This window comes from Silene latifolia, chromosome 2, assembly GCF_048544455.1.
Source record: "Silene latifolia isolate original U9 population chromosome 2, ASM4854445v1, whole genome shotgun sequence".
Lineage (NCBI taxonomy): Eukaryota > Viridiplantae > Streptophyta > Magnoliopsida > Caryophyllales > Caryophyllaceae > Silene > Silene latifolia.
Window position 1 is genome coordinate 191,952,402 of NC_133527.1, and position 60,948 is coordinate 192,013,349.

General features: G+C 36.2%; 5 protein-coding genes across 11 annotated transcripts; all 5 read left to right on the forward strand.

The window, feature by feature from the left end:
- Positions 1 to 12,423: 12,423 nt before the first annotated feature.
- LOC141644052 (uncharacterized) lies at positions 12,424 to 18,184 on the forward strand. Of its 3 annotated transcripts, none has more exons than XM_074453467.1 (4): positions 12,424 to 12,659; positions 14,189 to 15,000; positions 16,882 to 16,967; positions 17,541 to 18,184. In XM_074453467.1, exons 2-4 carry the CDS (start codon positions 14,796 to 14,798, stop codon positions 17,979 to 17,981), a joined length of 732 nt encoding a protein of 243 aa, XP_074309568.1. In that variant the 5' UTR covers positions 12,424 to 12,659; positions 14,189 to 14,795; the 3' UTR covers positions 17,982 to 18,184. The 3 variants fall into 3 exon arrangements, with proteins under 3 accessions (XP_074309568.1, XP_074309569.1, XP_074309567.1); XM_074453468.1 differs by having other exon boundaries at positions 14,194 to 15,000; XM_074453466.1 differs by lacking the exon at positions 12,424 to 12,659 and having other exon boundaries at positions 13,794 to 15,000.
- Positions 18,185 to 20,004: 1,820 nt separating this feature from the next.
- LOC141644056 (uncharacterized) lies at positions 20,005 to 35,131 on the forward strand. 5 transcript variants are annotated; one of them, XR_012543880.1, is made up of 6 exons: positions 20,005 to 22,204; positions 22,563 to 22,670; positions 25,912 to 26,000; positions 26,611 to 29,431; positions 29,757 to 31,637; positions 31,852 to 35,131. XR_012543880.1 is itself a non-coding variant. In XM_074453473.1 (4 exons), exons 3-4 carry the CDS (start codon positions 32,295 to 32,297, stop codon positions 33,116 to 33,118), a joined length of 573 nt encoding a protein of 190 aa, XP_074309574.1. In that variant the 5' UTR covers positions 27,667 to 29,431; positions 29,757 to 31,637; positions 31,852 to 32,294; the 3' UTR covers positions 33,119 to 35,131. The 5 variants fall into 5 exon arrangements, 3 of the variants coding, with proteins under 3 accessions (XP_074309574.1, XP_074309575.1, XP_074309572.1); XR_012543879.1 differs by having other exon boundaries at positions 20,006 to 22,204; positions 32,338 to 35,131; XM_074453473.1 differs by lacking the exons at positions 20,005 to 22,204; positions 22,563 to 22,670; positions 25,912 to 26,000 and having other exon boundaries at positions 27,667 to 29,431; positions 31,852 to 32,429; positions 32,681 to 35,131.
- A 432-nt stretch (positions 35,132 to 35,563) lies between these two features.
- On the forward strand, positions 35,564 to 37,505 carry LOC141644055 (uncharacterized). The gene is made up of 3 exons (XM_074453470.1): positions 35,564 to 36,008; positions 36,383 to 36,474; positions 36,895 to 37,505. The coding sequence occupies exons 1-3, from the start codon at positions 35,885 to 35,887 to the stop codon at positions 37,321 to 37,323; spliced, it is 645 nt and encodes a 214-aa protein (XP_074309571.1). The 5' UTR covers positions 35,564 to 35,884; the 3' UTR covers positions 37,324 to 37,505.
- Positions 37,506 to 48,030: 10,525 nt separating this feature from the next.
- LOC141644054 (uncharacterized) lies at positions 48,031 to 51,019 on the forward strand. Its single transcript, XM_074453469.1, has 3 exons — positions 48,031 to 48,431; positions 49,412 to 49,491; positions 50,051 to 51,019. Exons 1-3 carry the CDS (start codon positions 48,347 to 48,349, stop codon positions 50,852 to 50,854), a joined length of 969 nt encoding a protein of 322 aa, XP_074309570.1. The 5' UTR covers positions 48,031 to 48,346; the 3' UTR covers positions 50,855 to 51,019.
- A 2,108-nt stretch (positions 51,020 to 53,127) lies between these two features.
- LOC141644063 (photosystem I assembly factor PSA3, chloroplastic) lies at positions 53,128 to 56,552 on the forward strand. The gene is made up of 3 exons (XM_074453485.1): positions 53,128 to 53,595; positions 54,971 to 55,135; positions 55,763 to 56,552. Exons 1-3 carry the CDS (start codon positions 53,206 to 53,208, stop codon positions 56,084 to 56,086), a joined length of 879 nt encoding a protein of 292 aa, XP_074309586.1. The 5' UTR covers positions 53,128 to 53,205; the 3' UTR covers positions 56,087 to 56,552.
- The last annotated feature ends 4,396 nt before the right edge of the window (positions 56,553 to 60,948 follow it).

A 60,948-nucleotide genomic window follows, 5' to 3' on the forward strand; every position in this document is an offset into this window, starting at 1 on the left:
TTAAACATTAATTATGTACATCGTTGATTTAGACCAATTAGATAGCTACAATAGAAATGCAAAAACAAATATACATAAAAAAACATTCATTCTGGCCCAAATACATACCCGTGCAATTTTGCACGGGTTTAAAACTAGTATTATTTTATACTTTAATTTTTTTATATCTTCTCATTTATCAAAATCTCTTTTCTTTCACAAAATATCATTTTCAAGCAAAAAAGAAGTTATATATGTATGTCGAAATGAGCGGTCAAAATATTATCTAGGAGATCAAGGGAAAATAAATGGGAAGACTAAAAATTGAGGGGAGATTTTTTTAATAACATATATTTTAGTTATGACTTATCTTACAAGGTCAGCTAAATTTTTATCACAAAAACCTAAAAACAAATCTTCTATACGACAAATCTTTGTACATAGTTAATTATATCAACAGGGCCGGTCCAAGGGGTGTTCAACCCGTGCAGCCGCACAGGGCCCCCAAAAATTTGGGGGCCCAATAAAAGTCCCTGTTATTAATGTTAGTACATAATTACTGTGTCCACCTAATGTTACAGAAGATAGTCATTGCCTCAGCGGTAGAAGTCTTTCCTTGCACTATGTACATCCTGTGTTCGACTCCCCTCTGAATCATTCAAATTAAACTTGTTGTTCACAAGAATCGATCCCGCCCTGCCTCAACTATGTCAAATTGTACTATTAACCAAGAGAGCAATGAAGCTATCAATTATATTTAAGGAAGGGAAATTTAATTTATCATATATACTTGTTGGACTTTTTAGCTTTTTTTTAATATTTGTAAAAAATTATTAATTTATATTTATATAATAACATAAGTGTATATATTTTAAGGGCCTATTTTTTCAACGGCCCTGTATATCAAAATAGAAAAGGTGTTTTTAGGCGGAAAAATGTGAAGTACTTTGCTTTATTGAGGAACATGTGATAGTTAATGAATCCCTTGATTATTAGTACGTTTTGCCTTGTTTTTTTTTCACATTTTGAGATGTTTATTTTTCTTTTTCAAATCCAGGAAAAAAACAATATAATATGTATATTCATATAAAAGTTTTTTTTCGTAACGAATCTAATCGTATGATATTCATAACTTTTAGACGATTATATTTTTGTAAAATTTAAATTGAAGCTCATCTAAAATGAAAAATGTGGAAATTAAATATCTATCCTCCAAAGTCCCATCCTTTGGGAGAAATTAGGATTTGCTTATTATAGTATTGCGAAAAAGGATTATACATCGGATGTATTACATCGAACTCCATATATATTTGAGTTTTTGTGTATTTTTTCTCGAACTTTATAAAGTTTAAAAGTTACTTCGTACATGTTTGTGTTTTGACGTCAAAATTCAAATTTTTCTGAGCCTATATTGTAATTTTTTTAGTTTTATGTTGAAAAGAATGAACTCAAAAACTTTCTAATAAAACTCATAATTTTTAAAACAAAACTCAAAAACTTTATCTTAATGCTCAAAAACTATACAATCTGATGTATTATTACATCACATGTATAATTCACTTACTGGGGGCACTTCCCATTGGTATCACAACCAATGAAATTTAAGCGCGTGGATAGCTAGAAATCAACATATTGGATACATTGTAATTTCTACATTCTTAAATTTGTGTTTTTTCTCATTTGCATTGTATTGTTGGTATTAGAGTCTTAAATATTTCCTCATTGCATTGTTGGTTGGAATAAGGAAGAATAACCAAACCAAATAGGAAGTACAATAATAAGGTTTGACAAATGGAGAACGCTGCTGAGTCATCAATTTCGTCGTCGTCAATGTCGTCATCTTCACCACCGCTTGAGACGATAGTTGTATCGTCAATGCAATTTCAACCGGGCTATCATGGGCTTCATCTACTCGTATATGCAAATTCGATGGCTAATAATCTTCATCTACTCGTATATGCAATTCCGATCATAGAAAAAGTGAATCCTACCACGGGAGTTGCGTTTCTAGCACTTAGTATCCAAAACATCTACCAAGTAGCATTTTCGCAGGCGGTCTGATACGAATTTGCGGAAGCGGATTAATAGAAAAATAAAATAAAAGGATATTTGCCTTGAATTAATGGGTAGAATTCAAGTCAATGGAATATTTACTCGGTGCTAGACCTATAACACGAGTAATGGTGAGAATACTCAAGACCTATTGAATATTTCTCGGGCTAAAGCATGATCGCGTCAAACTCTAACGATTTTTGGCATGTAAACTACATACTCAAAAACAACAAAAACACAAGTGTTTTCTTTTCTTAATCTTTCATATATTTCTGGTTTTTTTTATTATGAAAACTCATAGCCTTATATAGGCAGCCATAACCGAAACTCCTAGCCAAGTGAACAGTTGCCATCACTACTTCACTTATTACAATCATTAACAACAAGTAAAATGAAAGGACTTCACTAATTATATGCTTTATTAGTACTATAAATAAGTTAATTAAAAGACTTTAAATAAGACTACTTAAGACTAGCATTTAAACTAGACATTATTTGGAACGTGTAGAATCAGCCTCCATCGACTCGTATCCGTACTCGTATCATCCGCCCTTTCTTCAAAAAGAATCGTCCCGATTCTTGGACCTATGATATGGGTTATGAAAAGTCGATCAACCCTCGAACTACCTCGCTCGAGTTTAACCTTTGAATTCCAATCGCAATCGGAAATTCAACCAACATCTTGACTTTGACACGCCTTAAGACCGTTTGGGACCAAATTTTTTTTTTCTTCCGGATGAACAGTACCACGACCGTGAACAGTTTTTTTTTTTTTTTTTTTTTTTTTTTTTTTTTTGTTACGCATGGAATAAAAGTCACTAGAAACTCGCCTGTGAGATGCAAAACCGATTAACCCTCAAACTACCTGCTTGAGTTTAACCTTTGAACTCCAATCGCAATCAGAAATTCAACTAACAACTTGGCTTTGACACGCCGAGGACCGTCTAGATTTAGGAAAATCAAGAGCCGAAGCTCTGATACCATATGATACGAATTTGCGGAAGCGGATTAATAGAAAAATAAAATAAAAGGATATTTGCCTTGAATTCATGGGTAGAATTCAAGTCAATGGGATATTTACTCGGTGCTAGACCTATAACACGAGTAATGGTGAGAATACTCAAGACCTATTGAATATTTCTCAGGCTAAAGCATGATCGCGTCAAACTCTAACGATTTTTGGCATGTAAACTACATACTCAAAAACAACAAAAACACAAGTGTTTTCTTTTCTTAATCTTTCATATATTTCTGGTTTTTTTATTATGAAAACTCATGGCCTTATATAGGCAGCCATAACCGAAACTCCTAGCCAAGTGAACAGTTGCCATCACTACTTCACTTATTACAATCATTAACAACAAGTAAAATGAAAGGACTTCACTAATTATATGCTTTATTAGTACTATAAATAAGTTAATTAAAAGACTTTAAATAAGACTACTTAAGACTAGCATTTAAACTAGACATTATTTGGAACGTGTAGAATCAGCCTCCATCGACTCGTATCCGTACTCGTATCATCTATGATACGAATATGATACGGGTCGGTCATTAAATTGGTAGTTAACTAGCACGTTTAAGTTATTGGTTTTGATGCCATTTAAATTCATACTTATTATTTGCTCTTAGAAGACCTTTAGTATGCTAGATTTAAGGAGTCATTATGGGTCTTTAATTTGGGTCATCATTGTTTTAATTTGGCTGTTACAATTAGCATTTAGGCGTTGAATTGTCTTGCCAATTCAACTATTTAAAGGCTTTCATTTTGTATTGGTTAGATAGACAAGAATTTTATAAAAAAAATCGACTTTTGTTTGTGTTAAACAAATTTCATCGGGTTGTTGCGATAACTCAAAAATAGTGGTTATTTAGGACGCGTTTCCTATCTATCGCTCGATTGGAACCAATAGGTCTTGGTTAGCCAATCCCGTTCATCGAATTATAGGTTTAATTCGGTGTCTGCTTATCTTTGCTACTCTTTATTTGCGTATTTTACGATAATGGAACCTCAAGTTCATAAAACGAACAGTCACTCCGACTGTTTCAGCCAAACAAATCCGCTTCCGCATTTTATTTCGCATCATTTGGTATCAGAGCCATCGGCTCTTGATCCGGTAATGGACCAAAATGGGTTGAACGTGAATCTCTTCATGTTCTCAAACCAAAACAATCCATTGGAGGGAGACTTTGATCCTTCCTTGCCTCCTGTTTTTGACATCTACAATGACGACTTTTCATTCAATTTGTACAGCCCCTGTTTTCATAAACAGAGCGAACCATTGAAGATCACCAAAGATCCAAAAGAACGTGATGTTCTATGTTTGACGATCGAAGTGGACGAAACATTTCAAATGCAAATTTGTACAGCCCCATGTTGCGTGGCAGTTGGTGGTCCAAAATCAATTTGGAAATTTAAGGAAAATGGGCCGTCCAATATAGTAATAGTGCAAGGTTTGAATGTGCAATATAATTCGTATCATCAGGGCCGTGTCAATTTCGTGCTCGTAACATCAACAAAATGCTTGAATATGCAAAATGGTGGTTGGAACCAGCAACAAACGTCAATGGTATTCGACCCAGGCATTTGGCAGAAAATGGACACTTACAAGCAGCCCATCTCGATATTGAACGGTCAAAGAATCGGGACGATTCTTTTTGAAGAAAGGGAGTATGATACGAATATGATACGGGTCGGTCATTAAATTGGTAGTTAACTAGCACGTTTAAGTTATTGGTTTTGATGCCATTTAAATTCATACTTATTATTTGCTCTTAGAAGACCTTTAGTATGCTAGATTTAAGGAGTCATTATGGGTCTTTAATTTGGGTCATCATTGTTTTAATTTGGCTGTTACAATTAGCATTTAGGCGTTGAATTGTCTTGCCAATTCAACTATTTAAAGGCTTTCATTTTGTATTGGTTAGATAGACAAGAATTTTATAAAAAAAATCGACTTTTGTTTGTGTTAAACAAATTTCATCGGGTTGTTGCGATAACTCAAAAATAGTGGTTATTTAGGACGCGTTTCCTATCTATCGCTCGATTGGAACCAATAGGTCTTGGTTAGCCAATCCCGTTCATCGAATTATAGGTTTAATTCGGTGTCTGCTTATCTTTGCTACTCTTTATTTGCGTATTTTACGATAATGGAACCTCAAGTTCATAAAACGAACAGTCACTCCGACTGTTTCAGCCAAACAAATCCGCTTCCGCATTTTATTTCGCATCACGGTCGCTTCCCTTAAAGGCAAGTCTATCCAGCACGTAAATGCCATTGCAGTGCTTCTACTATTGTACGGAGTTTTAGCGCCTAGTAGACATGCCGGAGGGCGTATTGCCATGATGATCGGGGTAATTCTTGTGTCCGGAACAGCTGCGGCCCTTGCCCTTAGGTAGTTTTACGGTATGCATATATAACAAATACAAACTTTAGTACACTAGAATTAGTTAGTCTCAAACCATATAGTTTATTTATGATTACTCTGTATATTACACTTGTAAATAGAACAGATGCATGGATATATTACAGAATTTAATTGTACATATTCTTAAAAAAAAAAAAAAAAGCAAGTTAATTGTATAATTGTAAATATTACAGAATGATGATATGATATGTACTTTGTTAAAACGTGTTGCATTGTGTTTGCATAGTCTAACTATTTCCTTCAAAACTTATTTGTTTGCTTTTATTGTGAGACATTGTTGGCACCTAAAATTATGAGACTGCCACGTCAGAAGTCAAAGTCAAAATGTTGACTTGTTAAAGAAAATACGGAATAACATAATTAATTTGAACGAAGTTTAAATTAATTAATCTATTTTTATTATTTTAATCCAACCCGCTTATCTAAAGTGACAAACTCGATAAATGGATCAATTTACTAAAACGGGTCAAACTCACCTAAATAAGCCAAGCATGCGCAAATGGGCTAAATGACAAGTCTAAAGGAGTTGCTGAAATAAGGGTGGAGCTCATTTAGGTCTCTATAAATAGCAGTCCGTTTTTCTTAAGAACATTGCTTTTGGTTTGAAATAAGACGGGTAACATGTCATCATTTTACAATAAAATGTTGTTATTTTTTGATAACATGTTACCATTATTATTCACATCATTTTCAGGGTAAAAAATGACACCTCTAGTCATAACATTTTGTGAATTAATTGGTTACATTTTCTTAAAAAATGGCAACATTTTATCCGTCTGACAAATAAGACCAAAAGTGTCGGTCTGAAACAAGAATTTGGGTATAAATAGAGCTCACCGAGTCCAAATTATCGTTTATATGTAGTTAGTTAGTTAAGTTGTACATACCTCGAGTAATTCGAAATCTTGACATTTAGTGGACCTTTTTGTATGGTATAAATGTTGTAAGTAGCATAAACTTGCATATCAAGTATTTTTCAATTGTTATTCACTCTATTGTATTGGAAACTCTATATATAGACCATAGAGGGAGAATGGCACTTACTCGATTATTTCAAAGTAAATATACTCGTGCAAAAAGCAATTTAATCGCATGAAGAAATCTTCGAGTAAATACAAGAGCACGGGCATATCAGTAAATAATAATGGCAAATGATTACTATGGAGTAATTAAGATATAACCTTTAACCCTAACTTATTCTTTTGTATTGAAACTGGTTGAATTGAATTAAAGGGACTTAATAGATTAGAACTAATTTCCACTCATTTTCGAGCGAGATTTTATTTATGGTGTGTGAATTTGACGTGAGGGAATACAATTTTATATTTGCAAATCTACCTAGATGAAAAGTTGTTAAACTAGTAAAACCCACCAATTTGTTATGTTAATCCCTTGTGACGGTTTTACACGACTTTCAATATTGAGGTTATGCTTGACGAGATTGACCAATTTTTTGGCGGGTAATGGGTTTGGACTGGTTGGCAAAGATCAGCTACTAAACCGGCTTGATTCAAAGACAATACTAGATTCCCATAGACCATACCACCACGTTAAATTAGTCTATCATCTGAACTACTTCGTTTTGTTTAAGACGACAATATTCAATTACCGAATTTGACTTTAGGAGTTGGTGAAAATCCTCGGATACTCAATACACTCGTTAATCGTTAATCGTTACAACAAGTGAGCCAATGTTGAGAACCGGAGTTAACTTAAATGTAAAAAGCTCTTACCCCCAACCGTGAAATTGACGTTCATTTTCACAAGCGACTTAATCCGCTGATTTGAAAAAAAGAAAAGAAAAAAAAGACCCAAAAGGCCAAAGCAGCGACCATTTCCAGACCTTCCAGCAACTAATTAACCCTAATTCCGCATGTAATTAAACAAAAAGTAAAACAACCCCAAAATCAATTTCTGTGAGAATTGAGAAATAAATTGCTTAAGCAAAGTGATTGAATCGTCGCCTGTAATTGGGTTAATTGCTTATCAATGATTCCAGAGCTTTCTATGAATTCCAATTTCGATGTGCGAAGGTAATTCCCTTACTCTACTGATTTTTTTTCCCGAATTGTGATTAAATTAACTTTTGTGTATTTCATTGCATTCAATTTCCTGGGTTTTTCCTTAATTTAATATTCCTTGCGTTGCCTGTAAGGTTGGGGTCTTGGTGTTAAAACATGGGTGAGAATTACAAAAGTTTCAAGGTTTAAACCGTCCCAAGAGCGATCTTGTGTGAGGTTATGCGTAGAAAGGTAGCGACTGTTAGTTTCTTGGTAATATTAAAATAAAAAACATTTGTTGCCGAGAATTTAAGTTGGATAAATATAAATGAGTTGCCATTCTTTTCAAACCAAAAGTTTAAGCTGATAACGGTTAGGTCATGCCCAGTTTAATAACTGACCTGTTTTTTTTACTGTGAGTTTAAGTTGATAACGGTTGGATAAATATAAATGAGTTGCCATTATTTTTACTCTCTAAGTATCCAATGAGTGATTACTATATCCAAGGTTACTTTTATTACTCTCACTACTCGAAATAAATATATTAAATATATGCATTAAATTAATTAAGTCGAAATAATTATGGAATATTATATTTTTTGGAAATCTAGCTTGATTTATCTACTTTTTAATAGTTTCTAAAATATAATATACTTATATTATATTTGTTTATGTTAAAACATCTTTATACTAATTAATACCATAAGTAAGGCATGTTTATATGTTTATTTTAAGGAAAATCAATTAATAATTATTTTTACTAATTAAATTAAAAATCTAATGAATTATGGAATATTATATTTTTTTGGAAATCTAAATTGATTTACTTACCTATTAATAGTTTCCAAAATCTAACATATACTTATATTATATTTGTGTATGTTAAATAATTAACATCTTTATACTAATTAACACCGTAAGTGGGACCTGTTATTTTAAGGAAAGTCGCCATATTCTAGTTTTATCTAAATTAATATTTTTAACCAAAACTATATAATATTTACATTGAAGTCCCTTGTTCAGGTCCATCACACGGTGCTATCGATTTAAAACTATATAGTATAATTAATTTGTATAAATTTCTTTAATTACATTGAAGTCCCTTGGTTTCTGGAATTAATATATAGTACTAGTATTGGTGCCCGGCTTCGCCCGGGCTACCTCTACTTACCATTAAATTTTTTTTTTCATTAAATAAAATTACTTAAAGTTGCATAACCCATAAATTTATCATTAATATCTTTTTCTATGACATATCCTAAAATTACGATGAAATAAATTTTGAGACAAATTCACTACTCCTTCTATTAATATTTTACTCTTATTAATGAAACAATAGTAATAACATTTCACTACTTGCCCGTAATCATTATTACTTTCACTACTCCCGCCGTAATTATTGTTACTGTCACTACTGCCGCATTAATATTGATAATTTCACTACTCCCGCCGTAATTATTGTTACTTTCACTATTGTCGCATTAATATTGATTATTTCACTACTCCCGTTGTTGTTTCTACCACTTTCACTAATCTCGCTGATAATATTGTTACTTTTACTATTCAAATGAGTGATTATTATCATATAACTATATCCAATGTTACTACAATTCTTTTCTTTGCTGACGAAATTACTTTTACTACTTAGGCATGCAATTTTAAGAGGATTATATATTTATATAAATATATTACATATATGCATTAAATCAAATCGAAATAATTATGCAATATTATATATTATGGAATCTAACTTGAATTATTTATAACCTACTTATATTATATTTTTGTATGTTAAATAATTAACATCTCTATACATCTAATAAACTATAAAATTTAATAAAATTGCATAGATTTTAAATTTAATATATAATTTTATGATAATAATAATTAATACCATAAGTATGCATGTTTATACTAATTAATTATTTTATTTTAAGGAAATTGGTCATCTCCTAGTCTTCTATAAATATTTAGGAAAATTATCAAGCATCTTCTTTCTTTTAGTCTCCTTGAAATTGACCATCTTAATTAATTATTTTATTTTAAGGAAATTGACCATGTTTTAGTCTCTTATAAATGTTTAGGAAAATTACCAAGCTTCTATCTAATTTAACTTTAACTCAAACTATATAATATTTGCATTAAAATCCCTTAATCGGGTCCATCACACGGTGCTAGTGATTTAAAACTATATAATATAATTAATTTGTATAACTTTCTTTAATTACATTGAAGTCCTTGGTTTCTGGATTTAATATATAGTATTGATTGATTGATTGATTTGCCATATATATGCAAAAATAGAAAATATAATATGCCATCAGTGCAATTAGCTAAGTTCTACATACCTTGAATAATCCGTGATTCTAGCCATTCGTATTTGTATCAGGCTTTTTTTTAGACAAACGTGTACTATTTTATAGAAACGGTAAACGAGATTATATATTTGTATCAGGCTATTACCTCGTAACTTTTGGATCATGGAGATGAAAAACTTGATACTAGATTACCAATCTTTAACCCGATGAATAGATATGACGACTCGGTTTTTTTTTTTTTTTTTTTTTCAATTTGTTGAGAATTTAATTAAACAAAAGTTGCAAATAGCATAACTTGAATATCAAAAGTGTCCTTCAATTGTGAGTTGTGAGTAGTAGTACGTTCTTTTTGATGTAGAAACTATATATAGAGAAAATATCGTCGTGCAAAGAATAATTTAATTGCATGCCAAAATCTTCCGAGTAAATACGAGAGCACGGCTGCATGAGAATTACGTGTGTTATATTTCATAATGAAGATAGATTGTCGAATACAGAATATCGAATAATTAATAATCGTTTTCAAAAAAAAAATTAATAATTTAATATACAATTCATCATATGCAATTCGTATTTTTTAAAGAAGTCTCGAATCCTGATGAATGATGATAGTAGATAAGTAGAATAGTAGCTACAGTCCCAATATGAAAATCAAAGAGACAGAGTAAGTTTATTACGAGTAAAAACTAGAGTAGTATTTACGAAATTACGACAGTACTCCGTACTTCCGTTGTAATATATCATATGCGGAAGACCGTAATGCTCCTATCCAGGGGCGGATTTGGGGGGGGGGGGGGAAAGTGAGGGCACGTGCCCTCACGTGACAAAAAAAAAAGAAAAAAAAAAAAAAAAAAAAAAATTTAAAAAAAAAAGACGATATTTGAATTTTAATGAATAAATGTTGTCCGTAAAATTTTTTTTTCTTACTGTGCCCCCCCTTTACTCAAATCCTGGATACGCCACTGCTCCTATCATAGAAAAATGGCGATTTTTTTTTTTTTTTTTTAAATAGATCTTCTAAAGTATGACCAACTTATCTCATCTTTTCGAATGATAGAGGTAAGTTGAAGCCACCGGCTTTCAAATCACCTTTATTCATTTTTGAAGGAGGTGATTGTAAGTTAAACTGCTCGTAATATTGTTTAACCATACAAATATTAAAATTTTAACCAAATTATTAACGTTACATACTCATAAATTTATACTCCTATTAATCAATAACATTGTTGATACAAAAATCACGAAACAAGAAAAAAGAAAAATCAATTGGCCACAAAGAAAAATATTCAACTATTGCTCATGTAGTCATGTACTATAGACTATAGAGGTTACGTTGGCCTTGGAACGACACATGAGGTGGCCATCAGGCTAGGCTCACTTAAATGCGGTCTGGGTTTGGCTCATAAAGTCATAAACTCATAACTATAAAAATAAAAATGGTTTTTTTCCACTGGTCGATCATGCTGGGCTGAAAAGACGGCCCACCATTTTCAGTGGGACGGGTGGGCTGCGCTGTATCTTTGGCTGGAAAAGACGACCCATCATTTTCTGTCTCGCCTAAACTACCTGGTCTCGCTCAAGACGACAATATTCAACCTGCCTGTTAAAGATCGTCGACAATTTGTAATGACTTTCCTAATCTACCCCTTACTCTAAAGCTTCCATATATTAACATTTTTTTTCAAATACGACATTTCCGTCACCGCCGCTTCAATTCCGTCAGCAAATTCAAGAAATCGACGACAAGTAATCTAAACTAGTTTAATTTTTAAAAAATTTGTAATTAGTTAGTAGATTTAGCTAGTTTAGAATAGAATCGTTATGGTTAGAACGGACTAGCGATTATCGATTACCGCACCAAAAATTAATCTAAGTCAGAAAATGATTTTTTTTTTCAAAAAAAAATGAATTTTTTTTTTCCCGGACGAAAAACATTTTCGTCCAGACCAAGGTCCGGACAAAGAAATTTTTCGTCCAGACAAAAATATTTTTTGTCCCGACCCAGGTCTAGACGGAAAATATTTTCATCCAGACGAAAATATTTTCGTCCGGGAAATATATTTTTTTTTAAATTTTTTTTTTTTTTTTTTTTTTTAAAAAAAAAATATTTTTTCGTCTGGACTGGGTTTGGACGAAAATATTTTCCGTCTAGACCTGGGTCTGGACGAAAAATATTTTTGTCTGGACGAAAAATTTCTTTGTCCGGACGAAAAATTTCTTCATCCAGGCCCTTTTTCAACAATTTTTTTTTTTTAAAAAAAAAATTATTAATTTCCGTCTTAAATTAGTTTTGGGTGCGTGGATCGATAATCGCTAATCCGTTCGTCAAATCATAAACTTGAAACGTAAACATATCTCTTGAACATCGTTAATAGCTTGATCATTGTTACCGTCATTAGTCGATATGTTTAAAACCGTTTTATACGAAAAGTTCGTAAATTAAATTACGATTTTTTTTTCCAAAAAACCATTTTTTTTTGTTTTAGAAAGATTAGAGAGAGACAAATGGGGTTAATGGGGGCAATATTGGAAAGATGTGTTAATTGTCGACGATAATTAGTAAAAGTGTCGACGATCTTTAAAGTATTTTTTTAGCAGGTAAAAATCCTCCTACATTCCAAATTCCAAATATCCAATTTAATACACTCCTTATTACGCAACGTACCGAACATCTCCATTCTCCAGAGTCCAGACCTTCCAGCAACTAATTAACCCTAATTCCACATGTAATTAAACTACTAAAATAACCCCAAAATCAATTTCTGTGAGAATTGAGAAATAAATTGCTTAAGCAAATTGATTGAATCGTCGCCTGTAATTGTGTTAATTGCTTATCAATGATTCCAGAGCTTTCTATGAATTCCAATTTCGATGTGCGAAGGTAATTCTTTTACTCTACTAATTGTTAATTTTTCAAAGTATGATTTAATTCTCTTTTGTGTATTTAATTGAGTTCATATTTCTGGGTTTTTGCTTAATTTGATGTTCCATATTTTGCCTATGACTCTATGAGGTTGGGGTCTAGTCGTTAAAACGTGGGCGAGAATTACTAAAGTCTTTGGGTTTAAGCCTCCCTTCTCCCCAAAGAGCGATCTTGTGCGGGGTTATCCATGGTTCGCAGGCTATCACATATATACGGGATTACCCAATATGCCCCTGGTAGAAAGGTAGCGACTGCTAATTTCTTCGTAGTAATAATAATAAATAAATACTTGTTGCCGCTTCTAAAACCAAAAGTTTAAGCTGATAACGGTGAGGTCCGATTAATAAACGACTTTTTTAAATGTGAGACAGTTACATAGTTACACAAATGTATCACATGACACATTTGTTATTTAGCTCCCTTGCACCATTCTGTATTAGTGAAAACTTCTGTATTAGTGAAAACAGATACAAGTTCTGCCGAAACAATGCCTGAGTTGATTAATCAAGGGGAGTAAGTCGACTCGTAGCATGTTAATTCAAGTAACACAATCTGATGACTTATTAGTTATTACACCATCATATGTTTGGAGACCTTGCTGCACTGCCATCAATCATCGGGACCCCAAATTTGAGCGCCTTGGCCTCAGGCTATTGATACCGCACCTGCTGACAAACTGCTCATACATTGGCTATCGACTCTGATACCACTGTTGGGCTAATTTACAAACGAGTTGCAAGTTGCAACCCACCTAACCCTGAAGCTTAAGCCAAGTAGCCAATAGATGAGGCTAGTACCGCAATTATACATCATTCCCACTTTTTCATTTCATAATTGGAGTTTCGGTTAAATTCCAATTCCAATTTTTTGTGTCAGTTTGATACGGAGTAGTTTTATATAAATAAAATTCTTGCAACTTCGGTACACAACAGAACCACCACCAATGGGGGTTGCGGGATTGTGGTACCGGCCTGAATGTTGGAATGAATACTCATACTCATCATATACATCGGAAGATTCAAGAAAATTGGGGGATCCCACTGCCAACTTTCATGAACAATCTTTTCTAATTTTGTCATTACATAATAATTGAATTGAGATATTGTTTTTGTTCAAACCACAACCATATGTTTAATGAATGATAAGATTGGGATCTACATGCATAATAGTCCAAGGATTACAAATATAAATCTTATTGAAACAGAGTTTTATAGTATCCCATAGCTTTAAACTAAATCAAACACACCCTTGAATCGCATACATGCAGAACCAGATATAGAAATAGTAACGATAATTATCTAGTACTCCCTCCACACACCTATTTTCATCCCATTTCAATAAAATATTCTTTCACATATCACATATATGATATATTAGAGAAATGGGGTAAAAACTTATGTGTGGAGGGAGTAACTTGTATTTTTGCACAAAATCTTTCATTCAAGACAAAGACTTACTTTTTTTATATGCTACTATTGTGATTGAAGTTCAGCTTTCCGCTTTCCGGTTCCTGGGACTCAAGTACTAACATTCAAAGAGGCTCGAGACTATCAGCCCCGCTGATGTCAGGAGACAAACTACTGATAAGTAGGAGCACAGCCTTGTAAACCTCGAGTTATTTTGATGGTTGGTGAGTGTTGCCAGAAGAGAGCTGATGAAGGCGACTATTAAAGCCATTTTCGCAGCTTTGATCCTAGCAGTTTGCAGATCACGCAGCATGAAGATTAACCCTTTCAACGAAATGTTCGCCATTAGAGTGGTGATGAGAATGCCATTTACTGTCCTTTGCTTCTCTCCATGAATTCCTTCCTTGAGTGCCTTCGCCATATTTGCTTTGCAAGAAGTGCTCTGAAATTGTATGTATGTTTTAATATCATTTGGCTCAACTCGTACTTGTTCAAAGTTGTATGAAAGTCATGGCAGTAGCGACATATGACTTCCAAGTTATACCAAAGTCTTGATGGTAGGGACATTTCACCTAATAATGCATAAAACTTATACTAGTCAAGTCAAGTGGTCTGCCCTTGGCATTTGCAGCGAAACTTCGTCATTTCACATTGTTGAGGAAGAAGCAACTCCTCCGCCTATTGTTTTATGGACCCATCAAGGAAGGTTCAGTCAGCAGTTCAGCACTACCAAAATAATCACATTTCATTAAATTTTTTAAGACCTCAAAAACAAATGCAGAATACGACACAAAAAGCATGTAATATGTTGAATGATAAGATGTTGGATGAAATCAAGGTTGCCGCAGAGATGGGTGTGGCAGCTACCAAGCCGGACATTCGTGCTTATCCTGGTAATACTTTTGTTTATTTAATCAAGTACTATGTACTACTCCGTACTAATTAAGATATGCTAAGCTAGTTGGTAAATATTGCCGAACATTAATTTTTACTTGCCTTTAATTGAACTGTTGATAAATGTCTGAGGTTTATTTTTTGCTGGACTCCCCCAAGAAGTTTATTAAATTGTGCCTAGCTGAACTTCATGGAATTTTCTCGATCTTTTGCTAATTTTATAGTAACCTTTATTGTTTAGAATTTTGTAGAATGAAGTGATAGGTGTGAATTCGGAAACAGCCTCTTAGTAAGGTTGCGTACATCCGACCCCCCCTTACCTCGCAATTTTGCGGGAGCCATTGAGGCACTGGGGTAATGTTGTTGTTGAAGTGATAGGTGTGAAAACAGGTTCTATGGCTAATAAATCAAACCATAACCATCATGTGGCTTGGTTCGGACATGTAGTGTAAACTTGTTTTTCAGTGATTTGATTTCTAATTTACCGCTGTGAAGAAAGATACATGTAGTGGATTGTGCAAGTTATTCCGCTAGAAAGTTGACTACCAGCAAGAAACACTTGAAATTTCATCTTCTTTTAGTGAAGGACCCGTTCATTGAATACCAGTACCCATTTCTGTTAATTTAATGTTTTTACTAGAATTTCATCTTCTTTTAGTGAAGGACCTGAACATTGAAGTACCAGTACCCATTTCCGCTAGTTTAATGTTCTTACTAGAATTTCATACATCAAACCCCTTTTTAAATCTTAATATTACTCTTGTCGTTCATTTAGGGTGTGTTTGGATTGAGAGATTTGGAGGGAAAGTGAGGGGAGGGAATTGGAAGGATGGGAAATCCATTGTTTGGTTAGCAAAATGAAGGTAGAGGGATTTGGAGGGGGAGGGAAAATGGATCCCTCCATTTCCCTCCTACAAGGCAAATTATTTCCCCACCAACCTAGGCAAGATTTGGAGGGAAAATCATCTCCTCCATTCTCCCTCCCCTCCCCTTCCCTTCCTTTCTCTTCCCTCCTCCTCCTTCCCCTTCTTTTCCCTCCTTTTTTTCTATCCAAACAAGGGTGTTTTTGGATAGCAAAGGTGGAGGGAAAGGGAGGGGAGGGAGATCGATGGAAGGGAAATAGAGGGAAGAGAAGGGGAGGGGCAATGGGGAGTGGGTGTTTGGATACAATTTCCCTCCAAATCTTGCCTATTGTGAAGAGATTTTGATTTGCCTTGGAGGAGAGAAAATGGATCCCTCCAAATCCCTTCCCCTCCATTTCCCTCCACCCTCATTTGCTATCCAAACAAGGGATTTTAAATCCCCTGCTCTCCCTCCCTTCTTTTCCCTCCAAATCCCTCAATCCAAACACATTCTTAGGCATTTATTTACCATTACCCTAGAGTAGATTTCGTCATGTCTATTCAGACAAAGATGTAAAGCAACCTAGCCATTTTCTGATAAAAACCTAAGATAGTTCACTATGGTAACTCTGTTTTCCTGAACATTTGCTATAAATGGTATTAGCAAAGACAGAGAGAGAGTTTAAAAACAATATCCCGTATAAAAGAATAGCCATCCTCTCACACGAGGGATAGCTCAAGGAAAACTCTCATCTATGGCTTACACTTAAAATCACAATAAGACTGAAAGATAGTTCGCAATAAGGCATTGGCTAAGTAAGTTGAGTGTCCTGAATCAGGGTTGTTTTGTCTGATTACCTTGTGTAGGACGAAGAATGTGTTTCAAGCTTTGTAAGAGACATCTAATTATCATCAATTCTTCATCATCATGCACAATTTTTTGTTTTAGGGCTTATTTCAGTTTTAATTATTTTATTTCCCAAAAGTTTATATGATGTTTTTGACTTCTGATGTATTTCCTCCCTGTATATTGCATAGGTCTCTACATTACTGATATTGATGGTGGTGATCTCGAGCAAAGAATTCAACAGAGCCTGAACCTTCCTTATGGAATGCCTATCTTTGTAAATTTTTCTACCTTTCCTTGAGCAAACTTTCTCTATTTAGTAAACAAGATTCTTCCAAGAAGAAGGAATAATGTACTGTATTTCATAAACAAAATCCTTCATATCGCAATAGAAACGATTTTTTTAAAAAATAAAAATTTCGCACTCTCCCCTTTTTCAACTTCATTTCTGCGACACTTTCCACATTTTTCTCGTTTCTTTCCTCCTTGCTTCCTTCCTTTTTCTGTTGATGATTAAATGCCAAGTAATTTGAGCTAGTTATAAGGATGTAAAGCTATTGGTTGAACTTAAACCATCAACTTGGGCTTTTGATTAAGATGGTTTAATTATGGCTTTATATGTAATACTACTAGTCTCTTAATTCCTCGAACCCTTGATGACGATCCAAATTTTTTGAAATACTTAACATTTGGCCCGTGCTAGCACATGTTTATAATTTTAATAAGAATATATAGGTGTCAAATTTTTAGAAGTTCTGTCACGGTTTAGGCCCGTTATGTCAATCATCGAAAACTTTTGTTTACCCTAATAAGGTAATACTAATAGTTCTTGTAAATTTTGGTTTGTTAGGATGAAGATTGTGCATGGGGGAGGGTCATTCCTGTTGAAACGCTGGAAAAGTTGAAGGATGAATTGTACATCAATTTGGAAAGCGGAGGCATGCTCAACTCCCAGGTAGATGAGGTATATGAAGCAGCCAGTACTTCTTGTTGGTGGAAGAAGTTTGTTCCATGTGTTGGGTGCGCAAATGTTTATGTTGAAAACATAGCGAAACCAGAGATAGGGCTCCTGTTCGCAGGGGCAACTATGCAGAATATTTACCAACTGATCACTTCTGGAGTGGTTATCAGTGGCAGAGGAAAGACACTCATGAAAATGAACGAGGCTGCTTTTGTGATGCTACTCTATGGCTTGGTCATGCCTCGACGTGCTGCTGGGCACTTCGCTTTGGCAAGCGGTGTTGCTCTTGCATCTGCTGCCTATCTCCTTACCATGAGCTTCGGCTTTTGAACCACACCTTGAGTACATGAATATAATTGTTCTTGTTTTTATTCACGGAGTTTCATATGTGTCGATAACTTGAAACGTCGTAGTGCGTCTTGTGAGATATGCTGGGGATTTATTGTGATGCATGTTTGTTGTCAGGTAGGGTTTTTCACACATGATATGGTTTCATCTTAGACGACTTGAATTCGAAAGGAAGACCTTTCTTTCCTCCTCGAGTCTTATGGTAGGATGTTAAACTAGCCAGGGAGTCTCGCATTCGGCCCAGGCTTACTGTATCACGGTGAAATATATGATGCATTCTTGATTTACAGGAAAAAGTAGCCCTTCTGGAGTCTAAGGCGTCTTCACGCTTGTTCTATACGCATGCTCGGTTTGCCTAATCGCCTTAGTTTTCGATACCATTGTGCCATTAAAGACCAAAACCATAGATGCTTAATAAAAAAAATCTCCATAACTGGACTCATTGAGCACAGTGACTACATCCGTGATACTCAATACATACTCGTAGTTAATTAGTCACATTTTCGAAGTTGGTCATACCATATATCACTAGGATGTTGGCATTTTCTGTCTTAAACTAGTAAGTTTATGTAGCACTAAAAGCCTGTTTTAACCCAGAATGGATGACCTTGGGCAGGCAAAACATGCCCACATTCTTTACGCCTGGGCTGTTTTTTTTTTTGCACGGGCCTGGCCCAAACCCAGCTGCAAGGCTAGCGTAAAAATGTAAAATACGATGGTTAATGCTCTATAGTTACGGGTGCGAATTTAGGGGAGGGCTCAGGTACCTTTTCAGGTTATTATGTAAATGCATTTTCGTTTGTAAGTCAAGAGGAACATGTTCGAATTCTAACATCGTTTTAAAGCATAAGACTCATTTGAAGGAAATAATTGAAATTGATTATAAAATGATAAATAATTTATCAAAAATCATTAAAAATTAAAAAAGCTCCATTAAGTAAATGGATTGTTAAGAAACCTGTGCAAGTTTAGATTCGTGAGTAGACTCCGAACCAACCTAAATCCAACATATTTGGATTTGTGTCCAAGACTAGTGTTACGGTTTCTAGTATGGTCTTATAAAACCCGACCAAGGCCCAACCCATTAACATCTCTAAGGCATGGCCAAACTAGAGGTTGGGTTAGTCCCGAAGGGTGATAATAAGACGAGACAGCTCGTGAGCAATTTGAGTTTGGCTTGATTAAAACTCGGCCAAAGCTTGGCTCGGTAGCCTAGTGAGTCAAGCCAAGCAAGCATTTGTTCGTCTCCAAAAGTTCGCGAGCGGCTCGAACTTGTGTGATAAAAGAATATTTTGCTCTTATTTGTTAAGAATATGCATCGTGATAATACCTTTGTTTAATCATATCAAATGTTTTGATTAATTTGCCAAATATTTTTATATATAATCTCCGAATCCGGTTATTGAAATTCTCGAAAGAAAATTTTATATATACAATTATATATAGAACAATTATTTATAGGCTCATGTTAAGCTCTCATAAAGATCAAGAGCACACGATAACAAGCTCAATTTTTTCAAGCTCGAGCTCGAGTTTTGTTTCATGAGCACAAGCCGAGCAAGGCTAAGCTCGGACTCGGCTCATTATCATCCCTAGTTAGTGTCTTTTAATTTTACTTTGAGATCGTCTTAACTTAAGGCAGCTTTTACACCTCGATTAAGACGGTTTTAAGCAAACCAACTATTTATCTTTGGCCTTTTGGCGGTTCGGGGACCGAGCAGGCCTGAGAAAGACCACGCCAATTAGGCCATCACCCGCAGAGTGTACCTGCGGATCACGGGGTTAAAACGGTTTGAAATCTAAAGTTTAAAACCGTTTTAAACTTTGGGGATCATACACAGAAAACACGAATCAATTTCTTCAAGTATTGGGAGATTTGTTGTTAATTGTTTGGTAGTAAGATACTAAGATCATACACAGAAAACACGAATCAAATCTCAAATTTTGCAAGTCAAGTGATTGGATCGTTGCCGATGAATCCCAATTTCGCTGTCCGAAGGTAATTTGTTTACTTTACTCATTTTTCTTCCAACTGTGATTTAATTTTCTTTTGGTAGTGTTTGGAAAGTAAGAATTGATTTCATTTTCATGATTTCAATTGTAGAAATCAAAATGTTTCAATTCAATTCCAAAAGTTCGTTTGGGAAACCCATGGACTTGGAATTGGAATTGGAATTGGGTGGGGACCGATATTGGTCGAGGTCATAGGGAAATTTTTTTATGAAAATATATGCGATCGAAAAAAAAAATAGAAAAAAAATACTGCGATTAAATTTGCATATAAGAAAGACGTAAATAGTGATGAATTGAAATGATTACTATATGTTAGGGATTTGAGAGGCTGAAATTATTGGTAAGGAATTGAGTCCAATTCCAATTCCAAATTCTAGAGGTTACCAAACACTTGAAATGTCCAAATTACGGAATTCAACTCCAATTCTAAGTTGCCAAACATTTGTGTATTTCATTGAATTCATCTTTCTGGGTTTTGCTTAATTTGATGTTCCATGTGTTGCCTATGAGATTGGGGGTCTAGTCATGGGTGAAGATTGCAAAAGTCTGAGGTTTTAAGCCTCGCCAAGGGCAAACTTGTGCGAGGTTCGTGGTTTGAATGCTATCACATATTCACATGTATACAGGGCTAATTTCGAAGTAATAATGGGAAAAAAAAAGCATTTTTTTGCCGAGAATTAAAGTTGGATAACCCTATTGATAAATTAGTTGCAATTCATCTCAAACCAAAAGTTTAAGCTGATAATGGTGGGGTCGTGGCCGATTTAATAAACGACTTTTTTTTTTACTGTGAGACCCTTACACATATGTAAGAAATATAAGACTTCTCCCTTCACGCATGACACATGTGTTATTGAGCTCCCTTATACCATTCTGTTGTATTAAGTGAAAACAGATACAAAGTCTGCCGAAACAATGCCTTAGTTGAGTAGTCAAGGAGAGTAAGATGACTTGACGAGTCATGTCATGTTGATTAAAGTAGCACAATCTAATGACTGATTCTGCCTTCAAATTTTGGAGACCTTGCTGCACTGCTATCAATCGTAACGAACCTAAATTTAAGCGACTTGGCCTCAGGCCATTGATACCGCACCTGCTGGCAAACTGCCCTTGAATCTTCAATCACAATCAGCCCACCTCACACATTGCCTATCGCCCTATCGGCTATGATACCACTGTTGGGCTAGAGTTTAAGTTGGGTAGCCTGATTCATAAATGAGTTGCGACCCACCCTACCTAAGAGTTTAAGCCAATAAATAAAAGCACAACCTCAATTATAAATCATTCCCAATTTTTCTGGTTATAATTGGACTATTGGAGTTTCCTCTCATTTCCAAGTCAAATGTTATGTGTCAGTTTAGTAAGTTCTATAGATAAATTCTTGTAATTTCAGTATGCAACATAATAAAGCCCAAGGGATTGCGGGAGTGCAGGATTGTGGGGCCTGAATGTCTGAAATGAATACTCCTACTCATCCAAGAGATCGGAAAATTCAAGAAAATTGGGGGATCCCACTGCTAACATTTATGAAACTATCTTGTTGTCTAACTCTGTCATTACGTAGAATAGAATTGAGATATTGTTTTTGCTTAAACCACAACCAGATGTTTAATGAATGATAAGATTGGGATCCACATGCACAATAGTCCAAGGAACACAAATATAAAGCTTATCCAAACAGAGTTTTATAGTATTCCATAGCTTTAAATTAAATCAAACACAAACTTGCATCGAAGAACTAGATATATAATTAGTACAGAGAATTATCTAGTGGGTCGTACTTTTACAAAAATGTACGACCAATACACAAAAGACTTACTGCTTTTATTTGAATTGATGCTACCTTTGTGATTGAAGTTCAGGTTTCCGATTTCTAGGGCCCAACATTCAAAGAGGCTCGAGACTATCACCCCCGCTGATGTCAGGAGACAAACTACTGATAAGTAGGAGCAAAGCCTTGTAAAACTCAAGTTATTTTGATGGTTGGTGAGTGTTGCTAGAAGAGAGCAGATAAAGGCCACGATTAGAGCTATTTTGGTAGCTTTAGTCATTGCAGTTTGCCAATCACGCAAGCTGAACAACCACCCTTCCAACAAAAAGTTTGCCATGAGGGTGGTCATGAGCTAGCTATTCACCGTCCTCTGCTTCTCACCATGAATTCCTTCCTTGAGTGTCTTCGCCATATTTGCTGCGTAAGTGAAATTGTGTGAAAGTTTTATGAAAGATTTTGGTTCCTCTTGTACTTATTCAAAGTTGTATGAAAGTCATGATGGTAACGACATTTCACCTTCCAAGTTATACCAAACTCTATCACATAATAACGCGTAAATATTATATTAGACGAGTTACGTGGGTCCGTCCTTGGCATTTGCATCGAAATTTCTTAGTTTCACGTAGTAAGGGAATAAGTGTGTTTCTTAACGCTTAAGGAAAACGCAGTTATACTATCATCACAATCACATTAAAAAAAAATCACATTTCCTTCGATCAAAAAAAATCTATTTCCTTTGATTTTTGTATAACTGTAAAAATAAATGGAAAACATGACAGAAAAAGCATCTCAGAAGTTGGATGAAATCAAGTTTGCTGCAGATGAAATCAAGGTTGCCGTTGAGACGGGTGTGGCAGCTACCAAGCCAGACATCCTTGTTATTTCTGGTACACCGTCTTTACCCTCTCTCGATTTTCTGTCGTGTACTACAAATTGCTAATTAAGATATGATAAGCTAGTTGATACTCGTATAATATTGCTGAACTTTATTTAAACCCTACTTAGATTTCCGTGGTTTTAAGTTTTTGCACAATTCCCAAGAACTTCATTAAAATGTGCCTAGCTGAACTTAATTGGATTTTCTGATCTTTTACTTTTTTCTTTAGTATCCCTTTTGTATAATTTTTTGTTTGTTTTAGAATCAAGTGAGATGTGAAAACAGGTCCATGGCTAAACAGTCAACTCAACATGTAGTCTGACATACAGTGTTTGTTTCAGTGATTTGATTCTCTAGTATTTACCGTCCTGAAATAAAAATCCATGTATTGAGTGTATAAGCTATTCCACTAGACAGTTGACTACGGGTAAATAAGACAGGAACTTGAACTTTCATCCCTTTTCAGTCGAGAACATGAACAATTAAATGTTCCAGTAGCCATTATTTGTTAATGTTTTTACTAGAATTACTTACTTCAAATCCTTTTTTAAATCTCGATATATCTTCTTGTCGTTCATTTAGGCATTTGTTAGCCATATACGGGACAGAGTAGATTTCTTCATGTCTATTCAGACAAAGAAGCAACGCAAGCAACCCTAATGGCTACCATTAACTGACAAAAACCTAATATAGTTCACAATGGCGGCTCTGTTTTCCTGAACATTTGCTATATTGTCGCCCATTAGCAAGGGCTGAAACATTTTTGCAGAGAATAATATAATATCCCAGATAAAAGCATAAGCCTTCCTGGCATAGTCTCAGGTATGAGATAGCTGAAGAAAAAATTCCGTCTATGGCTTACACTCTACCCTCACCCTTTGGCTAAGTTGACACCCTCCCTCAATCAGTTTTGTTGAGTCTAATTGCCATTTATAGGATGAAGAATGTTTGTGTAACTTTGAAAGGACATGTGATTGTCATCATCATCATCACGCAAAACTTTTCTAATGTAGCAGATGTAAGATAAATCTACTGGTTTTGCATAATAAAATCAAACCCCAGGAATCTAGACTTGAATCAATTTAACCCTGATGCAATTAGAAGGGAAATTAGGGGACTAACCAATTAATCTTTACAAGAAACAATTGATACACCTTAACCCTTCCTTTACGGGTTCCTTTGAGATGGAATATGAACCCCTTTGACGAGTCCTTTTATAATCTCCTTTAGAATGTTTTTTTTCCCTTTCTTGCATGTATATTTTGTTTTTCTGATTGTTCATCATCAAACACACGTTTACCCTGCAAGGCTGCAAACATATATAGGATATGTTTGGAGTTGCAACTTTCAACTAGGGAGGCACCTTTTCATAAAAGAGTTAGGATAAGTATTCACTCAATAATAATATAACGTAGTTGCTCTTTCATGTACAAACATTACTCTTGCATGAACTTTTTGTCATTATCTTTCCATCCCTTACCCTCCCCCCACATCACAAAATTAATCAAATCAGTTACATTACTTAATTATGGAGCCTAGTTCTTATGTCGATCAAGTAATAATTCTAATTTATTTAGTTTATCAAGTAAGCTATATCAAATTAGGAATTAAATTAAGACTAATGAAATTAGGGTTTAGAGAAATGTTTGTCAATGAAAAGCTTATGGTCGGAGTCTGACGACATGTAGCTGTGGCTGCGGTGGTAGGCAAGAGGGGGGCCTGTGATGGTGACGTCGACCATGGTAGTGGTTGTACTATGGCGGTGGTGATACGGGTACAAAGCCATGTCTGGAACCATGTCACTCACATTTTCAGATGCAAGCCGTACATGAGATTCCTTGCCTTCAGATGACAATACCCACTTAACAGTGAAAACTAAAGGGCAAATTTTTCTATTGAATTCAATCAGGAAAAAGGGCTCGAATTATGTCCAATTTGATTTCAAGCAAGTAACAAATTGCATCATCCAGACTGGTTTAGGACCATGTTATTAGTCAAAACCCCCAAAAAAATCCTTAACTGAAACCATTTTCTCAGTTGTCAATCTCTAGTCCGGACTGAAAAGCAGAAATTAATGCATCGAGGTGCAAATGGAATGCTTTACTTAGTGCATTTGTAGGGGTGGTCCGACAGTATAGTCGGTGCGGCTGGTCCGGTGCAGGGGTGGTCCAGTCGTATCGTCGGTGCGGTAGGGGAGGCCCGGGAGGCTGGTGGTTTGGACGGGGTTGGATTGAATTATTTGAAAGGACTACCAAATTGGAAATGAGGTTGTAGAAATGATAATGGTATAATGGTCATTCATGTCCATGATTGAGTAAATCACGTCCATGAATGAGCATAACCCTAATATAATTGGGTAAGGAGAGAGTATTAATTCCTGGACTTTAGTTACTTTTACGGACACCGATCCATCACGGTGTCGTCTATTATAATAAAAGTCTCACAGTTTTAGTATGGACTTATTTTACATTTGAACCCAACACATATGCCGCTCAAATATTCTAAAATATTCTAACCGTAGAGAGAGAAACGGAGTTGTCATGAATAAAGATAACAGTTTCAAGTTTTTTTAACCATTAAATTCAACAAATTTATCACTAAAGTCAACATTATTGGAGTATATGGTCCTGAGATGAAAAGCTTGAAAGTTCAGGTTCTTTTCTTGCCCATGTCTCGTTGTCTACCATCCTCGGTGGATGGTGAATTTTGAAGGGAAAAAAGAGTTGCGGATTAGTTTCCCTTTTTATCTGGAAAGGAAATTGGAGATGAGAGCAATGGGAAAATTGAGATAGATTTAAAATGAAATATCACAGTTATCCCTAATTCTATTTCGGTTTTCAAAATCGTTTTTAATCTTTTCTCTCGATTTAAATTTTAAGTTTTTATAAAAGAAAACCGGAATTCGATTTTAAAACCCCTAAGTTTACCTTAACTTTCCATTACATTTTCGTTCTCCCTTTTGTTTTTCATTTTCCCTTTTCTATTCGCATTTTGAGGCGTGCGTTCACCCATGGACAGTTCGGAAGGATGATTCATGTCAGCCGACCCCAAATCATTTTGGGATTAAGGCTCTGATGTTGTTGTTGTTGTTGTATCACAGTTATCACTAAAGATGGAAAGGGAGAAATGATGAGTAAAATGAAATATCTTATGTTATTTTAGGGTTTATTTCAGTTTTCATCGTTCTATTTCCCAAAAGTTTATATGATGGTTTCGACTTCTGATGTATTTCTGCTCTCGATTTTGCTTAGGTCACTGGCTAAATGTTACTGATGGTGACGCTGGTGACGATTTCAAGGAAAAAGCTGGACGGAACCTTGAGATTTGGGGACTACGGGGAGTATGTATCTTTGTAAATTTTTCTTACCTCTGCTTGAGTAAACTTTCTGTGTAATAACTAATAAACAAAGTCCTTTAAAGTAGAAGGAATAATGTACTCTACTTCATAAATCATATTCTTGAAATTTTGTTTGTTTAAACTGATTTTTTCTTTTCTATTTTTTTTTGCACCCTCGTTTCTTTAGCTTCATTTCTTGAGACTCACTCCTGCAAATTCCTCATTTCTTTTCTCCTGGCCCTCCTTTCTCTTTTGATGATCCAAATCCTTTCAAATACTTTATAGGCTCCATGCCAAGAATTTCGAACTAGTTTCCCATTTCCTTGAACACTTGTTGATGATCCAAATCCTCTCAAATACACGGAAGGCGCCTGGCTATCCCCGTTAGCTTTTTAATATTATACACATTTTAGTTTATATGCATTTGTCCCGTGGTAGCACAAGTTGATAATTTTGATAAACCTAACGTTAATAGTTAAAAGAATCTTCTGTCCAATTTGCTCTCCCAGATCTGCCTCGGTTTAGGCCTGTTATATCGTTTAACTATATTTTTTGTTTAAACTAATAGGCTCACACTAAGTATTAATAGTTACTGTATCTTTTGGTTTGTTAGCTTGGACGCTGTCTAAGGATGCACACTCCCGTTAAAACGTTGAAAGGGTTCACAGATAAAGATTACGTCAAAATGGAGAGTGGAGGCATGATAGAGGAAGTAGTGAATAAATGTTGGTGGAAGAGGAAGTGTAATGGATATGTTGGATATGCAAATGATTACATTGAAAAGATAGTGAAACCAAAGATGGCGATTTTGTTTTTAGGGGCAGCTATGCAGAATATTTACCAGCTAGGCACGTCTGAAATGGTGATCACTGGTAAAGGAAAGACGCTCATGAAACTGAACGAGGCTGCTTTTATGATGCTACTGTATGGACTCGTCATGCCTCGACATGCTGCAGGCCACGTCGCTTTGGCGATCGGTGTTGCTCTTGCCTCCGCTGCTTATCTATTCACCATGAGCTTCGCATTTTGAGTTGATAAATTTTAACTGTGTGATGGATGCATTATTGATAAGACGGGTTTAGTATAGCATAATAGTGTTGATTTAGGTGGTTGTTATTGAAGGTGTAATTGTATCATAAATGTTCTGTAATTTAATTGATTACTCTTGGTCATATACTCTCGAAATTTAGCGGATGTCCTCGTACAAATAAATACCGATATCAACTGAGCAAGCTTGAGTGTATCTATCTTTCCAATCCACACCTGTCTGGGCTCTCTCATATTTTAGTGCTCCAACAAAAATTCATCATCCAAGTTTCGGATGTGTTGGTCACGTGCTGGACCCACCTGATCGTGAATCGGCCTGTGGAGAGACGGGTCATGTTGGGCCAAGTTAGCTCACATGACCTTGAATGGACTCTTGACTTATTCGGGATAGAAGTCAAGAAACAAGCCAAGCTAGACGTATATAGAGCAATTTTCTTTGGGTTATTTAATATGAATACTCCAACCTATCGTCTATCTTCTCAAAATACTCCGAACTTTAATTTAACTCACAATAAACTATAGTATTAACCTCTTCTTCTCGAATTATACTCGGGTAACCGGCAACCTGTTTAGCAGGTCACTCCCTTTATTAGCATAATAATCCATAATTCTTACAGAGTATACAGACCCTTATTCTTACAAACCCACCCATGTCATGACATACACTAGAATTATCATGGACAAATCAACATCACAACCTCCACCGTCGACCCATAATCACTTATGCGCAAATCAGAGACCGCCTAAGCTCAACTTTCGACCGTTATAATGAAACTCCCCACGACCCCAAGCCCCAAATTAATATTTACCCCAAATCGATTTTGGGATCTAGGGTTTTAGAAATTTAAATCAGTTGTTGGTGGTTGACAGAAGGTAAACGAGTCAAGGCGGCCAACGGCAGGAAGGCAAGGCAGGGCTAGCCGTGGCCTTTATTTTATAGACGAAGCAGTGTAGAAGAGGATGCGAAGGTGAAGAATGGTGGTCGACGGTTGATTATGGCGGGGAAATATGGTGGCAGTGATGATTGGTGGTTGAGGATGTTGTGGGTGGTGGTTGAGAGGGTGTTGTATGGATGGTAATAGGATATAGGAGGGTGATGTATATGTTGTAATGGTAGAAAAAGGTGATTTAAATTGAAAAAAAATATGCAGGAGGAAAGTAGTATAATGAAGATTGAAGAAGATGAAATTGGAATTTACATTGTAATAGGTGGAACATGGGTTTACTTACGTTGTGGGTTGGAGGAAAGTTGGCTATAAAAAAATTGAAACGGGAGGGGAAGTTGGGTATAATGAGGAACAGTAATTGAGGTAAGTATGGGTGGAAGAAGATGAAGTTGTGGATTTACCTGCTATTTTAGGTTAAAAAATAGACAATTCTAGTAAAAGCGGAGTGGTGTAATAGTTGAGTGTATTGGCATATTGCTAGTTAAATTAAAGTTCGTAGTATTTTGAGAAGGGAGGCAATAGTTTAGAGTATTGCCCATTTTCTTTTGCCGGGTCAAGGGCATGACAGGTTGGGGAAAGGCCAGCTTATGGATGATATCGAATGAGCCAAGCTGAGCCAAAAAAAGATTATAATACGGGTTTGAATTCTGGTCATTTGCTTGAAAAAAGAAATTAGAACGAGCTCTTCCAATTTATTATTTTGCCTTGAGGCCCGAGCCGAGCTCGATTCTTGTCAAGGTAACCCGAGCTGACCCCGAGTTACTTGCAAGGTAACTGGTTTGATTCAAGTACGGGTCAGGCCAGACCAATCAGCGGATGAAGCAGGCCATGCTAGTTGGGTGTTGGTTCCCTTTCTTTTGGGCACCTAAATTAAGGAAATGAATTTGGACCATACAAAACACCCTACCCCACATGAAATTGAATTTGGACCACATAAAACTTACCAAAAAAAAGAAAGGGGAACCAACACCCGACTAGCATGGAAATGAAAAGAGAAACCAACAATCAGACTAAGAGGGAGTGTTTATTATTTTGCCTTGCTCTACATAGGTTACAGAGGCCCGAGCCGAGCTCGACTCTAGTCAAGGTAACCCGAGCTGACCTCGAGTTACTTGCAAATTGTATAGTTCCATTACCTCTAATAAGCCTGCCCTAAACCGGTTCGATTCAAGGACGGGTCAGGCGGCCAGACCAATCAGCGGATGAAGCAAGCCATGCTATTGGTAATCCAATTGGCAATTGCCGAGCTGAACCCTAAAAAATCAATTTCTTGGCGAATTGGGAAAATGAATGAATTGTTCGATAGTAAGAGCGTTCACAGAAAACGCGAATCCAATCTCAAGTTTTGTAAGCAAAAATGATTGGATCGTTGCCTCCTGTAATTGGGTTAAATGCTTTGATTCCAGAGCTTTCTATGAATTCCATTTTTGCTGTCGGAAGGTAATTCGTTTACCCTACTAATTTTATTTCTGAGTGTGCTTTAAATTTCTTTTGTGTTCCATGTGTTACTGTTGAGGTTACGGTCTAGTCGTTAAAACATAGGTGAGAAATATAAAAGTCGGAGGCCGGAGTTTAAGTTGGGTAGCCTGATTTATAAATGCGTTGCAATTTGCAATTTGCAATTTGCAACCCACCTAACCCTCTACAACCGCAATTATAAATCATTCCCACTTTGCTTTTCATTTTTGGAGTTTTGGCTAAATTCCAATTTAAATGTTTTCTGTCACTTTGTATAATTCTAAGAAAAAAAAACTTGTAATTTCAGTACACAACAGAACCACCACCAAGGAATTGCGGAATTGCGGTGCTGGCCTTAATATCTGGAATGAAATCAATTAGTCTCCCTTAAGACGGAGAGGTATGCGTCTTAACAAATTAACGAGTCAAATATCATCCTACATGGGCATATAGGACAAGACAATAATCTTAGGGGTGCTAACGAGCCGAGCCCGAGCTTGGCCTTGTTCGGCTTGTGCTCGAGAACCAAAACTCGAGCTTGTAAAAAATGTGCTAGCTATTAAGCTTTTGAGCTTTAACGCGAGCTCGAGCTCAAATCGAGCTAATGGTTAATTTTTTGATTTTTTTCTTCCGATATTTTCAATAACAAGGCTCGAAGGTTAATGTAAAAATATTTGCCAAATCGGTGAGACATTTGATATACATGTGATAGAAAGATATAATCATGATAAAATATTTTTATAAAATATAAGCAATTTCTTATATAATCACAGAAGTTCGAGGCCGGTCACGAGCTTTTCTAGCCGAGCCAGCGTTTGCTCGGCTTGACTCGCTAAGCTCTCGAGCCGAGCCCGAGCGTTAGCCGATCTCGCACGACCTAAGCTTTGACCGAGCCGATCTCGTGTTGTTCGCGAGCTGTCTCGTCTTATTAACACCACCAGGACAAGTCCTTTGTTATTCCTTGTGAATTCTGCTTTTGTCTTGTTGATAATATTTGACCCGTCTTAAATGTGAATTTGCCGGAATGAATGCTCATACTCATCGTATACATCGGAAGATCAGATTCAAGAAAATTGGGGGATCCAACAGCCAACTTTTATGCTAACTATGTCATTACTTAAGAGCTGAATTGAGATTTTGTTTTTGTTTAAACCACAGCCAGATATTAAATAAAGGATAAGATCGGGATGCACTTGCCCAATAGACCAAGGAACACAAATATAAAGCTTGTAGAAACAGAGTTTCATAGTATACCATAACTTTAAATACAATCATGCTTTTGTTTCAATGGATACTATCATGCTACCAAGAAACAATACACAAAATACCTTTTTTTTTTGTCAACAATATACACACAAAACACTTACTGCTTGTGTTTCAATGGATATACTATCATGCTGCCATTGTAATTGAAGTTCAGGTTTCCGATATCTAGGGCTCAACATTCAAAGAGGCTCGAGACTATCACCCCCGCTGATATCAGGAGACAAATGACTGATAAGTAGGAGCAAAGCCTTGTAAACCTCAAGTTATTTTGATGGTTGGTGAGTGTTGCCAGAAGAGAGCTGATAAAGGCGACGATTAGAGCCATTTTGGTAGCTTTAGTCACTGCAGTTTGCCAATCACGCAGCATGAACAACCACCCTTCCAACAAAAAGTTTGTCATGAGTGTGGTCATGATCAAGTTATTCACTGGCCTATGTTTCTCACCATGATTTCCTTCCTTGAGCGTAGTAGTCATATTTGCTGCGTATATGAGATTGTTTGAAATTGTTTTTTTTGGTTAACAGATTGTCTGAAATTGTATGATTGTCATTTTAATTCCTCAGCCTTTAGTTAACAGTTGTGTATGAAAAGTCATGCTGATAGCGACATTTAAACCTTCCAAGTTATAGCAAAGTCTATCACATAATAACGCGTTAGACAAGTTATATGGGTCCGTCCTTGGCATGTTCAGCGAAATTTCTTAGTGTCGCGTAATAAGGCAAGAAGTGTTTTCTCTTAGCGCGTAAGGAAACGCTTTTAATACGACCATAACATCCTCCAATTTTTGTAATATTGTAAAAACAAATAGAAAACATGACGGAGAATGCATCTGATCAGGAGTTGGATGAAATCAAGATTGATACAGAGGTTGCCACCGAGATGGGTGTGGCAGCTACCGAGCCAGAAATCCTCGTTATTTCTGGTACACCGCCTTTACTCTCTCTCGATTTTTAGTCGTGTACTACAAAGTGCTAATTAAGATATGATGAGCTAGTTGATACTCTATAATATTCCCAAGAACTTCATTAAACTGTGTGACTGTGTCTAGCTGAACTTTATTGGATTTTCTGATCTTTTACTTTTTTCTTTAGAAGCCCTTTTTTACATTTTTTTTTCTTTTTTTCTTTTTTTTAAAGAATCAAGCAAGTGCAGTGTGGAAACAGGTTCCATGGCTAAAGAATTTCATGCATCAAACACTTTTTTCAAGTCTCAAGATATCTGGTCGTTCATCAAACCCAGGAATTGTTCTTTACCCGCTCAAAATTACCTTTACCTTTAGCAGGGTTTAGTGTCTGTAATCATCTTTGTTTAGTCTGATTGTGATCTGTTGGACGATGAAAAATGTGCTTCTAACTTTGTATGGGATATACGATTATTATTTTCGCCAACCGAAACCTATTTGCTTTATAACTGAGTACCTGGTTCTTCAGGTGTACCTCATAAATGTTCCCTAGTCATATAGATTAACCTTTTTATTTGCACAAGGATGGAAAAAAGAGGAAAAGGGTGGGAAATAGAATCTTTGTTATTTTAGGGTTTGTTTCGTTTTTTTTATTGTACTACTCCTGATGTTTGCTTGATGGTTTTGCATTCTGATGTATTTCTGCTCTGTATTTTGCTAGGTCCTCATATTGTTATTATTGGTGACTTTGATGATGGGGATTTGATGCCAAGAGTTCGACGGGCGGTCGAGCTTTCTGGATTATCTATCTCTGTAAATTCTGTTTGTTTAAAATTGATCCTTTATTTTACTTATTTTTCGCACCCTCCCCTTTCTTTAAATGCTCGTCTCTTTTCTCCTTCCCCTCCTTTCTCGGTTGATGATTGCTCATCTGTTTGTATACCCGTCCTTTTACTACATGATCTGCCACAGTTTAAAACCGGTGACGTTGTATTGTTCATTGAGAGTCCGAGAACTTTAACCTAATAGACTAACATTTAGTATTGCATATTTTGGGTTGTTAGGGTGGAGGTTATACAAGGAGTTCCATTACTCCCAAAACGGAGGAAGTGTTCGCTGATGAAGATTACATCAATATGGAGAGCGGGGGAATGCTAAGCTCTCAGATAGATGAAGGAGTTGGTACATGTTGGTGGAAGAACAAGTTTGTTGAGTGTGTTGGCACTGTTGGGTATGCCAATAATTTTATGGAAAAGTTAGTGAAACCAAATATGGGACTTCTGTTTTCAGCGGCGACTATGCAGAACATTTACCAGCTGATCACTTCTGGAGTGATGAAAACCAGTAGAGGAAAGACGATCATGAGAATGAACCAGGCTGCTTTCTTGCTGCTACTCTACGGTCTCGTCATGCCTAAACGTGCTGGTAAACACGTCGCTCTGACCAGTGGTGTTGCTCTTGCCTCTGCTGCTTATCTCGTTAACATGAGCTTCGCCTTTTGAACCATATACACTTTGATCCATGGAAATACACGTTCTTGGTTTTTTTTTTCCGAAGTATCATCTTTGCCGACAACTCGAAAGTTGAATCAACGTTGTAAGGTCTTGTGAGGTATGCGGGGAACTTTTCTGGAGCGCAAAAGAAGTTTTATCACTTAACGCCCTAGTCGAGTAGCTTACTTTGTACTGTTATCAATAATGTAAGTTATTCACCTTCTGTCAAAAAAAAAAAAAACCAATGGAATACACCATTCATTTTTTTATTTATTTTTTTTTAATGGAAGGATTATCCCAAATCATTTTGGGATTAAGGTTCTGATGTTGTTCAAAGGATTAATTCATTAATAAATAGTCATACGATATCTATAACATGTGTCAAATTTGACCGGATACAACTCGACTAGAACCAAATAAAATAAATTCTCGTTTAAAGAAAGATCTGTAAACTTGAATTGTTTCAAAGCACGTCCTCTATCATATCGCCGCAAACAGCTTTTCACAAGAGGATCATAGAAATCTTGAACAATGACAAGAGACGATTTCTTCTGACCAAATTGAGTGTAACCAACAAATCGACAACATATGTAGAGCATGTTTGACCTCGATTCTCAAAAATGAGTTTTTGTTTTTCAAGCTTAATTTTTCAAAAGTGTTTTTCAAAAGCAGAAACAACAAATAGCTTCTTCTATTTCTATGAGCAAAAATATGGATTTTTATCTTTTGAGAATTTTTGTTGAACTTTTAAAAAACTATGTGTTTGGCCAAAAACTAGGCCAAACACACACGTAATACCATATAAAACAATCCATTACGTAACTGATCCCATCAGTCAATAATAGTCAATGAAAGTCCCAGATTTTATTGATTAGAGGCTAGGGTTTTCAAAGAGAAAAAGAAAGAGAGAGAGACTAGTTTATTTGGTTATTACTCCGCTACTGTTCGATTTTTATTAGGAAATATTATAATACACCATTTTTATTTCACTTGTATAATGTGAGTTGTGAGGTATGTCGGGAATTTTTTCTGGAGCCCAAAACGAGCTTTATCACTTTTAATGTGATCTAACAGATGTGATTATGTGAATACAGTCAATACACCATTTTCATTTCACTTGCATCATATTTTGTTCAGCTAGTATTGTTATAGACCGATATATTCGTCTATAGCTAAAGACGGGTTAAATAGTTTGAAAGTGGTAACATTTTTTGCCCCCACCACCCTACTTGTTGTTTGTCCTATTAAGAATGTGTTATTGTATTTGACTCGTCTTTAGTTATAGACGGATATATATGTGCCGTCTATAATGAGATTTTGTGTATTTTGTTTAGGATGCCACTGGGGCGGTTAGAAGTGGATACCGCCTCGCAATTTAGACCTGACAAAAGCAACCCGACCCGATTGATCCGACCCGAAAAAGCTGACTTAAAAATAGAGCACATGTCATCTTACAAACGCTTGACAAACTTTCTATTGCTAATGCCCTTAAGAGCTGAATTGAGATTTTGTTTTTGCTTAAACCACAAGCAGATGTTAAATACTACTCCTTTCAACTCCACTCTACCTATTTGTGTTTTGCACAAATATTAAGAAGGGTGGGGTTGGGTGGAAAATATTGTAATAAGTAATGGGGTATGATGTAAATAAGTGGGGTATGAGTGAAAAATGGTGGAGTTTGATGTAGAAGTAGTGGGGTATGAGTGACAAATATTGTAAATAAGTAATGGAGTATGAGGACAAAATGGTCATTTAGCATTTCTTTTTAGGAAATAGGTAGAGTGGAGTTGAATGGATGAAAAAGGAAATATGCTAGAGTGGAGTTGAAGGGAGGAAGTAAAGGATAAGATTGGGATGCACTTACCCAATAGACCAAGGAACACAAATATAAAGCTTGTAGAAACAGAGTTTTATATTATACCATAACTTTAAATACAATCATGCTTTTGTTTCAATGAATACTAATTACTATCATGCAACCAAGAAAACAATACACAAAATACTTTTTTTTTTTTTTTTTTTGACAACAATATACAAACAAAAGACTTACTGCTTGTGTTTCAATGGATATACAATCATGCTGATGCCATTGTAATTGAAGTTCAGGTTTCCGATTTCTAAGGCTCAACATTTAAAGAGGCTCGAGACTATCACCACCGCTGATATCAGGAGACAAATGACTGATAAGTAGGAGCAAAGCCTTGTAAACCTCAAGTTATTTTGATGGTTAGTGAGTGTTGCCATAAGAGAGCTGATAAAGGCGACGATTAGAGCCATTTTGGTAGCTTTAGTCACTGCAGTTTGCCAATCACGCAGCATGAACAACCACCCTTCCAACAAAAAGTTTGCCATGAGTGTGGTCATGATCAAGTTATTCACCAGCCTCTGTTTCTCACCATGATCTCCTTCCTTGAGCGTAGTTGTCATATTTGCTGCGTATATGAGATTGTTTGAAATTGTTTTTTTTTGGTTAACAGATTGTCTGAAATTGTATGATTGTCATTTTAATTCCTCAGCCTAAATACAGTTGTGTATGAAAAGTCATGCTGATAGCGACATTTAAACCTTCCAAGTTATTGCAAAGTCTATCACATAATAACGCGTTAGACTAGTTATATCAGACAAGTTATATGGGTCCGTCCTTGGCATGTGCGGCGAAATTTCTTAGCCTCGCGTAGTAAGGCAAGAAGTGTTTTCTTAATGCGTAAGGAAACCGCAGTTAATACTATCATAACAATCAGATTTCCTTGAATTTTTGTAAAATTGTAAAAAAAAATGGAAAACATTACAGAAAAAGCATCGCAGGAGTTGGATGAAATCAAGATTGATACAGATGAAATTAAGGTTGACGCCGAGATGGGTGTGGCAGCTACCGAGCCAGACATCCTTGTTATTTCTGGTACACCGTCTTTACTTTCAATATTGCTGAACTTTAAATTAAACTCTACTTAGATTTTCATGGTTTTAAGTTCTTGCTCAATTCCCAAGAACATCATTAAACTGTGCCTAGCTGAGTCATATTCTGATTGCTCCATGCCCCTTTCCGTTCTCCATTACCTCTCACAGTCTTGCCTTTATCCCCCTTTAACATATTATCTAAACAAGATTAACCTTTTTATTTGCACAAGGATGTAAAAAAGAAGAAAAGGGTGGGAAAAAGGATCTTTGTTATTTTAGGGCTTGTTTCGGTTTTTTATTGTACTACTCCATATTTTCCTGATGTTTAGTTGATGGTTCTGAATTCTGATGTATTTCTGCTCTGTATTTTGCTAGGTCCTCATATTGTTGTTATTGGTAACTTTGATGATGGGGATTTGAGATCAAGAGTTGGACGGGCGGTCGAGCTTTCTGGATTATCTATCTCTGTAAATTCTGTTTGTTTAAAATGATTTTATTTTACTTATTTTTCGCACCCTCCCCTTTCTTTAAATGCTCAACTCCTTTCTCCTTCCCCACCTTTCTCGGTTGATGATCGAAATCCTTTCAATTACTTTGCAGGCTCTACCCCTCCATGTCAAATATTTTGAATTAGTTTCCCAATTTTTTGAAGGTGCCTAGTTAGTAGCTACCCCCTTTGAACTTTTTACTTAATACATTTATTTAAGTATATATGCATTTGGCCTGTGCTAGCACAAGTTGGTAATTTTGATGAACTTTAACGTTTGTATACCCGTCCTTTTACTACATGATCTGCCACTGTTTAAAACCGTTGTGTTGTTCAGTGAGAGTCGGAGAAATTTAACCTAATAGACTAACATTTAGTATTGCATATTTTGGGTTGTTAGGGTGGAAGTTATACATGGAGGTCCATTACTCCCAAAACGGAGGAAGTGTTCGCTGATGAAGATTACATCAATATGGAGAGCGGGGGAATGCTAAGCTCTCAGATAGATGAAGGAGTTGGTACATGTTGGTGGAAGAACAAGTTTGTTGAGTGTGTTGGGTATGCCAATAATTATATGGAAAAGTTAGTGAAACCAAATATGGGACTTCTGTTTTCAGCGGCGACTATGCAGAACATTTACCAGCTGATCACTTCTGGAGTGATGACAACCAGTAGAGGAAAGACGCTCATGAGAATGAACCAGGCTGCTTTCTTGCTGCTACTCTATGGTCTCGTCATGCCTAAACGTGCTGGTAAACACGTCGCTCTGACCAGTGGTGTTGCTCTTGCCTCTGCTGCTTATCTCGTTAACATGAGCTTCGCCTTTTGAACCATATACACTTTGATCCATGGAAATACCCGTTCTTGGTTTTTTTTTTTTTTTTTTTCGAAGTATCGTCTTTGGCGACAACTCGAAAGTTGATTCAACGTTGTAAGGTCTTGTGAGGTATGGGCGGAACTTTTTATTAACCACCTTCCTCACCAAGCAACCCAAATATACACTTTGATCCATGGAAATAGGTGTTCTTGTTTTTTTTTTTTTTTTTTTTTTTTTTTTCAAAGTATCGTCTTTGGCGACAACTCGAAAGTTGATTCAACGTTGTAAGGTCTTGTGAGGTATGGGCGGAACTTTTTATTAACCACCTTCCTCACCAAGCAACCCAAATATACACTTTGATCCATGGAAATAGGTGTTCTTGTTTTTTTTTTTTTTTTTTTTCGAGGTGTTCAGCTTGATTTTCCATTACATTTTCGTTCTCCCTTTTTGTTTTTCATCTTCCCTTTTTTATTCGCATTTTGAGGCGTGCGTTCACCTATGGACGGTTCGAAAGGATGGTTCATGTCAGCCGACCCCAAATCATTTTGGGATTAAGGCTCTGATGTTGTTGTTGTTGTTGTATCGTCTTTGGCGACAACTCGAAAGTTGATTCAACGTTGTAAGGTCTTGTGAGGTATGGGCGGAACTTTTTATTAACCACCTTCCTCACCAAGCAACCCAAATATCCTCATATAATTCTATACCTAAAAATAACACAAATTGATTATGTATATTGATAATTAGGAAAGTTGTATATTTGCATATCTTGCATATAGCCTAATCTCCCCTCTTGTATCCCTATAAATACTTCATCTTTCTCATTGTAATAAATACAAGTTTTAACCTAAAGTCTCTCAATCTTATATGGTATCAACGAGACCTCCACGATCCAACCTTCGTCCCAAACGCCCCACCTTCAAACGCCAACAGCGAACCTCCTCTGTTTCGTGCGCCACCATCAACATGTCAACCAATAGCACCACCGAAACCTTGGTCCCCAACCCCCATGAAACGACCAAACCCCTTTCCTCACTCAACCTCAACAATTGCGTCAAGTTGAACCCGCTCAACTACACTGCTTGGCGGTTCCAACTCACTAACATCCTATTCGGGTTCAGCCTCCTTGGTTTTGTCCATGGCACCGAAACCCCTCCACCACAAACCGTCACTGATAACACCAAAACCGAAACCCCCAACCCGGCCAATCTCACTTGGCTCAAACAAGATGGGCTAATTCTTGGTGCCCTCATGGGTACCCTCACCACTGCCCTACAACCACTCATAGTACGGGCCAAAACCGCCAAAGAGGCATGGGACATCCTTGCCAATACCTATGTCTGTAATACCCCAAGTTATTGAGAGTAAGGTTGTCCCACATCGGGGAATTGAGGAGGTTGTGATATGTTTATAAGGGATTCCACCCACCACTTAGTAACAAGGCCTTGTGCTTTTGGGCTTAAGTGAGGACAAATATGGGCCCAAAGGTGCACACCCATCTTATTGGGTTGTGTTACGACGGTGGTGGGTCGGGTTGTTATAATGTCAACCCGTCTAGGGCACACATCCTACAACTCAAACAAAAATTCGATTCCATCGTCAAAACGACGGACCAAACCATCTCCGACTACATGAACTCCATAAAAGTTTGTGTCGATCAACTCGCCCTAATGGGCAAAATTCTAGACCCCGAGGACATCATCGCACAAGTCCTCAAAGGCCTTGATTATGAAACATACAAACCAGTTATTAACACCGTTCGGGCTCGAGATACACCAATCTCTTTTGAAGCCCTACACGAAAAATTACTCCAACATGACCTCCTCACCAAACACGAACCCGCACCAACCCACTACTCACCTTCTGCCAATGCTGCATATCGGCAGCAGCAGTACCACAACCGTGGCTACAACACCAACCGCAACACCCCTGCCTACCCGCAACACTCTCAACAACCCACCTACACCAATGCCAACCCCCGTCCCTTCAAAGGACGATGTCAATGGTGTCGTGAAACGGGACATGTCATCGCAAATTGTCCCCTGTTCAGAAAATTATTCCCGAATATTGTCTTTCCCGAACCCAATTATCGTCAACACCCGGGACAACCACAAGCACACCTCGCCAATTATGGCTCTCAACCGAACCCAAACTTCTTACTTGACAGTGGTGCCTCACACCACTTGATCCATGACCTCGACACCCTTGCTTTCCATTCACCATACGACGGCCTTTACGACTTACTAATTGGTGACGGCTCCGCACTCCCCATCGAGCACACAGGTTCGTTTACTATGAAAAATTTAAAATTCAATAATGTTCTCCATGTCCCAAAAATATCTCGCAATATTATATCAATCTCGTAATTATGTGCCGTAATGCTTATGTAATTTTCTCACAAAATTCGTTTTTTGTAAAAGACATAACAACCAGGAAAACAATCCTCCAGGGCCGAGCAACCAAGGGGATCTACGAATGGAGCCCACCTAAACCCGTCACTCTCGCTGCTGTCAAAGAAAAAGGAACCACGCCAATTTCGTGGCACCATAAGTTCGGTCATCCCTCGTATGATGTAATCAAACTTATGAATAAAAGTCTAGCAAATTTTACTTACTGTCCTGCGTGTTGTGTTTCCAAAAGCAAGAAACTTCCCTTTTACAATTCTTCACTACGTTCTACTGCTCCTCTAGACCTCCTATTTTCGGACTTATGGACTAGCCCAATAGCATCTCGAGATAACTACAAATACTATGTCATATTTGTCGATCATTACACCAAATACACTTGGCTATATCCATTAAAACGCAAGTCCGAGACCACTCAAGTATTTAATCAATTCAAAAACCTCGTTGAAAAATATTTCAAAAACCAATAAGACGTTTTTTCTCCGACAATGGTGGAGAATATATTAAATTAAACCAATCTCTCCTTAATGACGGAATTTCTCATTTTACTAGTCCACCACATACCCCCGAACACAATGGTTATGCCGAACGTAGACATCGTCACATTGTCGAGACCGGTTTAGCCCTACTAAATCACGCAGCCTTACCTACCTCCTATTGGCCATTTGCCTTTAGTACCGCGACCTATCTCATAAATCGACTACCTACGAAGACCTTAAATGGAGATTCACCATATCTTAAACTGCATAATACAAAACCCGACTACGATAAATTACATAATTTTGGATGCCTCTGTTATCCGTGGCTTCGACCATATACAAAACATAAATTAGAAAATCGTTCCACACCATGTATTTTTGTTGGGTATTCAAATACTCAAAGCGCTTATCATTGTCTCGACCCCAAAACACATAGAATTTATACATCACGACACGTTAAATTTATCGATGATGTCTACCCTTTTCGAAACTCCAACCCGCAACCCTCGTCTCACACGGCACCTGATGACTGGTGCCTTCTTCATATTCCTCTTCTACCTAGTCCAGAAACCACCACGGCCCAACCCACCACCACTCCCACACCTCGTATACCCAAGCCCATTACCATCGTTTACACCAGACGCCCATCGACCCATGTACCACCTCTTATCGAAACCCCTGCCTCTACCTTACCACCTCCTAACTTGTCATCATCCTCTAACCAACAGCCACCTTCACCCTCGGCTAACCCCTCTCCTTCCGCTGCCACATCTACTCCTCCACCCATCACCACTGTTCCTCGCATCACTAAACCCCCACCCAATAAAACTATAACCACGAGACTTGACAATAACATTCGCAAACCAAATCCTCGCTATGCTAATCTCGCACATGCTTCTCCATCTACTGACAACCTCCCTAATACAGTCAAGCAAGCTCTCGTTCTTCCTCATTGGCGACAAGCTAGGCAAGACGAATTCACTGCTCTCGAAAAAAACTCCACCTGGTCCTTGTCCCACGAAATTCAGCCACCAATATTGTCGGCTGTAAGTGGGTTTTTCGCAATAAGTACAACCCGGATGGTACCCTCAAGCAACACAAGGCACGCCTTGTTGCAAAGGGCTTCCATCAAAGACCCGGTATTGACTACACTGAAACCTTTAGTCCAGTTGTTAAACCTACAACAGTCCGTCTTATTCTATCCCTCGCTGTCACGCAATCTTGGTCATTACGACAATTGGATGTTAACAATGCCTTCCTCCAAGGTACCTTAAATGATGATGTGTTTATGACTCAACCCCTTGGCTTTGTTGATCAAACAAAACCTGATTATGTTTGCAAACTCAACAAAGCAATATATGGTCTAAAACAAGCTCCTCGAGCTTGGTACACTGAGCTGAAAACCTATCTCATTACCTATGGCTTTAAGCAATCTATTTCTGACTCGTCCTTATTTATTTTACGTACCAAAACAATCTATATTTACATGCTTATCTACGTGGATGATATTATCGTCACTGGACCTCATCCACCGCAACTGCACCATTTTATTTCTCAGTTATCGAAACGTTTCTCACTAAAAGACCTTGGACCACTATCGTACTTCTTAGGCATTGAAGTCACGCCTAATGCTCTCGGTTTACATCTCAACCAATCCAAATACATTTATGATCTATTAACCAAATACAAAATGATTGAAGCCAAACCCAACTCTACACCTATGGCCACCTCACCGTCATTGACTCGTGAAGATCACAACCCCGTTCAAGACCACGCGACATATAGTGCAATCGTTGGAAGCTTGCAATATCTATCGCTGACTCGGCCTGACATAGCCTTTGCTATAAACCGTCTTGCTCAGTTTCTACACCACCCAACGGCCACGCATTGGACCGCCCTAAAATGACTCTTACGCTATTTACAAGGCACACAACCTCTTGGTATTCAATTACATCGAAACTCACCATCTCGTCTTCATGCCTTTTGCGATGCAGATCACGCGGGCGACAAGGATAATTATCTCTCAACGTCAGGCTATATCGTCTATCTCGGTCGAAATCCCATCTCCTGGTCTTCCAAAAAGCAACATGGCCTTGCTCTTTCAACCACATAAGCTGAATTTCGAGCCATCGCTACTGTCACGACTGAAACTTTATGACTTCGCAATCTCCTCGATGAACTTCATATCACTGTCACCGAACCTCCAGCCATCTTCTGTGACAATATCTCGGCCACTCTATACGCCAAAAACCCCGTCTTTCACTCCCGAATGAAACATATGGCGCTCTCTTTCCACTTTGTCAAAGAACAACTTCAACACGGTCAAATCCGTATCCAACATATTGCAAGCAAGGACCAACTCGCTGACATTCTCACGAAGCCTCTCCACAAGGATCATTATTTGAGCTTACGTATCAAGATTGGCCTTACTCATCGGACGTCCATCTTGCGGGGGCATATTAACCACCTTCCTCACCAAGCAACCCAAATATCCTCATATAATTATATACCTAAAAATAACACAAATTGATTATGTATATTGATAATTAGGAAAGTTGTATATTTGCATATCTTGCATATAGCCTAATCTCCCCTCTTGTATCCCTATAAATACTTCATCTTTCTCATTGTAATAAATACAAGTTTTAACCTAAAGTCTCTCAATCTTATACTTTTCTGGAGCGCAAAAGAACTTTTCTGAATCAACTTCGAAACCCGGTTTCTCCTAAGCCTATCCCACAAATCAGCCCCTTATTTTGCCCATTTGCTTTATTTTTTATCTTAAGTTTTTTGGGTTGTTTACATTAATTTGCCTTCGTATGTTTAAATACTCTCTATTTCCTAACCTTGGTGCTTTGTTGTGTCCGTCTTCTTTTGTCTTCTCTCTCTTGATGACTTCAAGAGGGGGAAGTGAATCTATAATGTGTGCGGATGGTATTGTTTATACTCTTGCTAGTGTTCATAAGTGTTTAATATTCGTTTGCTCCTTTTTAATTCCTAATATTATCTTATCTCATTGCTCATGAACCTTAATGATAGGTTGATTTTGATAATCCTATTAAGGGGGAACCAAAGGAGGAAGCACACATCATGTTTGGCTTGTAATCATCAAAGGGAGAATTTGTTGGGTATTTGATGTTGATGACAAACCAAATACTCCGTATTACTAATGTTTTCTCTTAAGTTTACTTAATAGGAATTGTTGATTTGTTGATTCAAGACAATTGAAGCGTTGGATGAAAACCGCCTTGTATTTAATTTGGGTCATTAGAAATAAGATAGAAAATATTGAGTTTGCAGTGTCGTCCACTGTTGATTTCCTAGACGGATGAACCATGCTTTTCAAATATGCTTTTTTAAAATTGTTGAACAAGCTAGTGAGTAATCATAACCAACTATTCTGAATAATTGGATTAGTTGGTAACATGTGAGCTTTACCTAAATTGGTTAAAAGCTTTTATCAAGAAAATAACCTCTATTTTGTTTTGTTGGATGGATAAAAATGTACACTCAACATTTCAACACCCTATCTTTTTTTTTGGCAGGAAGGAACATTAAATTAATAATACCCTATCTTGCTAAAAGGTTATAAACATGTGAAAATAATATTGTTCATTTTTAAATTGTAGCTAACCTAAAATTATTGTTGCAGACTTGCAGTAGTATCTCAACTACGTCAATATTATTCTCTACCATTTACCATTTATTCAAGTATATTGAGTATGAAACTACATATACCCGTGCATTTTGCACAGGTACTAAGCTAGTGTGATTATGTGAATACACCATTTTTATTTCACTTACATACGGAGTAATATTTTGTTCAGGGATATAAGTGAGACGGGGACATGTGGATATTGGCTCGCATCTACCCCAGTTCGGGCGAGTGTGAGTAGAGCTCTAATTGGGGGTTGGGGGCGGGTACGAAAATTGTACTCGTTATGGGTAGTGGGGCGGGAATGGACTTTACATTTTAATTATGACTATATTACAAAACTTTTAACTAATTTCTTGTTTGAAAACTAAATCAATAAAGACAAGTTCAAGAAAATTGGAAACCAACTTATACAAAAATAATTATCGAATAAAATTATTATATAACGGGTTAATGTGTAACTTCTTGTTTTGGCTGGAGTAGTTTTTTTGAAAAAAATTTCTAATATATTTTTACGTCAACATCAACAACAACAACATCACATCCTTAATTCCAAAATAATTTGGGGTTGGCTGACATAAATTATCCTTTAGAACCGTCAATGGGTGAATATTCACCTCAAAATGCGAAAAAAATAGAAAAGGGAAAAATGAAAAAACAAAAGGGAGAGCGGAAGATAATACAAAGTCAAGGTAAATTTATAGGTTTTAAAATTGAAGTCCTGATTTCTTTTATAAAAACTTAAGATTTAAAATTTTTAAAATTTAAATCCAGACTAAAGATTAAAACGATTTTGAAAATCGAAATAGAATTTAAGGATTGGAATAACTTAAAAAGTAAACCAAGTAAATATTATAAGAAAGTGGTTGGAAAAAAAAAGTAAATATCTTTTACGTTATTTCACCAAAATAAGGTATTTTTTTAGTTAGTTTGTCAAACATCTTTTTTATATAATCAGTCAACTTATCGATTCTTAATTATGAGCTAACTTTTTAGATTTCATAACTTTCCATTTTTCAAGTTATTTTTCAAATACTTCTCAACTAGTTTTATCAACCAAAGTCTAGTACTCCATCATTCAAATATACGCTGCTTCTATCTTTTGTCTTAAATCTCAATTTTTTTCGGAACTTACGGTCACGTAAAATGGATCCCAAGTTCGATACCTATCAAAATTCCTCGGCTCTGAGCCCATTCAGAATTCATGGATATTATTGATTTTGCTGGGTTTCGAAGAAGGGTTGGTAATATAAGCGTACGATTAATGATTTTAGAGCTTTTATGAATTCCAAGTTCGTCGCGGCAAGGTAATTCATACTACAGTATTATATTATCGTTATATGAGAACTTGGCCTTTGATTAATGCGTGTGATTTGCTTAATTTTAAATTATTGTGTCGTATCTTGAGTTTAGTATTCTGGGTTTGGCTTAATTTAATTGTTTTTGTGTGGAATTATTGATTATTTGAAGTATTAGTTAGCGTTATCCGGAAGATCAAGTAGTATGACTAATGTTGGTAAAGTGGATAAATTGATCAATTAGTCTTACTATAGACATATATATCCGACGGGTCAGAGATATGCTTAAAGTGGTGACATTTTTGGGCCCACCATGTAACTTATTGTTTGTCTTATGCTTAAAGTGGGTGGATATTTGGCCTGTCTGTAACTATATATGGATATCTCATGTCTATAAAGAGAATTTGTGTAAATTGATTAGGGAACCTTGTTGAATTTATGAATTTAGGCCTCCTCTTGTTTTCGAAAAAGTATTAGCATAGCGGTTAAGGGAGTTATGGACATTAGGCAGTATGTTTGAATCCCCCTTCCCTTTGTATGGACATTACGCCGTATGTCTATGTGCTGTGCATTCCGACTCTTTTTCTTACCTATTTACCTCAAGTAGACCCTGGTAAGCAAGCATGAGTATGGAGTGTATGACGCTTGAACAGGTCATTTTAGGCCAAAAAGAAAGTGGATATGTCGTAAAGTAGCGGAGTTCGACACCTAGACACACTTGTATAAGTCGGAGTAATATAGGCTATGTAAAGACCCCAATTTTAGGTTTGTGAAACTCCTAGGTTCGTCCACTCGTGGAATTTTGAGTTACGTGTAGGCAACTATAATATCAACTACTGTGTTAGACTATGTGTCTATGACCTACAACTACAAGTAACTGATGTGCTGATTTTACCTGACAGTAATTTACACTAGACGCCCAGAATGAAGAATCCAGATTGCAGGATTTTTAGGTTATGAACATATTGACATTCCTTCCGGAATTTATTTTCTTTCATGAATTTCTAAAATGTTGCCTTACGACTTTCAATTTATCCGGTTCATGATTTTCGAACATTTTACCAAACAAGTATTTCACATGTATTGATGGTTTTCTCCGAACCTCATGCTCAGAAATGGTCATCTCAATTACAATGTCAGTTATCCTAATTTCACTCGTTACTGTCAAATCCAAATCAGCTCATTACATGTTAGAGCTAAATTGGAGTAAATTTCTCTGTTTGAAATTGTTATTATTTGAATGAATAGTGACCGACAAAGTACCTCAGACTTTAAACATTCCCGGGGTCTGATGCCTCAATATAGCTGATTAACGGTGGTCATGTTTTACGATGAGCAGGCAGCCGATTCATTATACGTCTTACTGTGATGCTGGTTAGCAGCACTTGGTGCAGAGCTTCTCAAAATCATAGCAAAATATCTATAGTAGTTAGGACAATACTAATATTTTTTTCACTGAGGGAAAAATTTAAATCTTCTAATGTCAAATAGATAGCCACAAAAGGAAAAATATTTGAATTAACTAAAGTTTTATATAATTTATTGAAATTTAACCTTGTTAACGAAACAAAAATTATCAAGTAAACTCTTCAAAAAACTGCATGCTAAATTACACTCAACTCAAGATTAAATTGCATATTAGTTGCCTATATAATTAAGCTACCGATAAAAGTGGGCACAGTAATTCCTTTATTTTATTGTTTTTTGTTTAGTGAGTGTGATTTGTTTATACTAATATCTCCGTTCAGTCCAACTCAAATGTTTTGTGTCAGTTTGGTAAATCCTATAAAGAACTGTTTGTGAGCCGTAAATAAACGGAGAGACTAATAATAAGCAAATCTTTGTGAAGGGTAAACAAATGATTGTGTAAGACTTCTTACTGTGTGGGACGATCCTTTTCTTGGTTAAACAACTAGGAGTATTTATTCTATAATTTCTGAACAATAAAAGGATTCTATAATTTGTGCACAACCACTAAGCAATTGCAGAGTTGTGGCATCCGTAGGAATGTCTGAAATGAATGCTTCTATTCATTAAAGACGCTGGAAAATTCGAGAAAATTGGGGTGGGGGAGGGGGAGATTCCACTGCTAATTTTTATGAAGTTGTACACTCTAACTTCTAACTTTGCCATTACTTAGAAGTTGAACTGAGATATTGTTTTTTAACCGGAGTATGCAGCAACATCAAGAATCCGTTCGTCGATACTAGAATAAAGAACATCTATGGTGGGAAGGTGATGAGGCTTGTTTTTGTTGTAACCCAACCGGATGTGTAAAAGAACAATAAGATTGGAATCCACTTGCACAATAGTCAAAGGAACACAAATATAAAGTTTACAGAAACAGAGGAATGTATTACTCCAAAGCTCTAAATTAAATTAAAAACACACTTGCATCAAAGATCTTGTTATAGAAATGGTTCAGATGATTATCTAGTAGCTCTTATTTATACATGCATCTTGCATCTAAAACACAAAAGGACTTACTCTTTATCTTCGATTCGATATCACCGCTGTATTGAAGTTCAGTTTTCTGTTTCCCAGGGTTCAACTTTCAATAAAGCTCGAAAGGAGAAATCCTGCTGATGTCAGGAGACATGCTACTGATAAGTAGGAGGAAAGCCTTGTAAACCTCAAGTTCTTTTGGTGGTGGGTGAGTGTCGCCAGAAGAGAGCTGATGAAGGCAACAGTTAGAGCCATTTTCGCAGCTTTGATCCTAGCAGTTTGCAGGTCACGCAGCATGAACATTAACCCTTTCAACAAAAAGTTCGCCATTAGAGTGATGAGCATGCCATTCACTGTCCTTTGCTTCTCTCCATTTATTCCTTCCTTGAGTGCTTTCGCCATATATGCTGTGCAAGAAGCCCTCTGAAATTGTAAGTATGTTTTAATCATCATTTTGCTTCGTCTCTTACTTGTTCAAAGTTATACCAAAGTCGTCGTGGTAGCGACATTTCACCCACCGAGTTATACAAAAGTCTTGATGGTAGTGACATCTCACCTAATAAGTGATAAAAAAATTGCATTAGTCAGGAAAAGTAAGTCTACCCTTGCATCTGCTGCGAAATTTCGTTGTTTCACATAGTAAGGGAAGAAGTGTTTCTCTGCCTTTTTTGGTTTACGGACGCATTAAGGAACACTTGGCCAATACTACCGAAATAATCACATCTCGTTTGATTATTGTAAAATTTTAAAAACAAAATGGAAAACATGACACAAAAAGCATCTCAAATGTCGGCAGTGATGGGTGTGGCAGCTACCGTGCCGGACATCCTTGCTATTCCTGGTACACCGTCTTTACTCTCCCTTGTTTTTCAATCAAGTACTACATAAGTGCTAATTAAGATATACTAAGCTATTTAATATAATTTTGCTGAACTTTATTAAACTCTAGTTAAATTTCCGAGGTTTAATTTTTTGCTCAACTCCCAAGAACTTCATTAAACTGTGCCTAGCTGAACTTCGTTGGATTTTCTGTTCTTTTGCTTTTTTCAGTAGCCCTTTTGTGTAATTTTATTTGTTTTAGAATCAAGTGAGGTGTGAAAATAGGTTACATGGCTAAACAGTCAACACACCATGTAGTTTGGTTCTTGACATACAATGTCAGTTTAATTTGTTTCAGTGATTCGATTATTTAGTACTCCGTATTTCCCATCCTGAAAAAAATCCATGTAGTGGATTGTATAAGCTATTCTACTAGACAGTTGACTACGGGTGAAAGCATAAGCCATCCTGTCATAGTCTACATACGGGATAGCTGGATAATATTCTCATGATCTCATCTATGGCTTACACTCTCAAAATCACCCCCACCCTTTCGCTAAGTTGAGTGTCCTCCCTCCTTTGTTGAGTGAGTCCAATTGCCATGTATAAGAAAATTATATTATTTTTTTGACATTATAAATCTGGAAAATTTCTGAGATACATCTACTCAAAAAAATTCGAAGGGAAAAATGGTAGAATTTGAAGGATTCCGTTCCCTCTACTTCAATTTTCTTCAAGTTAATTTCTAACCAAACAAATAAAATTGACCCTTTTTCTCTTCCAAATCCGTTAATGTTAATAAGGGTGAGTTTGTTTTGCATAGCCTATTTTAACTGTTGAACCTGTGAGTCACACTTTTTCTCTTTCTTAGACATGTATAGTATCTTTGTTATTTAGGATTTTAGGGTTTATTTCAGACTTTCAGTTTTCATTGTACTATTTCCCAAAAGTTTATATGATGGTTTTGATTTCTGATGTATTTCTGTTCTGGATTTTGTTTAGGTCCCTGGCTGCATCTTATTGATGGTGGTGGTGATGATATCATACTTCAATGGAACCTGGAGTTTTTGGGACTGCATCGAGTACGTATCTTTGTAAAATTATTTACCTGTGCTTGAGCAAACTCTCTTGTGTAATAAACAAAGTCCTTCAAATTAGAAGGAATAATGTACTCTCCTTCGAAAACATATTCTTGAAATTCTGATTGTTTAAACTGATTTTGTCTTTTTTTCTTTCCCGCACCCTCCCCTTTCTTTAACTTCATTTCCTCTGACTCAGTCCCGCAATTTTCTCATTTCTTAAATCCTTACTTCCTTTCGCTGTTGATGATCCAAATCCTTTCAAATACTTTGTAGGTTCCGCGCCAAATATTTCGAACTGGTTTTCCAATTCCTCAAACACTTGTTAATGATCCAAATCTTCTCAAATACATGAAAGGTGGCTGGCTATCCCCGTTTGCTTTTTAACTTCATAAACTTTTTAGTTTATCAGCATTTAGCCCGTGCTAGCACAAAATGGTAATTTCGATAAACCTAGCATTAACTGTAAAAAGAATATTTTCTGACCAATTTTTACTTCAAGATCTACCATGGTTACCTAATAGCAGAACACTAATAGTTATTGCATCTTTTGGTTTGTTAGATTGGATGTCCATGGAAGTTTAATCCCGTTGAAACGGTGAAAGGGTTCACAGATAAAGATTACAGCAATATGGAGAACGGGGTCAAGACAGTGGAAGTAGACAGTGAATGCTGGTGGATGAATTCTGTTGGATATGCAAATGATCATATTGACAGGATTGTGAAAGATTTGATGGATGAAGGTAATGCGTTGAAGTTCATTTCTGTTGAAATGTTTAAGGGGTTGAAGGATAAAGGTTATGGATTGAAGTGCATTCCTATTGAAACCATGAAAGAGTTGAAGGATGATGGTTATGGATTGAAGTTCATTTCTGTTGATACCGTGAAAATGTCGAAGGATGATGATTGTGCATTGAAGTTCATTCCTGCTGTAATGGTGAAAGAGTTGAAGGAAGATGGGTATGCATTGTTCATTCCTGCTGAAACGGTAAAAAAGTTGGCAGATGAATATAACATCAAAATGGAGAGCGGAGGCGTGATAGAGGCAATGATGAATAAATGTTGGTGGAAGAGTAAGTGTATTGAATATTTTGGATATGCAAATGATTATATTGAAAAAACAGTGAAACCAGAGATGGGGCTTCTGTTTTCAGGGGCAACTATGCAGAATATTTACCAGTTAGTCACGTCTGGAATGGTGAACACTGGTAAAGGAAAGACACTCATGAAACTGAACGAGGCTGCTTTCATGATGCTACTCTATGGTCTCGTCATGCCTCGACGCGCTGCAGGCCACATCGCTACGGCAGTCGGTGTTGCTCTTGCCTCCGTCGCTTATCTCGTTACCATGAGCTACGCTTTTTGAGGCATATAGATTACCTTTAGTCCATGGAAATAAATATTCATGTTTTATTTACGGAAAACCATCTTTGTCGATAACTTTTTAAGTTTGTGATGCGTCGTCGGATGCGCGTTTTGAGGTATGATGGGGATTTGCTTGGAGCGTGGAAAAAGGACTGCCCTTGTTAAATGAATTCGCAGTCTCTGTTTTCTAAGTTATGTCTTGATTTTCACTGTTATTTATGGCAAAATCAAATCACCTAAAATGGTGTTTAGCTAAAACTATATCAGCAAATTTCCCTTGTGACGGGCATATTTGTCTCTAGGCACTCGGTTTTTGTCTTATCTACCCACATGGATAGTACTTGACCCCTTACAAGCGTGCGATCGATATCCCTGTCACAAATGAGAATTTGTAAAACTATATTGCTCACTAATAAAATCAGCTAAAATGGTGTTAGCTAGTGTTAGACGTGTTATTGTGCAATATGAAGATTGAAGATTGAAGATTGAAGATTGCTCTAGGAATGGAGTGAATTATTAATTACTCCTTTTTACATATTAGTTTTTTAAAATAATTCTTTTTTATAAATTTCTTTTGAGATTACTCCTTTAAAATGCATTTTTATCAGAAATTACTTCAAAACTCCAAATTAGTTGACTTATTTCGTTTGTTTTTAAACTTATTATCCATTGTTATACTTTTCAAAGTATAAGTTGACTAAGCCACAAACGTAATAAGTTCATAAATAGACGGAATAAGTAACTTGAGTTGGAGTTTGAAGCAATTTTTGACAAAAATGCATCTTAAAAAAGTAATTTTAAAAAAAATATAAAAGAGAGTTATTTTAGAAAACCGATATACAAAACAGAGAAATTTCTAATTTACTCTTTAGAATGTGAGCAATTAAAATGGGTTTGACCTAAATATGTGGGTCGGCTTGGAATCTGGGTTTGGTTATACTAGTATTGGTGCCCGGCTTCGCCCGGGCTACCTCTACTTACCATTAATTTATTTTTTCATTAAAAATAAAATTATTTAAAATTGCATAACCCATAAATTTATCATTAATATATTTTTCTATGGCATATCCTAAAATTACGATGAAATAAATTTTGAGACAAATTCACTACTCCCGCTCTTATTAATGAAACAATGGTAATACCATTTCACCACTTGCCCCTAATCATTGTTACTTTCCCTACTCCCGCCGTAATTATTGTTACTGTCACTACTGCCGCATTAATATTAATAATTTCACTACTTCCGCCGTAATTATTGTTACTTTCACTATTGACTCATTAATATTGATAATTTCACTACTCCCGTTGTTGTTTCTACCACTTTTACTAATCCCGCTGATAATATTGTTACTTTTGATATTCAAATGAGTGATTACTATCATATAATTATATCTGATATTACTACAATTCTTTTCTTTACTTACGAAATTACCTTTACTACTTAGGCATGCAATTTTAAGAGAATTATATATTTATATAAATATATTACTGTATTAAATCAAATAGAAAGAAGTATGCAATATAGTATAATTTATTTTAAAGAAATTGACCATATTAATTAATTATTTTATTTTAAGGAAATTGACCATGTTTTAGTCTCTTACAAATGTTTAGGAAAAATTACCAAGCTTCTATATAATTTAATTTTAACCCAAACTATATAATATTTGCATTGAGTCTCTTAATCGGGTCCATCACACGGTGCTATTGATTTAAAACTATATAGTATAATTAATTTGTATAACTTTCTTTAATTACATTTAAGTCCATTGGTTTCTGGATTTAATATATAGTATTGATGGGTCATGTCAAATGTTTCTAGTGGTTTTTTATTTTACCATTTTTAAGTTGAAAAAATATAATGTACTTTTTCAAATTATAATTATATTTAATATTAATAATATAATTATATTCATTACTTAAGTACTTATATATTATTAAAAAAAATTACTTATTTTAGTAATTTTTTATTAAATGGATAAATTTTATACGAAACTGATTTTAAAATTATTTTTTCAATTTAAAAGATTAAAAAAATTATTTTCTATGGAGTATTCGTGATTTCAAATATAATATAAAAATAATAATATTTTAAAAATGTTCCTGCTTTTCTTTCTTTTTATCCACCGAGTTAAAATGGTCGGGTTACACCCCTAAAACAATGGGTTATTTCGGTTTGAGTCAAGTTTTCCAGATTTTTTATTCTGAATAGCCAGACCGAGTTAGGTTTACGGATCGGGTCTAAGTTTTCCCGATAAATCAAATCCACCATTCGACTTTTGCAAGTGAACTCAAGATACATGATATGCTAGACTAACCTCAAGTCCTGAACCTCTCGTAAAAATCACAACAATGGCGAACACTATCTCTCCTCCACAAATCTCAGCAAGACACTCTTACACTCCGTCTATCCCCACCCACCATTTCCACACCTTCCATCAACTCATAAACCCTAATTCAACCTTCAATTCAAACCACAAATCCACCCAAAAATCAAAAATTGGGAGAAGAAATTGTATGGTAGTAAGAGCATACATTGAAAACACAAATCCATTCGCTAATTTCGCAAGTAAAGTTATTGGTTCGTTACCTGTAATTGGGTTAATTGCTAGGATTGCTAATGATGAAGGTGGTCTTGCTGGTGATATTATTGATTTTGCAGAATTTCGAAGACGAGTTGGGAATAAGTGTACTATTAATGATTCTAGAGCTTTTTATGAATTTCAAGTTCGTCGTGGCAAGGTAATGTTATATTATCGTAATGTGAGACGGTTTCTCAGAATACTTACTCTTTCGATTAATTTAATATGTGTGGTTTGCTGTCATTTAAACTTATACTGTGTTGTATACTGAGTTTATTTGATGTTAGTTAGCCTTATCCAGAAGATAAGCCTGTTATCTTGATTCTTGATTAATTACTAAGTCACGTGTTCGAATCCCCTCCTCCTTGTATTGTATTGTACTGGCTCGACCCGAAAAAAGAATAATTTAGTCATCCTTTGGTTTACAAATTACGTTTGCTATGAACTACTTACGTAGAGGTAATTAGGTATGACACTTGGATACGCCATTTTAGGCCAAAAGGATTATGGCCAGTGGGGATAATCTGTATGTCATAAAATAGCGGAGTTTGACACTTGGACACACTTTTTGAGTCCGATTAATGTAGGTTTTGTGAAGACAACAACATCAGAGCCTTAATCCCAAAATGATTTGGGGTCGGCTGTCATGAATTGTAGGTTTGTGAAACTCCTAGGTTCGTTCACTTGTGGAATTGTGAGCGACGTGTAGGCAAATACAGGATCAACTACTCGACTAGTACCTATGTAACTGCACAAATTCTTATTTCAGACGGGCTGTTTTACCGTCTGAAATAAGACGGACAAATTGTATAACTAGAGGTGTCACTTTTTACCCTGATGATGTGAAAACTAATGGTAACATGTTATCAGAAAATAACAACATTTTATTGTAAAATGGCAACATGTTGTCCGTCTTATTTCAGACGGGAAACAGTCGTCTGAAGCAACGCGCTGAACTGCTGAATTACTACCTGACAGTAGTTTGCAGTAGAAGCACAGAATGAAGTTTTGAGATTGGAGGATTTTTGGTTTATGAACATGTTGACATTCAAATTTCCGAATTTATTTTGTTTCATGAATTTGTAAGATGTTGCCGTATGACTTTCAATTTATTTTGGTTCATGATTTTCCACCATTTTACCAATCGAATATTTCACTTGTATTGATGGTTTTCTCCGAACCTCATGCCTCAGAAATGGTCATGTCAATTACAATGCCAGTTATCTTAATTTCACTCGTTACTATCAAATCCAAATCATCTCTGTACATACATGTTACTATATTAGAGCTCGATTGAAGCAAATGGCGCTGATTGAGATTGTACTTCCAATCTTTTATGTTTAAGATCATTTGGGTTTTGCTATTCTTATTATTTGAGTGGATAGTGACGAACAAAGTACCTCAGACTTTAAGCAACCGCAACTATAATAACAAAATATACTTCCACTAAAGTTTGTTGAACTTTTGTAGTGCATTTCCGACCTCTGATACCTCAATGTAGCTAAAAAACTGTGGTGATGTTTTACAATGAGCAGGCAGGCGATCCATTAAACGTCTTACTGTGCTGCTGGTTAGCAGCACTTGGTGCAGGACTTCTTAAATCAGAAGAAATTCTGGAGGGAGTAGCTAGACTTAGTATCTCTGATGACATAGAGTTTGAAGAACAGACCTTTATTGCTAAGATGACTGAGGCTAGAGAGGTAACTTCACCTTTTCTTTTCGTCTCCCTTCCTGCTTTGGATATACTTCTTCCCGTTCATCTGCTTGTATTTCGTAACCTATGGTCAGACCGTCCTCAGTATTTCTTATTTTGCCAAGGACGATGATCTGAACTTACAATTTACTTTGTCTCCCTGTTCTTTCCGGTCCCTTTTGATATCCAAGTAAGATAATTAAAAAAAAAAAAAAAAAAAAACCTAACTACTTAGACTACCTCTTGTCAAACGAGCCATTTATTCATCTGTTTTATGAATCCAGATAAGGCTAATTTACTCAGTTGCTTCAAATTTTACATGGATTAGTGCCAGAGATAGTTTTGAATGTTCGTTTTTACATCAAAATATCAGCATAACTCTACTGCTGCATAGTCTACTGTTCATGGTTGTGTAAGCGGGTTACATCTACAAAACCTTGTCCATCTGTTCAAAAATAGAGAGATTGTTCTCGGATGCCCCATAAATCTATACATTATACAATGTAGAAAACACAATGAAAGAAATTAAACATTGACGGGGCCAGCTTTATATAGTAGCCGTTGACATAAAAGGATACATGTATACTATGTCTCTGTCTGGTTTCATGCCAATGGATTTGTTTTGCATGTACAGAGACGAGCAAAATCAGGGACTGAAGCTCCGAGAATCCCCATGGAAGTACGAGCTGAGAAAGCTGTTGACGCTATCTACGTTTGCTGCTTCGACAATAATCCAATCGAGGAAGATGATGTTAGGCTATTGACTACCATGCTTACCGCCGTCTTTCCTACAGTTCAACAACCTGAGATTGAAAGAATAATAAAACAGAAAGCGCAAAATGTAGCTGAGAGCAGTGAGAATGAAGAATATCCTGTGAAGCCTAAACCCTTAACCAAGGAAGCAATACAGTTACAAATGAAAGACCTCCAGTTTCTTAAGCAGAACAACACTGAATAACTCGAAAAGCAAAACATGGGGCAGGAATTACACAAGCATTCAAGTAATCTTGGGAGATAACAATAGTGTATATGTGTGTATGCTTAAGATGCGAAGCAACGGGATAATATTGTTATGCCTGTAGAAAATGTAATTTGTTTGTATTTATGCTTCTGTATTTTTGTCAATTCTTCATCGGCAGAGTATTGGTTTTGAACTTTCTCCGATCTCCATTACTTCAACCTTATGCTATTCGGAAAGGAATGGAGTTATCGTCCTTGAGTTTTTGTACGTTTTAGTACAATGGTAGTCGGACATAATATTTGAAGTTCTTAATATTGGTATCTACATGATGTATAGACTTGACAAACAGTCCATTTCTGTAGAGTTTGAGTCATGTAATTTCCTGTAAATTATGCACTTTGGACTGGGTCAAGTCGATTCCAGCTTGAGTATATTTCGGGTGAATTGTGACAAGTTAATTTCACTTCGGCTCATTTCTGGGTCAATGAGTCGTGACTGTCAATGTCCTTTTACTTCTACGGAGTATGTAAAAAGGTGAGATCAGTTTGAGTCGGATTACATTTAGTCGTTTTCCAGGCCTTTTTTTTTTTTTTTTTTTTTGATTTCTTTAGCATGTCCAGCAAAGTTGGACCATTTACAAATTGGGTCAACTCGAGTCTCGGGTTATTCGAAAAAATCGCGGTAAACTAGCTTAACTCTCATTTGGCATTATGTAATGTCATTTACCTTAACCAATAATCGTTTTTTTTTTTTTTTTTTGGTAACGAGGAAACCCTTCTCTTACCCGTATTAACAGGTTGAAAACACCAATTCTCACTAAAGATAGACATTTTCCGTTACAAGCTGAAGACGGGTCAAATGTCGATATTTTAACTACAAAATGTGACTATTTTAATGATAAACTGTTATAGCGTAGAAAATCGTTTCGGTAACTTCTTATCTAAAAATGGTTACATTTTCATTCTAAATTGGTCACATTTTACCCTGTCTTCAGCTTGTGACAAAATATTATCAGTGCTCAGCCAGACTTATTGGGTTGAAAATGCCAAGGACGTGACATGATAATGTACGTACACTAGTCCTACATGACTCACTTTATTTCCATCTAAAGACCCACTAGAGTGGTACCTTGCCCTTGAAGGCCTTCAATTGGCCTCTGCATTTGACACAATGACATTTAATACTAAGGTAGTACAATAATTGAAGGACACCCAACTACTTCTTTAGAACTATTCAATCTAAAATCAAAAGGTCTTTTTAAACATGATATAATTAATCAAGATTCTCATCAAGATAGTCCAAATTATTATTCCATTGTAAGTTGTAACCAATCATAAATTGGTGAACACGATTCGAGTCGAAATGAGAATTAGGATTATTCTCGAGATTAAGACTTTTAGATTTGAATTATATGTCGTATAAGTAGGGTTCGATTATCCATCTTGTTTTTATAGGAAAAGAAAACGTGTGGTACATCTATTTTACCGGTTTGACCAATCCGTTAACTATAATAAATGTTACATAAATATTTAAGTTAGTCTAAAACATCAGGTTGTCATTTAAAAACTAAGATTTTATGGCTTAATTTAAGCAAAAGAGAAGGGATTAAAACGTAAAACATGTACAAAACTTGGAAATGAGCTCGAATGCTATATTCCGTATAGAAAGGGTTCAATTATCTATCTTGTTTTATAGGACAAAAAACACTATGTAAATTTGTCTCACCTGTTAGTCCAACTCATTAACTAGAATAAAGGTTACATAAATATTTAACTTAGCTGCCAAAAAAAAAAAATATTTAACTTATGTTAATTCAAATACAGTATCAGATTGTTGTTTAAAAACTTGCCGATTTTATTAAATACAAAACTATGTTATTCTTTGTAGAAAAGGTTCAATTATTCATTTGTTGTTTGATAAGATAACCTATGTAAATCAGTCTTTAAGGGTAAAAAAACTATTTCATTAACCATAACCATAAAGATTACATAAATATTTAAGTTAGTCTCAAATACCATAAAATTGTCGTTTAAATTAAAAACTCATCGATTTATGACTTGAACTAAACACAAAAAATAGGATTAAAATGTAAAACATGTACAAAACTTTGAAATTAGCTCAAATGCTACCAAAACAAAGGAAATGATTTTTTATTTTATTAGACATTGAAATAAAGTAGAAAAATTTACAAAGTATGAACAAGCAAAGATTGCGTATTCATTTATACTCGAGCGTTTACCCAATACAGACCTAAGGTAGCGGCTATGAGTTCCCTCGTTACCAAAAAAAAAAAAAAAAACACAAAGATTGCTTATCTCTTGACACTTGTTAGTTCTTCAACTCTTCATCTTCTTCTTAACAACCAAACCATAATTTCCCATGAAATGATGCTCTATTGATCACAATGGCAAAGACAAGAAAATCCAACATCATCAATACAAGTAAATAAACACCCTGAAAATTCACATTCTTCCTGGCAAACAAATATATCTTGTTTACACTCCTCCGAGGAAGAAGAACTAGTCTCGATTTTCCGAGTTGTCGAAAATCGAACCGTATTGTCATAATCAAGGATAGATAATCTAGCTTGACATGAAGCTATAATTAGGAAGAAAATGAGGATTAAGAAAGCAACTGTTTTGAGTGTGAAGTTTTTAGTCTCTACCGACAGTGTCATTTTGAATTACGTTTATTTGGGTAGGACACCAAGATATTTGGGTGGTTTGCTATTGGCCTTTATATAATGGAGCACAATAGCTTTCTTGGCCTTGTAATCTCGTCACGTCAAATAATGTACTAAAAGTACTACTTAATGTTTTGTCCGTATAGACGGAAGAATAATAATGTACTACGATATGTACTCAGTAAAGTTTAACTAGTGATAAAATTACTCCACTACTATGCATCTTTATACACAAATTATACCATAAGAATGTCACATAATTTGTCCACTTAAAAAATAATCACTTTATATTAAAAAGTGACTAACTTATACTCCCTCCTATTCTAAATAACTCTCCCTATTTCCTTTTTCGTCTATTCACAATACTCTCCCTATTTCCTTATTTGGCAAACATTTATACTTATTTTAATCACCCACCCCACAACAATACCCCACAATACTTATACTTTATCTTATTTTAATCATTTTACCCCACAACAATTCTTATTTTAATCACCTTACCCCACAACAATACTTATTTTAATCACACAATACCTTCCCTCTCTCCAATCTCCTACCCCACTCCAATACTTTATCATATAATACTCACCTCCCTTAATTCTCGTGCCCTCCATGAAAGGGGAGAGTTATGTAGAATAGGAGGGAGTATTATTATAAAATGATAATTTTTTAAAGTGGTCATTTTTTAATATAAAATGGTCACTGTTTATTGTAACTGGTTTGTCACATCATACGATGGTTACACACAATAACTATTGGTATCTACCGTATAAGCTAAGCCGTAAAATACCAAATGTTAGTTAGTAGTTGGATTTTAAGGAGTGTAATCTTTACTCCCTATAAAATGGATGATATTTGTTATATTTATTTATTATTAATTTATTATTAGATGAGATGTATCATGGATTTCATGCTGGTTGAACTACCAATCGTTTATTTTAGTTCTCAACGCAATTTTTATTTTATGTCATTCACAAACAACTTTTTTGTGTTATTATAAACTTGCTCGTCACACCACGTAGGGCTACACACAATAAGTATTGTATGTATTGTGTAAGCTAAGCCTTAAAAAAAGTAAATGTTAGGAGTAGTTATTAGTTGGTTTTTAAGGAGTATAATTTTTACTCCGTATAAAATTGATGATATTTGTTATATTTATTTATTATTAATTTATTATTAGATGAGATGTATCATGAATGTTCCGGGTATAATTCCAGAGCAGTGATTAGTTACCACCCGTGGCTTGTAGAATAATGTCTTGAGCTGAATCCTTCTTGTTCCTATCGTCCCACTCGGCCTCTCCTGCAACAATGAACGAACTGAGGGCTTGGCTGTGTGCCAAGCGTACTCACTCCGACGCTCAAGTCAGTAAACTTAAAGGATTAAGCTGTGTTACTTGGCTAGATGCTTATTGTAGAGAGATAAGGGAGATTTTACCAGATGAATAGTGTGTTTAGGTTATAATTGTGAGATCCTCTCCTCAATGAAGGTTGAGGAGTATTTATAGACTTTCACCTTTTGTCACGTAGTGGCCAAGTGGCCAAGTGGCTAGCAGGTGGAAAGACTGATCTACCCCTCGGCCGAGGGACCTATGGCAGGCCGGCGGACAATGTTGACTCGCCGCCGAGGGGTCTTGGATATGAGTACGCGGATGTGTGTCCCGGTGGCGGGTTGTCACGCCGAGACCCAGTGGCAGCCGATGGGATGCATCGGCTAGGCTATCTAAGTCGTTGACTTCTTTGTGGATATCTTTGACCTTGCTCGGTGTGTTGACTTGGTCAGCGGTGCAGAATATGCCCCATCAATTTGCCCCCAGCGTAGTCTATGCCGTGGTATGGGCTCCGATGTACGTTGAGCATGTATTCTGCACAAGTGATTTTTAGAAATTTTCTGCATCGGCTTCTTCTTGTGCATCGGCGTGGCTCTTGCTAGGCCGTGCCGTATACCATATCCTAGGCCGTGCCGTATACCATATCCCCCCTCCACATGGATGCGTAAAGGGCACTCGATGTGGAAAAGAATATGACGGCGGCCGTGACCAAGGCCGAGAGTCGGTTGATTTTGATTGCCCCGCCGTGCTTCCTAGCTTGGTTGATCGGTGGCGGCGGAGACCGGATACCTAGGAATTTGTTGAGGAAAATGAATAGTTGAAGGGATGTGAACGGGCGTGTTGAAG

Coding starts and splice junctions, on each gene's coding strand:
- LOC141644052 (XM_074453467.1), top strand. CDS start 14,796: ATGGACCCATCAAGGAAGGTTCAGTCAGCAGTTCAGCACTACCAAAAT. Junction 15,001..16,881: donor GGACATTCGTGCTTATCCTG/GTAATACTTTTG, acceptor TATATTGCATAG/GTCTCTACATTACTGATATT. Junction 16,968..17,540: donor CTTATGGAATGCCTATCTTT/GTAAATTTTTCT, acceptor TTGGTTTGTTAG/GATGAAGATTGTGCATGGGG.
- LOC141644056 (XM_074453471.1), top strand. CDS start 31,529: ATGACGGAGAATGCATCTGATCAGGAGTTGGATGAAATCAAGATTGAT. Junction 31,638..32,337: donor AGAAATCCTCGTTATTTCTG/GTACACCGCCTT, acceptor GTATTTTGCTAG/GTCCTCATATTGTTATTATT. Junction 32,430..32,680: donor TTTCTGGATTATCTATCTCT/GTAAATTCTGTT, acceptor TTGGGTTGTTAG/GGTGGAGGTTATACAAGGAG.
- LOC141644055 (XM_074453470.1), top strand. CDS start 35,885: ATGGAAAACATTACAGAAAAAGCATCGCAGGAGTTGGATGAAATCAAG. Junction 36,009..36,382: donor AGACATCCTTGTTATTTCTG/GTACACCGTCTT, acceptor GTATTTTGCTAG/GTCCTCATATTGTTGTTATT. Junction 36,475..36,894: donor TTTCTGGATTATCTATCTCT/GTAAATTCTGTT, acceptor TTGGGTTGTTAG/GGTGGAAGTTATACATGGAG.
- LOC141644054 (XM_074453469.1), top strand. CDS start 48,347: ATGGAAAACATGACACAAAAAGCATCTCAAATGTCGGCAGTGATGGGT. Junction 48,432..49,411: donor GGACATCCTTGCTATTCCTG/GTACACCGTCTT, acceptor GATTTTGTTTAG/GTCCCTGGCTGCATCTTATT. Junction 49,492..50,050: donor AGTTTTTGGGACTGCATCGA/GTACGTATCTTT, acceptor TTGGTTTGTTAG/ATTGGATGTCCATGGAAGTT.
- LOC141644063 (XM_074453485.1), top strand. CDS start 53,206: ATGGCGAACACTATCTCTCCTCCACAAATCTCAGCAAGACACTCTTAC. Junction 53,596..54,970: donor TTCAAGTTCGTCGTGGCAAG/GTAATGTTATAT, acceptor TACAATGAGCAG/GCAGGCGATCCATTAAACGT. Junction 55,136..55,762: donor AGATGACTGAGGCTAGAGAG/GTAACTTCACCT, acceptor TTGCATGTACAG/AGACGAGCAAAATCAGGGAC.